The sequence below is a fragment of the Erythrolamprus reginae genome, chromosome 5, assembly GCF_031021105.1.
Source record: "Erythrolamprus reginae isolate rEryReg1 chromosome 5, rEryReg1.hap1, whole genome shotgun sequence".
In the NCBI taxonomy this organism is placed as follows: Eukaryota; Metazoa; Chordata; class Lepidosauria; order Squamata; family Dipsadidae; genus Erythrolamprus; species Erythrolamprus reginae.
This window is the reverse complement of record NC_091954.1, coordinates 8,314,479-8,379,478: the sequence shown is the minus strand read 5'-3', so window position 1 is coordinate 8,379,478 and position 65,000 is coordinate 8,314,479. Positions and strand designations below refer to the sequence as shown.

At 42.4% G+C, this 65,000-nt stretch overlaps 1 protein-coding gene across 2 annotated transcripts; it reads left to right on the top strand.

Moving 5' to 3' along the window:
* Positions 1-24,348: 24,348 nt before the first annotated feature.
* Positions 24,349-55,405, top strand: PLAU (plasminogen activator, urokinase). Of its 2 annotated transcripts, none has more exons than XM_070752026.1 (11): positions 24,349-24,426; positions 33,106-33,214; positions 36,294-36,348; positions 38,363-38,467; positions 40,588-40,762; positions 43,293-43,384; positions 45,000-45,180; positions 46,868-47,013; positions 48,454-48,594; positions 49,356-49,501; positions 51,916-55,405. In XM_070752026.1, the coding sequence occupies exons 2-11, from the start codon at positions 33,152-33,154 to the stop codon at positions 52,102-52,104; spliced, it is 1,293 nt and encodes a 430-aa protein (XP_070608127.1). In that variant the 5' UTR covers positions 24,349-24,426; positions 33,106-33,151; the 3' UTR covers positions 52,105-55,405. The 2 variants fall into 2 exon arrangements, with proteins under 2 accessions (XP_070608127.1, XP_070608126.1); XM_070752025.1 differs by having other exon boundaries at positions 38,360-38,467.
* Positions 55,406-65,000: the final 9,595 nt, after the last annotated feature.

Genomic DNA, 65,000 nt, shown 5'->3' with positions numbered 1-65,000 from the left:
GAAGAAGGTGGGAGTGACTCGGCAGAGGAGGGCTTGACACACAGCCAAGGCAGTCAATCTCCCTTATCTTCTATAGCTTCAGATGATGACATTTTGGATCCACACAAGCGCAGAATTTTGCGTAGAAGAGACCAAGTAAGAACATATTACAGGAAATAAGGGAGGCCACCTGTGTTTGGGTGGGGTTCCAGTAATTAGGGCTGCTGCTATAAATAGCAGCATGTGGGTTTGGCCATTGTGGAAGAGTATCTGTTGCAGTTTCATGAGGAATCTTGTGTTGCTGTACTTTGTTGCTTTTTCACGCCCTTGAAACCAAAGCAGAGCAGCGTGTGTGTGTGTGTGTGTGTGTCTCCCTTCGTTGGAAGAAGAAGGGGTGTGAAGTTTCTCCACAGCTGCTGGCTAAGTACTTAATGACAGCTTAAGGGAAATTGTACGGACTACCCGGTTGTTTTGGGACGAGTGCTCTTTGCATTACAAAAAGAGTGCTTAGTTTATTTTGACTTTTGTGATAAAGAACATTGTTTTGAATTTTCAAACGTGTGTGTGTCTGAAATTTGTATCCTTGAATTTTTGGGAGGCTCCTATCAGAGAGCCCAGCAGAACAGGCTCTAAACTTTAATCAGGTGTTTTCCTTGACTTTTTAATCTGCGAGGGGACATTCCTGCCTTCGTAATCTGAAAGTGCTGATTCTTTGCATTTGGACATCTCGTAAATAGATAGTTGATGAGTTTGCACCAGTCTGTCTCTTAGCCTCACTCACTTCACAGGATTGTTGTTGCGAAGAAAATAGGAGGAGGGAGGAGCAGTGTCTGTGTATTTTTGTGTGTGTGTGTGCGCTGATAAAGTTAGGGTACAAATCAAATCAAATCAAATTCAAGTCAAATGAATAAATGCAGTGGTGCCTCTACTTACGAACTTAATTCATTCCGTGGCCAGGTTCTTATGTAGAAAAGTTTGTAAGAAGAAGTAATTTTTCCCATAAAAATCAATGTAAAAGCAAATAAGGTGTGAGATTAGGGAAACCACAGGGAGGTGGTGGCTCTGTTTCCTCCCAGGAGATTCCTAGAGAGGCCCCACGGAGGCTTCTCCATGCCTTTTCCGGCCCTGTTTCCTCCCAGGAGATTCCTAGAGAGGCCCCACGGAGGCTTCTCCCTGCCTTTTTTGGCCCTGTTTCCTCCCAGGAGATTCCTAGAGAGGCCCCACGGAGGCTTCTCCCTGCCTTTTCCGGTCCTGTTTCCTCCCAGGAAATTCCTAGAGAGGCCCCACAGTGGCTTCTCCACACCTTTTCCGGCCCTGTTTCCTCCCAGCAGATTCCTAGAGAGGCCCCACGGAGGCTCCTCCCTGCCTTTTCCAGCCCTGTAGCCTCCCAGGAGATTCCTAGAGAGGCCCCACAGAGGCTTCTCCCCGCCTTTTCCGGTTACAGTTTCCTCCCAGGAAATTTCCTCCCAGGAGATTCCTAGAGAGGCCCCACGGAGGCTTCTCCCTGTCTTTTCTGACCCTGTTTCCTCCCCGAGATTCCTAGAGAGGCCCCACAGAGGCTTCTCCATGCCTTTTCCGGCCTAGAGAGGCCCCACGGAGGCTCCTACCTGCCTTTTCCAGCCCTGTAGCCTCCCAGGAGATTCCTAGAGAGGCCCCACAGAGGCTTCTCCCTGTCTTTTCTGACCCTGTTTCCTCCCCGAGATTCCTAGAGAGGCCCCACAGAGGCTTCTCCACGCCTTTTCCGGCCTAGAGAGGCCCCACGGAGGCTCCTACCTGCCTTTTCCAGCCCTGTAGCCTCCCAGGAGATTCCTAGAGAGGCCCCACGGAGGCTTCTCCCCGCCTTTTCTGGTTATAGTTTCAGAGGCTCGGGTTTGTAAGTAGGAAATGGTTCTTGAGAAGAGGCCAAAAAAAATCTTGAACATCCGGTTCCTATCTAGAAAAGTTCGTAAGTAGAGGCATTCTTAGGTAGAGGTACCACTGTATTCCAAAGTGCCAGGGGAAGCCAGATTATACAATTTCAGTGGCTGTTTTGATTTCTCTCTCTCTCTCTCTCACGCACACACACGTATACGCACACTGTCCTTGCCTAAAGAACATTTTCACACTGCGTTATACAGGTTTCCGGCTACAAGCCAATGCAAACAGAGCTGCACCTGAATAGAAACCAGCAGGTGATCAAGAGGAAACGGGGGCAGCATGATGTCATCTATACCTTGGTGCTGAAAGCATTTGAAAGTCCATAAATCATCAGGTAGTTTCCAGGGGCGGGTGGGTTGGGGAGGGGAAAGGTCCTCGGTTTTTTACTCAACATTTTTATTCTGCTTCCAAAGTGAATCACCGGGCAATTTGTCAATGCTTTTATTCTTTTACTCAGCCATTGTTCAGATTGTCAGGCCAACGGGCTGTTTGCCAGATCTTGACACCAGCCATTTGGTATTGTAGTAGTTCCAGATACCTTTCTCTCCAAAGCATCAAACCAACTAATTGAAGAATCTTTTTTTTTTAAACAAGGAAGGGAAATATTCCAAATGCTCCCTGTTTTCCTCTGCAGATTATTATTATTATTATTATTATTATTATTATTATTGTTGTTGTTGTTGTTGTTGTTGTTATTATTGTTGTTGTTGTTACTATTGTTATTATTGTTATTATTGTTATTGTTGTTATTGTTGTTGTTGTTGTTGTTATTATTATTATTATTATTATTATTATTATTATTATTATTATTATTATTATGTCAGTACAACACAGCAAACGAGATCACTATGCTGGATTTCGTATTTCATCACCAGTCGGGCGCTTCCCAAGCACCTAGGACTGCGTGATGTAACGGCGAATTATGTTTGCCGATCCCAGTAAAGCGGCCTTTTGCAATTGCCAGATGGAGATTTTGTCCATTCCCATGGTTTTCAAATGTCCGCTGAGATCCTTTGGCACTGCGCCCAGCGTGCCAAGTACCACTGGGACCACTTTCACAGGCTTATGCCAGAGTCGTTGCAGCTCGATTTTTAGGTCTTCGTATTTCACTAATTTCTCGAGCTGCTTCTCCTCAATTCTGCTGTCTCCTGGGATTGTGATGTCGATGGTCCATACTTTCTTTTTCTCCACAATCAGGATGTCTGGTGTGTTATGCTTCAGAATTCGGTCAGTCTGGAGTCGGAAGTCCCACAGTAGTTTTGCTTGCTCATTTTCGACCACTTTTTTGGGCTTATGATCCCACCACTTCTTTGCCATTGGTAAATGGTAGTTCCGGCACAAGTTCCAGTGGATCATCTGTGCCACAGCATCATGTCTATGCTTGTAGTCAGTCTGTGCGATCTTTTTGCAGCAGCTGAGTATGTGATCGATTGTTTCATCTGTTTCTTTACAGAGTCTGCACTTTGGATCGTCTGTTGATTTTTCAATTCTGGCTTTGACAGCATTTGTTCTAATGGCCTGTTCTTGTGCCGCCAGTATTAGTCCTTCTGTCTCCTTTTTGAGTGTTCCACTTGTAAGCCATGACCAGGTCTTTTCTTTATCCATTCTGCCTATTTATTATTATTATTATTATTATTATTATTATTATTAATAATAATAATTAGATTTGTATGCTGCCCCTCTCCGAAGACTCGGGGTGGCTCACAACAACATAAAACAGTGTACAAATCCAATTTTTAAAAATACAATTTAAAACCCTTATAATAAAATAATCACACAATCCAATCAAACCATACACAAAACCTTGATAATTGGGGTGTGTGTGTTAATTTCCCCATGCTTGGCAGCAAAGATGAGTTTTTAATAACTTACGAAAAGCGAGGAGGGTGGGGGCAGTCCTGATCTCCGGGGGGGAGTTGATTCCAGAGGGTTGGGGCCGCCACAAAGAAGGCTCTTCCCCTGGGTCCCGCCAGACGACATTGTTTTGTCGACGGGACCCGGAGAAGGCCAACTCTGTGGGACCTAATCGGCCGCTGGGATTCGTGCAGCAGAAGGTGGTCTCGGAGGTATTCTAGTCCGATGCCATGTAGGGCTTTATAGGTCATAACCTATAAATTATAAAATGTTGTTAGCAGAATTTCAAAGGAATTTCAAAGGAGACTTTCAGAATAAAAGTATAAAAGCTTTATTCTCTGTCTGGACAAGTGGTTTGCAACGCGCTGGTGACTCCTCACAAAAGAGCCACACCTTATACAGAAGCTAATTTCATATTTATATTCTTAGGTCCTTTGGTACTGCGCCCAGCGTGCCAAGTACCACTGGGGCCACTTTCACTGGCTTATGCCAGAGTCATTGCAGCTCGATTTTTAGATCTTCGTATTTCACTAATTTCTCTAGCTGCTTCTCCTCAATTCTTCTGTCTCCTGGGATTGCGATGTTGATGATCCATACTTTCTTTTTCTCCACAATCACAATGTCTTGTGTGTTATGCTTCAGAATTCGGTCAGTCAGAAGTCGGAAGTCCCACAGTAGTTTTGCTTGCTCATTTTCGACCACTTTTTCGGGCTTATGATCCCACCAGTTCTTTGCCATTGGTAAATGGTAGTTCCGGCACAAGTTCCAGTGGATCATCTGTGCCACAGCATCATGACTATGCTTGTAGTCAGTCTGTGCGATCTTTTTGCAGCAGCTGAGTAAGTGATCGATTGTTTCATCTGTTTCTTTACAGAGTCTGCACTTTGGATCGTCTGTTGATTTTTCAATTCTGGCTTTGACAGCATTTGTTCTAATGGCCTGTTCTTCTTATTGTTGTTGTTGTTGTTGTTGTTGTTATTGATATTATTATTATTATTATATACCTCTTTTGAAAGAAGCAACAGCTTCCAAACATTTCTCGTAGCCAGATAAGAGTCCTTCTATTCTTATTTTGGCATTTTGCCCTATTTTTCTTGCGTAGAAAAATATATCAGTTCAGATAAACCCATGGTCTCCTCACATGCACTGCATTTTTTAAATCTCATTTCCCCACATATTTCCAACAATATTCAAGTTCTCGGGAGTGTAATAGCCATTCTTGTTTTGGAAACGGGAATATTTGCAAGAGGCTTAAGTAGATTCCCGAAATATCTGCTTGGTGGCTTTCGGACCACTATATATCAACTGAGTTGGTCCCAGAGGAGAGATAGCAAAAGCCAAGAATGTATTATTTCCAATAAACGTCAAATTTGGCGTCTAACTGGAGCCCAGTGAGGGAGAGTTAAGACCCCAGATTAGTGTTTCTGACATCTATTGAATTCTGGCCTCTTTCTGGATTTCTTCTAAGTTCCCAAAGTTGATCTGCAGTTGTTTCATCCAACTTCAGGCAATGCTTTTGCATAAAGGAAAGCTAATAGCTTTCCAGAAAAGGATCTGGGATTTAGACTTTAGACATTAATGTTATAGGAGAAATAGGTTGGGTGTCCCATGTACAGGGGGTGGACATAAAAGTGGAAACACTTTGCAGCTCTTCCATGGAATCCAGATTTGTGAAGCTCCCTTCAAACAGTTTTTGTGGAAACTGGGTTCTGTACGTGTCTATTAAGCTCTGCAGTGATTTTAGGAGCTGTGGTCTTGCGATTCGCTCTAACAATTCGTTTTAGAGTCCGACGGTCTCTCTCAGACAACTTCGACTTTCGACTAGACCTTTGCTTGGCTGAGGACGTTTTCCCTTCTCTTTCAAAAGCAGTGATTACTTTTGAGACATGACCTCTTGAAACGCCAAACTTTCGGGCACTTTCTGTTACACCAGTGCCTGCTGTTTGAGCATCAACAATTTGGCCTCTTTGAAAATCTGAGAGCTCTGCCATTTCTAGAAGGTTATAACCAATTTCCTTAAATTTTTGTTTTCAAAAAAGATAGTTTTAAAAAATACATCAAATAACAGAATAAAAAAAATATTAAAATATGTCGTTTGGCGGGTCCCAGGGGAAGAGCCTTCTCTGCGGCGGCCCCGACCCTCTGGAACCAGCTCCCCCCTGAGTTTAGAACTGCCCCCACCCTCCTTGCCTTTCGTAAACTCCTTAAAACCCACCTCTGCCGTCAGGCATGGGGGAACTGAGATAACTTCCCCAGGCCTATATTGTTTATGTATGGTATGCTGTGCGCATGTTTTTTAAATTATGGGTTTTTAGTTTTAATTATTAGATTTGTATTGTACATTGTTTTTCTATTACTGTTGTGAGCCGCCCGAGTCTACGGAGAGGGGCGGCATACAAATTTAATAAATAAGTAAATAAATAAATGAATAAATGAATAAATAAATAAATGTCAAGTTTTGATTGATTTGAACATGTGCAAACATTATGATGCCAAAAAGTCAAGTGTTTCCATTTTTTTGTCCATCCCGTATAGTTTTTCACAAGTTTGGGAAAACTTTGGGAAAAGCTGGAAACAAAGAAGGACAGCCTTTCTTTTATGGTATGTTGTGTGCATGTATTTTAAATTATGGGTTTTTAGTTTTAATTATTAGATTTATATTGTACATTGTTTTTCTATTACTGTTGTGAGCCGCCCCGAGTCTACGGAGAGGGGCGGCATACAAATTTAATAAATAAGTAAATAAGTAAATAAATAAATGAATGAATGAATGAATAAATAAATAAATGTAAAGTTTTGATTGATTTGAACATGTGCAAACATTATGATGCCAAAAAGTCAAGTGTTTCTTTTTTTTCCTTTTAATCAGATTTGTATGCCGCCCCTCTCCGCAGACTCGGGGCGGCTCACAGCAATAACAATACAATGTAAAACAAATCTAATATTTAAGTTAATTTAAAAAACACCACAAATTAAAACCAATCATACATACTAGCGTACCATGCATAAATTTTATAAGCCTAGGGGGAGAGAACATGTCAATTCCCCCATGCCTGAGGACAGAGGTGGGTTTTAAGGAGCTTACGAAAGGCTAGGAGGGTGGGGGCAACTCTGATATCTGGGGGGAGTTGGTTCCAAAGGGTCGGGGCCGCCACAGAGAAGGCTCTTCCCCTGGGTCCCGCCAAACGACATTGTTTAGTTGACGGGACCCGGAGAAGGTCGCTGGGATTCGTGCGGCAGAAGGCGGTCCCGGAGATATTCTGGTCCAATGCCATGAAGGGCTTTATAGGTCATAACCAACACTTTGAATTGCAACCAATGTAGACTGCGGAGTGTTGGTGTGACATGGGCATATTTCCATTATCTTGTCCACCCCGTATAGTTTTTCACAAGTTTGGGAAAACTTTGGGAAAAGCTAGAAACAAAGAAGGACAGTCTTTCTTTTATGGTATGTTGTGTGCATGTTTTTTAAATTATGGGTTTTTAGTTTTAATTATTAGATTTATATTGTACATTGTTTTTCTATTACTGTTGTGAGCCGCCCCGAGTCTACGGAGAGGGGCGGCATACAAAATAAATAAATGAATAAATGAATGAATAAATAAATAAATGAATAAATAAATAAATGTCAAGTTTTGATTGATTTGAACATGGTCAAACATTATGATGCCAAAAAGTCAAGTGTTTCCATTTTTTTGTCCATCCCGTATAGTTTTTCACAAGTTTGGGAAAACTTTGGGAAAAGCTAGAAACAAAGAAGGACAGTCTTTCTTTTATGGTATGTTGTATGCATGTTTTTTAAATTATGGGTTTTTAGTTTTAATTATTAGATTTATATTGTACATTGTTTTTCTATTACTGTTGTGAGCCGCCCCGAGTCTACGGAGAGGGGCGACATACAAAATTAATAAATAAGTAAATAAATGAATAAATGAATAAATAAATAAATGTCAAGTTTTGATTGATTTGAACATGGTCAAACATTATGATGCCAAAAAGTCAAGTGTTTCCATTTCTGTGTCCACCCCCTATAGTTTTTCACAAGTTTGAGAAAACTTTGGGGGAAAAGCTGGAAGCAAAGAAGGACAACCTTTCCCTTAAGCGCGAGAAATTTTTCATTTCCTCTGTCGGCTTATCTCACCTTGAACTCTCCTCTTCTCAAATTTCACCGGTAGGAAACAGGAAAAAACCCCAGCTCAGCAGAGAAGTCCGGCTACTGAAGGAAGTGAACCTTGATGAGTCAGTGTGTGAGTTTTGTGTGCGTGTTGAATTGTCTCTTCCCCACCTCACATTCCTCCGTTGACCGAACAATAAATTTACTGATTAATCAAAATCGCGTCAACGTGGTGCTTCTCTCATTCAAGAGTAACAATCCAAAGAATGGCATCCACTGCGGAGCAGGACGTGGATCTGAGTCAGGATACCATAGCCACATGGTCCATTTTGTTTTATTTATTTATTTATTCATTCATCTATTCATTTGTCCAATACACAAATACATAGGAAGAAAGATAGACATGTGATAAAAGAGGGTGAAAGTGAACTTAGAGGAGAGGATATATGAAAGGAAGAGAATATATATGATATATGAGATAAGGAAAGACAATTGGACAGGGGACGAAAGGCACACCAGTGCACTTATGTACGCCCCTTACTGGCCTCTTAGGAACCTGGAGAGGTCAATCGTGGAGAGTCTAAGGGAGAAGTGTTGGGGGTTAGGAGTTGACACAATTGAGTCCGGTAATGAGTTCCACGCTTCGATAACTCTATTGCTGAAATCATATTTTTTACAGTCAAGTTTGGAGCGGTTCGTATGAAGTTTGAATCTGTTGCGTGCTCTTGTGTTGTTGCGGTTGAAGCTGAAGTAGTCATTGACCGGTTGGACGTTGCAACATATGATCTTGTGGGCAATACTCAAATCGTGTTTTAGGCGCCGTAGTTCTAGGCTTTCTAGGCCCAGGATTGTTAGTCTATTTTCGTAGCATATTCTGTTTCGAGTGGAGGAGTGAAGGGCTCTTCTGGTGAAGTATCTTTGGACATTTTCAAGGGTGTTGAATGTTTGAGATGTGGTATGGGTTCCAGGCATATGAGCAGTAGTCTAGGATGGGTCTGGCAAAAGTTTTGTAGGCTCTTGTGAGTAGTGTGGGATTGCGGGGGCAGAAGCTGTGTAGGATCAGGTTAACAACTCTAGAAGCTTTTTTGGCGATATTGTTGCAGTGGGCTTTAGCACTTAGGTCATTCGATATTAGTATTCCAAGGTCTTTTACTGAGTGTGGGTTAGCAGTAAGAGATTGTTTATTCAGTTCGTATGTGCGGTTTGGATACTGTTTGCCGATGTGGAGGGTAGAGCATTTGTTGGTTGATATTTGAAGTTGCCAGGTGTTAGACCAGTCTGAGACAAAGCCCAGGTATTTTTGGAGAGTGAGTGTGTTATCAGTGGTGTTGAAAAGTTTCACATCGTCGGCAAAAAGAACACAGTTGCAAGCTTTTTGCTGGTTAGCTAAAGCCATTGATGATGCGATGAGAAAGACATAACAAAATAAAACATAAACAAAATAAAAATAACATTAAAAAGTATTCGTAACAGAACACCCTACGGATCTAGACTTACAATCCTGGGTCTAGAAAGCTTAGAACTAAGACGCCTCAAACATGATCTAAGTATTGCCCATAAGATCATTCTGCCGCACGAATCCTAGCAACCAGTTAGGTCCCACAAAGTTGGCCTTCTCCGGGTCCCGTCAACTAAACAATGTCGTTTGGCGGGACCCAGGGAAAGAGCCTTCTCTGTGGCGGCCCCGACCCTCTGGAATCAACACCACCCAGAGATCAGAATTGCCCCCACCCTCCTCGCCTTTCATAAGCTCCTTAAAACCCACCTTTGTCATCAGGCATGGGGGAATTGAGATATTCCCTTCCCCCTAGGCCTATACAATTTATGCATGGTATGCTTGTTTGTATGTTTGGTTTTTTAAATAAGGGTTTTTAAAATTATTTTAAATATTAGATTTGTTACGTGTTGTTTCATTATTGTTGTTAGCTGCCCCGAGTCTACGGAGAGGGGCGGCATACAAATCTTATAAATAAAATAAATAAATAAATAAACGTCCTGCCTGTCGAAGACTACTTCAGCTTCAACCACAACAACACAAGAGCCCACAACAGATACAAGCTTAATATTAACCGCTCCAAACTTGACTGTAAAAAATACGACTTTAGTAATCGAGTTGTAGAAGCGTGGAATTCACTACCAGACTCTGTAGTATCATCCCCTAACCCCCAACACTTTACCCTTAGACTATCCACGGTTGACCTCACCAAGTTCCTAAGAGGTCAGTAAGGGGCGTACATAAGTGCACCAGAGTGCCTACCGTCCCCTGTCCTATTGTCTCTCCTATATCTCCTATATCTTCTCTTCTATACCTATATCTTTTTCTGCTATTCTCTCATAGTTATCTTTCACGCCTTTATTTTCTCCTCTATTCCCCCTTTAATACATTCTGCCTGATTATATCCTCTATAACAGGGGTCCCCAACCACCGGGCCGCGGACCAGTACCGGGCCGCGGGGCATGTTGCACCGGTCCGTGGAGTCAGCAGCTACCGGCCCTCATGCCGCCACCCCCTCCCTCCAGCGCTTCGCCTCCCGCCAGGCAAGAGGCCTCGGGAGGCAGGTTCTGCCGGCCACAGGACGATGGATGGGACAGAGGGGCGGGAAGGACCGAGAGGCTCAAGCCTCTTTTGGCTTCTGCCGTGGGGCGCTTTTGCGTTTTTGGCTGGGGGGAGGCAGGAGGGCCAGCCTGACCCCCTCTCTCCAGCGCTTAGCTCCCGCTGGGCAAGAGGGCTTGGGAGGCAGGTTCTGCCGGCCACAGGACGATGGCGGGAAAGAGGGGCGGGGAGGACCAGCACCCCCATGCTTAATCCCGCCCCCAACCACGCCCCTTTCCGCCCCCACTGGGCCATAGAAAAATTGTCTTGCTGAAACTGGTCCCTGGTGGAAAAAACGTTGGGGACCACTGCTCTATAACCCTCATTGTGTATTATTGTGTATCGGACAAAACAAACAAACAAATAAATAAATTCTGTTTTGCGTTTTGTGACTTGGAATGCTGTCTTTGGGGGACATCTTTTCCAGCCCTCTTCATTTTTCTCCATCCATATTAAGATTCATGTTCGCTTATATAAAAACCATTTCTTTTGCTTTAAAAACTCTTGTGCGGGATGTTTTATTTCTGCCATTTGTCCCCGTTAAGAATATCGAAGATGTTCCCAAACACATTATCTAGGTGTTGGAAGTGCAAAAAAAGAAAACGGAACATTTTACCGCTTATAGTGGACTTGCCCAGAAGCAAAAATATACAGGAACATGGTAGCTATATTATTTGTATCTGTGTTAGCAAATACTTCAGAAGAAAAGGATTTAGGGGTAGTGATTTCTGACAGTCTCAAAATGGGTGAACAGTGCAGTCAGGCGGTAGGGAAAGCAAGTAGGATGCTTGGCTGCATAGCTAGAGGTATAACAAGCAGGAAGAGGGAGATTATGATCCCGCTATATAGAATGCTGGTGAGACCACATTTGGAGTACTGTGTTCAGTTCTGGAGACCTCACCTACAAAAAGATATGGATAAAATTGAACGGGTCCAAAGACGGGCTACAAGAATGGTGGAAGGTCTTAAGCATAAAACGTATCAGGAAAGACTTAATGAACTCAATCTGTATAGTCTGGAGGACATGATCGAAAAGGGGGGACATGATTGAAACATTTAAATATATTAAAGGGTTAAATAAGGTCCAGGAGGGAAGTGTTTTTAATAGGAAAGTGAACACAAGAACAAGGGGACACAATCTGAAGCGAGTTGGGGGAAAGATCAAAAGCAACATGATAAAATATTATTTTACTGAAAGAGTAGTAGATCCTTGGAACAAACTTCCAGCAGACGTGGTAGATAAATCCACAGTAACTGAATTTAAACATGCCTGGGATAAACATATATCCATCCTAAGATAAAACACAGAAAATAGTATAAGGGCAGACTAGATGGACCATGAGGTCTTTTTCTGCCGTCAGACTTCTATGTTTCTATGTTTCTATTTATTGTATTTTATTTATTTATTTTGTCCAATACTCAATAATACACAGTGAAGCTTATAGAGATATAGTAGAGAAAATATATGAGATATAGGAGAGACTATGGGACAGGGGACGGAAGGCACACTAGTGCGCCCCTTACTGACCTCTTAGGTATCTGGAGAGGTCAACCGTGGATAGTCTAAGGGTAAAGTGTTGGAGGTTAGGGGATGACACTACTGAGTCCGGTAATGAGTTCCACGCTTCAACAACTCGATTACTAAAGTCATATTTTTAACAGTCAAGTTTGGAGCGGTTAATATTAAGCTTGAATCTGTTGTGTGGCTAAAAGAAATTATAAAAGGGGAAATTGAGGGGGGGATGACCAGAGTTATTAGGTATTATTAACAAGGAAATTCAGTACTTGATTATTCATATCTTGATAGCAGGGAGGATGGTTTATGCACAGAAATGGAAAAATGAAAAGACACCAAAAGAGGGAACAATAATTTTATAAATTATCCATTGCGCATAAATGGAGATGCTCATAAGGAAACTGAAAAGGAAAGAGGATTCTGACTATTACAAAATATGGGGCAAATTCTATAATTGGTTAAAAGAAAGAAACGATAAACGAAGTAAAAACTATACAGGGATATTCTTTAAGAACTTAATAGTAGAAGTAACTTTATTTATAGTATAAACAAAGAGTGAGCAATCATAATGTTAACAAAGCAATGTATAAATGTATATATCTCTGATAAGAACTTCTGATAGAAATTGGGCTGTTACTAACCCAAATGTTTGTTGTATGTCTGTTAATGTTGCGTGTGTACTAATTAAAAAATAATAAAACTTTTTTTTTTTTTAAACCCCTCTTTTAATGGAGACAGCCTAAAACAGCAGCTGCCTTTTAGGGGATATAATTGCACTGCTGGCTTGGATGCAGTTTGCAACAAACTATATTCTTCTACTCAGAATATTTTCAAAGAGGATACCCCCAATGGCCCTACCCATCAGCCACTTATGCATTTAGGTTTTGTTCCCAAAGTGAGGTACTTAGTACATAATTTGTCGGTGCAATGTCATTATCTCCTTTTCAGCCTTTCCTTTAATGTTCAATTCTCATTTTATTTCCTTTTTTAGGACATTAGCTATTTCATCATCAGCAAATTTAATCAACATTCCACCATTTCACCCTATTATTAATTATTTATTTATTTATTTATTACTTGGATTTGTATGCCGCCCCTCTCCGAAGACTCGGGGCGGCTCACAACATGTAAAAGACAAATCATAAGTAATCAACAATTTAAAATTTTAAAGATTTAAAAAACCCCACAAACTAACAGACTCACACACAAGCATACCATATATAAATTCAACGTGCCCAGGGGGGGGGATGTTTCAATTCCCCCATGCCTGACGGCAAAGGTGGGTTTTAAGAAGTTTGCGGAAGGCAGGAAGAGTAGGGGCAGTTCTAATCTCCGGGGGGAGTTGGTTCCAGAGGGCCGGTGCCGCCACAGAGAAGGCTCTTCCCCTGGGGCCCGCCAACCGACATTGCTTAGTTGACGGGACCCGGAGAAGGCCCACTCTGTGGGACCTAATTGGTCGCTGGGATTCGTGCGGCAGGAGGCGGTCTCGGAGATATTCTGGTCCAGTGCCATGAAGGGCGTTAAAGGTCATAACCAACACTTTGAATTGTGACCGGAAACTGATCGGCAGCCAGTGCAGACTGCGGAGTGATGGTGAAACATGGGCATACCTGGGTAAGCCCATGACTGCTCTCGCAGCTGCATTCTGCACGATCTGTATTTTTAATTATTAATAGTATGATTAATAAAATTGTTGATTCTCTAACGTGAGAACTATTGAGGGGCATTGCTTACTCAACTTTCTAAAAAGTGTCTGGCTCTCTACCAGTGAGGAGCTACAAAAAGTTTTTACTACCACACTGTGAGCGCGACTTATTTTGTGGGTGTGGCTTGCCAGCCATGTGACCAAGTGGGAGTGGCTTGACAGTCATGTGACTGGAGTGGCTTAAAGGGGTGGCTTAAAGGTGGCCAACTTGACGTCACATCAAGGGTTTGGGTTAGGGTTAGGGTGCCTGGCCTCTGCTCACCTCAAAGAGATACAATTTCCCCATCTATTTACTATTAATGACCATCCAAAATATACTCTTTAATTCTATGTATCTAATATATGCCCTATGTGTACATACATATTACACACAGGCACACCAAAATATACAATACAAAAAATCATTTTTTTTCTACTGGCTCTGCATACCTGATCATACCCGTAGGAGTCCATCATTGCTCTCTATTATTATTATTATTATTATTATTATTATTATTATTATTATTATTTATTAGATTTGTATGCCTTCCCTATCTATAGACTCGGGGCGGCTCACAACAGTGATAAAGAACAATATGTATTGACAAATCTAATACTGTAATTTAAAATCTAAAATAGCAATTGTACATTTAAGAAATCTAAAAACAAGGAACCCCAATATAAAATATATATACATACAGTCATATCATGCACTAACACTACATAGGCAGGGGGAGATGTCTCAGTTCCCCCACGCTTGACAACAGAGGTGGGTTTTGAGGAGTTTACGAAAGGCAAGGAGGGTAGGGGCAGTTCTAATCTCTGGAGGGAGCTGATTCCAGAGGGTCGGAGCCTCCACAGAGAAGACTCTTCCCCTGGGTCCCGCCAGACGACATCGACGGGACCGGGAGAAGGCCGACTCTGTGGGACCTGACCGGTTGCTGGGATTCGTGCGGCAGAAGGTGGTCTCGCAGGTATCCTGGTCCGGTGCCATGAAGGGCTTTATAGGTAATAACCAACACTTTGAATTGTGACCGGAAACTGATCGGCAACCAGTGCAGACTGCGGAGTGTTGGAGTAAATTTGGAAAAGCCCATGACTGCTCTCGCAGCTGCTTTCTGCACGATCTGAAGTTTCCGAACACTTTTCAAAGGTAGCCCCATGTAGAGAGCGTTACAGTAGTCAAGCCTCGAGGTGATGAGGGCATGAGTGACTGTGAGTAGTGAGTCCCGGTCCAAATAGGGCCGCAACTGGTGCACCAGGCGAACCTGGGCAAACGCCCCCCTCGCCACAGCTGAAAGATGTGGATCGAGGAGGATGCCCAAGTTGCAGACCCTCTCTGAGGGGGTCAATAATTCCCCCCCCCAGGTTGAGGGACGGACAGATGGAATTATCCTTGGGAGGCAAAACCCATAGCGACTCCCCTTCTCTACCCCTCTCCTTGCCTGCTTTTCTTTCGATTTGAGTTCCATACAAAAGCAAAAAACAGCCTTAAATCCAATAAAGAATAATCTGCAAAAGTATCAGCTAATCTAAATACACTCCAGATAGTAACTGGAGTGTTGATGAGCTCTTCCAACAGAATAGATAGAATATTGTACATCATTTAGAAATATAATATCTAGAGAAAAATGTAATAAAGACATTTTTAAAAAAATACATCATTTCCTTAAATTAAGAGAAATGTTGAATCTTGCCCACGTTGGGTGACAACTGTCTCTTAGGCAGTAATTATACTTTGCTCATCAAAGCGAGAGTTGCTAATTTTAGAGATGAAAAAATAAATCAGATTTCTCCAAATAAGCAGTCATCCCGCTCCAGCTGCAGGGCAGGAAAACCTTTTTTTTTCTAAGGAACCCTGGAATATCTCCAGATTATTTACTCATAGTAGACTGAGATCCCAGAGCCCTTTGAATTTTGCCAGGAAAAATTTAATTCAACTGTCCAATGGTTCCGTTTAAAAGAAAGCCAATTGAAAATAGCCTCTCGGTCCATCTGAATCCATCAGCTCTTACTACAAAGTGAATCACTTACATTGCTAATTACAGTGGTGGGTTCTTATCAGTAATGATGTAATTTTTGCCAATTTTTTCCAGGTTTAAATGGCTTTTCCGCATCCTGTGCTTTTGTAAAAAGCCCGGCCGGCCGGCCTCGTGTTAATGCCGACTTTTATTCTTTGTCCGAAGAATAAATGTGTTTCGGCTTGTAATGTCATCCTGACCATGAGCAAAAGTGAAATCGTAGGGTGAGATGTGCACACAAGGATGTGCACCAGCAGCAAAATGTAACTGGGATCCATCCTTGGTTAATTAGATAAGCACGTCAATATATGTGCTATAGTGGGGAAGCGAGCTTTGTACCAAGATTTTAAAAATCCTAAAGTAAGATAATGGTAAGGTGACCAAATTTTTTACAATAAAAAGGGGAATGAAAAAATTTAAGAAAGAAGTACACCGCCAATAAATGAAACATTTATGTCATTATGAATAAATAAAATTTATAATTAAAGATAAAACTTTAATAACAAAAGCGATAAAATTTTCCTAAATCCATATTTTAATTATTTTATACTTGTGTTGACAACAGGGTTGTATAAAATTGAATTATTTCTTTGAGGCGAGGAGAGCCAGCCACCCTAACTGTTAAGTCTGTATATAACCAATGTAAACTCTGTAAAAGAAAAGATCTTGTAAATACTGTTTAAACTATGAATAAACCTTGGCCGCGTCTGATTGGCTAAGACGCACGGCCGTTTCTTTTAGGCGCGAGCCTTAAAGGTATAAAAAGGGCTGTTTTGACACTGACAGCTCAGATGCGTTCCTTGCTGAAGTCACTTCGAGAGAGCTGAATAAACGGAACCATCTTGTACTCCTTGTCTGAGTCTCATTCATTTCACTGGCGACGAGAGAACGAAGAATCCACGAGTCAAGCATGAATCACCTCCAGATCGGCCGGGCTCCCGACTACTTCGACCCCGAGAAGTCGTCTTGGGACGCCTACATGGCGAAATTTGAAATCTTCCTAGAAGCGGCAGGAATGGGAGAAGCTGAAGACGACAGGAAGCGGGCGATCTTCTTGAACTATTGCGGGACTGAGATTTTTGACCTCGTCCAAACGCTCACCGACCCGCTTCCAGCTAAATCCGTTCCGTGGGACGACCTCCAAGCAAGACTTGCAAACCACTTCAAACCAACGAAGTCTGCCGTAGTCTACAGACATCAATTTTCCAGGATGACCCAGCGTGAGTCTGAGACAATCAATCAATTCGCCACGAGACTTCGCACGGTACTGTCAAAGTGCAAATTTGACAGCCCAGAAGCTCGCCTCACAGACGCTCTAATCTTTGGGATGAAGAATGCGACGGTCCGAAACAAAATCCTGACAGAGGACGACCCAACGCTTCAGTCAGTTATCAAGCTGGCTCAAACAGCCGAAGTAGCTGACGCGGCCGCCAAAGAACTCAAGGAACACGAAAAGAAGGAGACCGTCTCCAAAATCTCCGTTGCTGTTTCCCGCGCCGAAACCACAGATGACCTCAGCCCAGCTGCCACGGACGACGACACCTGTCTCCTGCTGCCATCCGAGCAAGCCAGACAACCCAGATACCAACGTCCCTCCAACCCATGCCCCGGTTGCCGAGGAAATCACCCACGACAGCGTTGCCCCTTCAGGGACGCCATTTGCCGCCGCTGCAATCAACGCCCAAACCCTTGACGTGTGTGATGTCAAGTTGGCCACCTTTAAGCCAGTCACATGATCGTCAAGCCACTCCCACCTGGTCACATGGTCACCAAGCCACACCCATAAAATAAGCCATGCCCACAGTGTGGTAGTAAAAAAATTTGGAGCCTTTCACTTTTTCTGAATCAACTTAATTGGCAGACTTCATCCAGAAGAAGGGGAATGCAATACGATACTTCTAGCTCGATAAAATGACATTGAGATGCTGTCACAGTTAGAATTGTTATACAGATTTGCTACAGTGCCGTCCAATGTTTTTATTATTTATTTATTTATTTATTATTTGGATTTGTATGCCGCCCCTCTCCGCAGACTCGGAGCGGCTAACAACAGCAGTAAACAGTAAATAACAAAATCCAATATTAAAAAACAGTTAAAAACCCATTATATAAAAAAACCAATCATACGTACAAACATACCATGCATAAAATTGTAAAGGCCTAGGGGGAGAGTGTATCTCAGTTCCCCCATGCCTGGCGGCAGAGGTGGGTTTTAAGCAGTTTACGAAAGGCAGGGAGGGTGGGGGCAATTCTAATCTCTGGGGGGAGTTGGTTCCAGAGGGTCGGGGCCGCCACAGAGAAGGCTCTTCCTCTGGGTCCCGCCAAGCGACATTGTTTGGTTGACGGGACCCGGAGAAGACCCACTCTGTGGGACCTAACTGGTCACTGGGATTCGTGCAGAAGAAACGTTTTTGTTTTGTTCTGTATGTTGTGTGTATATATGCATTTAAATACAATTTATTTTATTTTTAAAAAAAAGAGATGCTGGTCCTTGATCAAAATGGAAAACTGATCCTCTTCCATAGCGGGGGAAACCAATTTTTATCTCACATCTGAATTTTGATTGAATATCTATCTTCCGGTCATGTATATGCTTGAACTGCTAGTAGTGATTCACAGGACCGGATAAAACCCTACTTTTTCTCATTTCAACTCAAGGAAGAAGTACCTTCTTTGTTCTCCTGGGCAGTGACTAAGCAGGATTGTTCTCAGATGTTTAAAGCTGGAATATTGCTTCTTTTTAATTACTTTTGGGAGAGAGAAGACTTAAGGACTCGGCTTTCCTGGTTGGCAACTCAGAATCCATGGGAAAGTAGCCGGTTGGTGTCATTATATCCCCTGCAGTTCAGATTAAGACCTTCTCTTTTTAATTTTGGTGGAAAATAACCCATAAAGGAAAAGATTGGATGCTGGTTTGGGGCGTGTTTGATTATGTTCAGGGACAGGAGAACATTTGATAGCGATGGCAGCAAACATTCAAACATGAGGGTTTTTTCCCCCTCTTATCATGATTATAAGGTATTTAAGTTTTGATACTAGCTGCATTTGTTTTCCTGATACAATTTTTTTAATTTTTCTCTTGCCATTTCTCCTGGATCCAGTAGCTCTTATTATCCTTCATTTTATACGCACTCTTCAATCTGTTTCTACTCAAATAGTGGCTGTGTGCAATCGACTTTTCTTCTAAAAAAGAAGCAAGCATTGGATTCCACCGCTATTGTTTAGTCTATCAAGGAGGCACAAGATAGGACTTTGCCCAGAAAAAAAATTAAACAAAATTAATCAGGTCAAGAACATACAGACCCAACATAAAGGCTATTTAGCAACAAATTGGCTTGCCTTTTACTTTTGCTGTTACATTTGTACAGGTTTCCACCAAGGGCAGATTCCCATTTTTGCTGCTATTGGTGCGATGCGTGCACAACCTCTGTAGTCTTGTGTGCATGTGTGCGCATACCAGCATGTTTTTGTTTCTGCGCATGCACAGGCAGCAAAATCTTGTGAGGTGCAAAAGGCGCGCAAAAGATTTCGGTGATTGTCAAAATTGCATGCACGCCTGAAGCAAAACGCACTGGGATGCGTGTGCATGAACAAACAACAGAAGCTGCATGTGCAGTGCAACTTTCACTACCGGTGCGCCGTCCTCATCCGTACCGTAGCTACCCGCTACTGTTTTCCACACTGATACTCTTCCTGTCTGGAAGCAACACCAGAAGAGGCGGGTTCCTACCAGTTCTAACGGGTTCTTTAGAACCCGTTAGTAAATCAGTGATGACGTAAACAGAGCCAGTTCTGTCGGTGTCTCCGTGAGCGCTGCCATCTTGGATTTTGCTTCTGTGCATGCGCAGAAGCTAATTTTAAAGAAGGTATGTTTTGACTGCTGCAGGCACAACCAGCAGCTGGAATGGTCAGGTGCTCCGTCCCGATAGGAAAAAATCTGGATGCGCATGCAATTGCGCAACCATGAGGTGTGCATGTGCACGCCCATGTGAGATACAGCATCTGTGCATGCTTCCAAAACCAAATCTTGTGTGAGAATGCTCTCACGAGTGAGATTTCGATGATTTTTTGCTTCCGTGTATGCACCTGCGCCCACCACCAGGGGCGCACCAGCAGTGGGCAGCCTTCCACTGCCAATAGCGGAAATTTATAGTTTGAAGAACCAGTAAATACCACCTCTGATTAGCCCCACTCCCATCTATTGTCTGCCTCCTGAGTCCCAGCTGATTGGGAGGAAATGGGGATTTTGCAGTATCCTTCCCCTGCCACGCCCACCAATAGTAAAAAAAAATTGAATTCCACCAAGTCACATGACCACCAAGCCATGCCCATCAAGCCACACCCACAGAACCAGTAGTAAAAAAATTAAATCCCACCTAGTCATGGCCACCAAACAAGCCACACCCACAGAACCAGTAGTAAAAAAATTGAATCCCATCAAGTCACATGACCAGCAAGCCATGCCCACCAAACAAGCCACATCCACAGAACCGCTATTAAAAAAATTGAATTTAAAAAAATCAAGAAGAATCAGAATTTTATGATGTTTGGCAAAAGGTATTGGTGGGATACAAAGAAACAGAGATAACCTTATTTTTACACTATTTTAATCATATTTGTACCTGGTAGTTATATTGTATTAGATAGTGATTATTTACAACATAAATGTTAATTCCTTCTTTCTTCTTCTACCATTTTTTTTCTTTAGTTCATTTTAAGTTATAATCTTAAAATCTCCATATGTATTTTTAAATGTTTTAGATGTGTTTTTACTTATTATCTTACAATTGATATCTCTAAGTATTTTTTTATTCTTTTTTACTTATTACAAATATAAAGATGACTTCTACTTTGAGAGGAGCGATTGTTGCTCCACTAAATGTTATATGTAATGTATGTTTTGTTTGGCTTTGCAATTTAATAAAAAATATTTAAATTAAAAAAAAACCCCAACACTGATCTATGGGTTATTTCTGATGCTTTGGAGCATAAAGTCCACGATGATGTGTGGACCTGACTTTTTGCAGGGTTCACTGCGCCACTATCTTGCTGTGCAGTCCGAAAAAAGATAACCTCAGCAAAGATGATGCCAAAAAGTCATAGCGTGCCTTGTTTCTCCCTTGTTTTTCAGAATGAATTTGTGGAAGTAGACAAAAACAGGCCTGGGAAGGAGGCATCTTTCTTTAGGACTATGTACAGGGAGAAAATGTTTATTGCTTTCCCCCAGGCAATGCTGTGATGCGTTAGAGAGATCAATATCTATGGGCCTATGTGGAGATGACCATGGCATCTAGAATATGGTGACTTGGAGGGAGGAGTAGGTGGTAAAGTGCATAAATTAACGAATAAAAAGGAAGAGAAGTAGTTATGTCATGTGTCTATGAAACCAAAAGTTCAGGAGAGGTGCCAATGAACCTGAAGTGGTCAGATCTAATTAATATTATATTCATGAACATCTTCAGGTTCCATTACGAATGAAAGGACTGAAATGTATATTGCAACATATGAATTGGTGTCATCAAGGTTGCTGTGGGTGTGTATGAACCCACAGGTTGCTGATAGTTTCATGTTTTATGCTCCAATGAACATGATAATGAAAGAATCAGTGATACGTTCTGATAAAAATTGTGCAACCCAAAGCGGGGGGGATATTTCTATGTGACAAAAATGCAATAAATTTAAATTTAAATTTATTAGATTTGTATGCCGCCCCTCTCCAAAGACTCGGGGCGGCTCACAACAACGATAAAAACAATATTACTATGGTACAAATCTAATATTAAAAATAACTAAAAACCCTATCATAATTAAAAACCAAACAGCACATACATACCAAACATAAATTATAATGAGCCTGGGGGAAGATGTCTCAAATCCCCCATGCCTGGTGGTAGAGGTGGGTCTTAAGTAGTTTACGAAAGGCAAAGAGGGTGGGGGCAGTTCTAATCTCCGGGGGGAGTTGGTTCCAGAGGGCCGGGGCCGCCACAGAGAAGGCTCTTCCCCTGGGGACCGCCAGACGACATTGTTTAGTCCAGTGTTTCCCAACCGGTGTGCTGCGGCACACTGGTATGCCGCAAGACATGGTCAGGTGTGCCGCGAAGAAATAAGCTCAGCTTCTGGTCTCGCAACTTTTTGCGAAGAGAAAAAAGTTGTGAGACCGGAAGCTGAGCTTGCTTCTTTGCGCCTTCCAAGTTTTCCAGCAGCTGTGGCGCCCCGCCCGGCTGGAGGTTCCCTGTCAGCAGGTGAGCTTTGAGGCTTGGTGGGAGGGCAGCGGCAGCGGGGAGGGCGGCGCGCAGCGGGAGGGTGATGGTGGCGGCAGCGGCAGCGGGCAGGAGCCATGCCGTGGGGCGGTGGCAGGGTGGTCCCTCTCTCTCTCCCCCTCTCTTGCTTTCTCTTTCTCTCCCCCCCTCTCCCTCTCTCTTTCTCCCAGTAGCCGTGGGGCGACGTCAGGGTGATCAGCTGTGAGGCGGAGCTACGGAACAGAGGAACAGAGGCACCGACGGCGGCGGCTGGAAATGCTGGAATTGCGTGGCTGGCACTTGCCTGCTGGCTGGACCAGGACGGAGGTTCAAGCCCCACGTCCATGCCCAGCGCAACGCCAGAAATGTACGGCGTCTAGCCACCGCCGTCTGTGCCTCCGTTCTGGAGCTCCGCCTCACAGCTGATCACCCTGCCGTCGCCCCACGGCTACTGGGAGAGAGAGGGAGAGACGGGGGAGAGAAAGAGAAAGCAAGAGAGGGAGAGAGAGAAAGAGAGAGGAAGAGAGGGGGGAGAGAAAGAGAGAGAAAGATATAGCAAGAGAGGGAGAGAAAGAGAGGGAGAGAGGGGGGAGAGAAAGAGATAGCAAGAGAGGTAGAGAGAGGAAGAGAGGGGGGATAGAAAGAGAGAGAAAGAGATAGCAAGAGAGGGAGAGGGAGAAGGAGAGAGGGAGAGAGGGGGGAGAGAGATAGCAAGAGAGGGAGAGAGAGAGGGAGAGAGGGGGTAGAGAGAGAAAGAGATAGCAAGAGAGGGAGAGAGAGAAAGAGAGGGAGAGAGGGGGGAGAGAAAGAAGGAGAGGGGGTAGAGAAAGAGAGAAAGAGATAGCAAGAGAGAGGGAGAGAGAGGGGGAGAAAAAGAGAGAAAGCAAAAGAGAGAGAGAGAAAGAGAGATAGCAAGAGAGAGAAAGAGAGAGGGAAGAGAGAAAGACAGCAAGAGAGAGAAAGCAAGAAAGAGAAAGAGGGGGGAAGGAGGGTGAGGGAAAGACAGAGAGGGAAGGAGGGCAAAAAAGAGAGGAAGGAAGGGAGAAACAAAGAAAGATGGAGAGAGAGGGGAAAGAAAGAGGAGGGAAGGGAGAGAGAGAGAGAAAGACGGAGAGAAAAATAGAGAGAAAGGGAGGAAGAGAGATATTTTTTGTCGAAACTTTTTTTTACACACACACACCCGCACCCCCGCCCAATGTTCCCCAGGATTTTGTAAATGTGAATAATGTGCCGCGGCTCAAAAAAGGTTGGGAAACACTGGTTTAGTCGACGGGACCCGGAGAAGGCCAACTCTGTGGGACCTTATCGGCCGCTGGGATTCGTGCGGTAGGAGGCGGTTCCAGAAACATGATAAATGTAAAGAGAAAAAAAATATTGGACTGTTTTGGAGAATTAATGAGAATGCTGACTGCTTAGAGGGGAAAAAAACCCTCTGCTTGCTTTGAATTAATGGGGTAAGCATAAATCCATTTGAAAGTACCTGTGGAAAAGGAATAAATGAAGGTGTGAAATATGGAGATTGTTAGTGATGTATATTTTTAATTATTCTGTTTATGAATTTATATTGATGTTAAGTAATATGCAAAAGCAACATAACCAAATGAAAGTACTCGTCATTTTATCAATTGCAACATTATTCATGCTACGTTATGAGAGAAGCTCGTCTTTTGCAGCTGTCACATGAATTATGCAGATATATGAAATCCTTATTTACTTCTTAAAAATTTCTTCACCCTTATCATATACTAATTGCCCTTCAGAAAGAAAAGTTATTTCATCTTAAACATTAATTATCCATACTTTTATCATCCAAATCTTGGAGGCTTTAAGACGCGTGGACTTCAACTCCCAGAATTCTCCCGTCAGCTATGCTACGCTACGCCAGCTGGAGAATTCTGGGCTATGCTAGGGCTAATGCTGACTAGGGAATTCTGGGAGTTGAAGTCCACACGCCTTAAAGCGGCCATGTTTTGGAGGGGACACCCCCGCCTCACATTCTCCACAGTTTCCATAGTTTCCGGTCGCCTCTTCTAAAGGACGAGTTTTCTTTACAATGGCGGGGGTGTGTGGAAACTTTGGCGGTCGAATATCCCCCTTACCCCCCCACAACTCCATCGTCCATTTGTGTGTGTGCGTATCCCCCCCCCAGCATCTCCCTTTAGCGCCTCTGGCCAAAAAAAGCGGGAAGAAACGCCGCCCGGCCGGCAAAATTCCCCACTGAGTCACCCCCCTCAACGGAGAAAGCAGCAACCCCTTCACACACACACACACCGCCCCGCCCCGCTACCGCCACCACGGGTGGGGTAGGCGGAGCCTCGCTCTCGTCACCCAGTTGGAATGCGCGAGCGGCGGCAAGCGGGCCAATCAGAGCCCGAGTCGGGGCTGATATATGGGCTCTGCGGCGCAGGGCAGGCAGTGATCCGATTGGCGAAGCGGCGGCGGTGGCTGGACAGCGCCTTGAAACCCGCTTGCAAAGCTTTAGTTTTTGTGCGGAGCGCCAGGGAGGCTGGTAAGTGGCGGCGGCGGCGCGCATGCGTGTTTGTGTGTTTCAGATTGATAAAATTGGAAGGGACCCTGGAAGGTCATCTAGTCCAACCCGCTTTGCCCAAGCAGGAGACCCTTACATCTACCTAAGTGAATGTGTGAAGGAGCGACTCGCTCTGCCTTTCCCTCATCCCAGCGCTTTCCCGGGGGGTAGAAAAACGCCCGGGGCAGCCCCCCAAAAGCCCCTGCCTCGTTTAGTTCGCCTTCCCGGCGCGATCTCCGCCTGGGAAAACCAGGCTGCACAAAAGGACGGAGGGGAAAAAAGATGCGCCCTGTTTTTAGCTTTGCAGGAGTTGCTCCACCGTTTGCAATCGAGTTTCTTTTCTTTGTTGGTTTTTAAAGCACGTTCTATTAGGATTTTTTTTCCCCCAAATCTTAAAAAAAAGTTTTTTTAAGATCTCGATGAATGTACTGATGAGAAATTTAATGCACGATGTAGAATTGCTTTATTGGGCGGTTGGGTTTCTCCGCCGCCGAAGGGACAGGGGATGCATATTGCATTTTGCACCGCGTATTTATTGCATTTGCAGGGCGGTTTTAGCAATCGCAATAAGCATTTAGACCGACATACCGCTTCGTGGTGCTTTTACAGCCCCCAACAATCTGGGTCCTGATTTTACCCGCCTCGGAAGGATGGAAGGGCTGAGTCAATCTTGAGAGCCGGTGGTGAGATTTGAACTGCTGAACTACAGCTGGCGGTTAGCTGAAGTAGCCTCCAGTGCTGCACTCTTAACCACTGCGGCACCCCCACCCCCGGCTCTTTGGCATCCGAGAACCCCCTCCAACCGCCACCATCACCGTTAGAACTCGCGACTGGGGGGGGGGGCAGGAGGAATAACACTATATATATATATATAGTCTAGATATATACTATACCATGACTTATAACTTACTATAATTATATGGTATCCTAGATCTGAATGTATGAAATATTCTCATTGAATGCTTTGTTCTGTACAAAGTTGAATGTGCACAACAGCAGGTGAAATGGATTGTCCATCAGTGTTGCTTCCTAAGTGGACAGTTTGACTTCACAGAAGTTTGATCCACTTGGAGTTATGTGGTGCGTTGAGCAGTGTATATATAAGTCTATAGTCAGACTTATTTTTTGAATTTTATTTATTTTTTATTCATTGGATTTGTATGCCGCCCCTCTCCGAAGACTCGGGGCGGCTAACAACAATAATAAGACAGCATATAACAATAATCCAATACTAAAAACAATTAAAAACCCCTTATAATAAAAACCAAGCAGACCTACAAACATACCATGCATAAAATTGTAAAGGCCTAGGGGGAAAGGCTGTCTCAATTCCCCCATGCCTGGCGGCAGAGGTGGGTTTTTAAGTAGCTTACGAAAGGCAAGGAGAGTGGGGGCAATTCTAATCTCTGGGGGGAGTTGGTTCCAGAGGGCCGGGGCCGCCACAGAGAAGGCTCTTCCCCTGGTTCCCACCAAGCGGCATTGTTTGATTGGCGGGACCCGGAGAAGACTCACTCTGTGGGACCTAACTGGTCGCTGGGATTCGTGCAGCAGAAGGCGGTCCCTGAGATAATCTGGTCCAGTGCCATGTAGGGCTTTATAGGTCATAACCGCAGTTATATACCGCTTCCCAGTGCTTCCCAGCCCTCTGTAAGTGGTTTGACACCATCGGCGCTTCAGAATCCCTTCCGAGTTTGGCGAAGCTGCTGCTTGGTTTTTCCTAAGGTCAGCGAAATTTCCTCCCCCGTCCGTGGGCTCTTGCATGCCGCTTTCTCGCCAGGCGGTGCCCTTGTCGTTATTTACACTTCTGCTTCCCCGCCAGCCGCCCACATCCCGATTATGCGCATCCTTCTCTGCACCTCTGCCGACACTTGAATATTCACAACTGCAGGAAAGTTTGCTTCCTTGCACCCTTCGTTGGCCGATGCCGTCCGTTCTGGCACTAAGAAGCCCCCCATGCCCTCCCCCCCCCGAATCTCCGCTTGGATTTATTAGCTTTGCAGCCCTGTCCACTCTTGGGGCCTGGAGAAATCCCTTAAGTGTGCTTTTGTCACCCATCCAACCTGCAGCTGTTTGGGCCAGATGCTGAGAAACCAATTTTTTAAAAAACCCACCTCTGGAGGAGAGAGACTCCCTTGCTGCAGACAACCCGAGCCTGGCTGGGAAGTCAGGAGACACGGGCTTCCCCAAAGTGCCCCCGGGGAAGGGAGGGAAGGAAGGAAGGAGGAAGAGGAAGAGAAGGAAGGTAAAAGAAAGGAAAGAAGGAAGGAAGGTAAAAGAAAAGGAGGGAAGGAAAGAGAAAGGGAAAGAAGGAAAAAAGGAAAGAAAGAAGGTAGGTAAAAGAAAAGGAGGGAAGGGAAGGAAGGAAGGAAGGTAAAAGAAATAAAAGGAGGGAAGGAAGGAGAAAGGGAAAGAAGGAAAAAGAAAGGAAAGAAGGAAGGAAGGTAAAAGGAAAGGAAGGAAAGGGAAGAAAAAGAAGGAAAGACAAAGGGAAGGAAGGAATAGAAAGAAAAGGAGGGAAGGAAGGAGAAAGGGAAAGAAGGAAAAAGAAAGGAAGGAAGGAAGGTAAAAGAAAAGGAGGGAAGGAAAGGAAGGGAAGAAAAAGAAGGAAAGACAAAGGGAAGGAAGGAAAAAGAAAGAAAAGGAGGGAAGGAAAGAGAAAGGGAAAGAAGGAAAAAGAAAGGAAAGAAGGAAGGAAGGTAAAAGGAAGGAAGGAAAGAAAGAAAAAGAAAGAAAGGCAACCAGGAGTTAGGGGCTTGCTAATACAAGTCTTCTCTGAGCTGGTTGAGATGCCTGCCTGCCTGAAGCACTCTTTTAATTTATTAATCTATAATTTAATCTACTTGCATGCACAAAAGCATGGAGATAAAATTATTGGCCAACTGGTCCTTTTGGCCAAGGGCAAAATCCTGCGGGGAGTTGGACATAGCTGCACCATACAAGATCTTGCAGGAGCTGAGAAGGAACTCTTTAGGAATCGCACTGATTTAATAACAACATAGGGACCTAGTGGCTCAGTGGCTAAGACGCTGAGCTCATCGATTGGAAAGGTTGGTGGTTCGAATCCCTAGTGCTGCGTAATGGGGTGAGCTCCTGTTACTTATCCCAGCTTTTGCAAAAATAGAAATCACGTAAAAAATGCAAGTAGAAAAATAGGGACCACCTTTGGTAGGAAGGTAAAAGCATTACCTGTGTCTTCGGCGTTTAGTCATGCCGGCCACTTGGCCATGGAGAACATCTTTGGTCAGTACTGGCTCTTTGGCTTTGATGAGCGTCGCCCCCTAGAGTTGGGAACGACTACCACCTATGTGCAAGGGGAACCTTTAACAGCAATATGAGTTAAGGGTTTGACTGAAGAAGGTAAAAAGATGTGATCTGATTAGGATCTTGATGTCATAATAAGAGTATTTGAAGCTTTTGGGATGTAGAATAAGAATAGAGTAGGAATAGAATAATAATATAGACAAAATCTTTAGATGTGCAGAAATAGACAGGATGGCCATGATAATCAACGGAATTAGTAACTCAGAATATTGTGAGATTTGGAATATTGGGTATAATTGGATAAGCAATAGAGACAAAAGATCGGGATAAAATGTGAAAGGACATTAAAAAATGAGAGATACATAAAAATGCAATGTAATAAATGTTCTTATAAAGAGGTGATTATAAGAAATGTAACAAATATGGAAAAAAATGGGCATAGATCTGTATTAAACTATAGAAGTGTTGTTTTTAAAACTTGAAAAGTAATAAACAAAACTTTAAAAAAAGAATAGGAATCGAATAGGAATAGGAATAAGAAATAGAAATAGACTAAGGAATAGAAATAGACTAAGGAATAGAATAGAATAAGGAATAGAATAGAATAGAATTCTTTATTGGCCACGTGTGATTGGTCACACAAGGAATATGTCTTTGGTGCCTATGCTCCCAGTGTACATAAAAGATATATTTGCAAGAATCATGAGGTATAATCAATGATTGTCATAGGATACAAATAAGCAATCAATCAGAAAACAATGTTAATATAAATCATAAGAATACAAGCAACAAGTTACAGTCATAATCTTAAGTGGGAGGAGATGGGTGATAGGAAAGATTAGATTAATAGTAATGCATCCTTATAGTTTGACAGTGGTGAGGGGATTATGCCGATAAAAAGATAAATATCATTTTAATGAAGGGGTGGGAGGTGAGTTGATTTCAGATTTGCAGAATCTATTAGATCCCCCAATAGAGCTGGGACAGGCAGGCCACAGATTTATTCATTCATTCATTCATTCATTCATTCATTCATTCATTTATTGGATTTGTATGTTTAATGCTTCCAAATGCAGTTTAATGTTTCCAAATGTAAAATAATGCACTTGGGGGAAAAGGAATCCTCAATCTGAGTATCGCATTGGCAGTTCTGTGTTAGCAAAAACTTCAGAAGAGAAGGATTTAGGGGTAGTGATTTCTGACAGTCTCAAAATGGGTGAGCAGTGCGGTCGGGCGGTAGGGAAAGCAAGTAGGATGCTTGGCTGCATAGCTAGAGGCATAACAAGCAGGAAGAGGGAGATTGTGATCCCCTTATATAGAGCGCTGGTGAGACCACATTTGGAGTACTGTGTTCAGTTCTGGAGACCTCACCTACAAAAAGATATTGACAAAATTGAACGGGTCCAAAGACGGGCTACAAGAATGGTGGAAGGTCTTAAGCATAAAACGTATCAGGAAAGACTGAATGAACTCCATCTGTAGAGTCTGGAGGACAGAAGGAAAAGGGGGGACATGATCGAAACATTTAAATATGTTAAAGGGCTAAATAAGGTTCAGGAGGGAAGTGTTTTTAATAGGAAATTGAACACAAGAACAAGGGGACACAATCTGAAGTTAGTTGGGGGAAAGATCAAAGGCAACATGAGAAAATATTATTTTACTGAAAGAGTAGTAGATCCTTGGAACAAACTTCCAGCAGACGTGGTTGGTAAATCCACAGTCACTGAATTTAAACATGCCTGGGATAAACATATATCCATTGCAAGATAAAATACAGGAAATAGTATAAGGGCAGACTAGATGGACCATGAGGTCTTTTTCTGCCGTCAGTCTTCTATGTTTCTATGTATACCGCCCCTCTCCGTAGACTCGGGGCGGCTAACAACAATGACAAAAATGGTATACTAAGACTCCCAGCAATCTCGCACTGCAGTTGAGCATCATATGTAGACCACTTCCTTGAAAGATGAAATTAATTTAGGCAGGTACACATCTTCCAAGGATGAAGAGCAAGGCACCTTAAGACCCGTGCCCGGCCAAATTCTCCTGGCTTCATCTTTCAGCAGCTTAAAAAAAGGCATTACTAATTATTACTACTACAGAGGTTGAAACCCTCTTATTAAGCTCTTGTAAATCATTCAGAGATCTTCCAACAATTATATACTTCCTGATAATCCTGACTCAGGATGGATAAAGCCAAAAAGACACATCTGTTCTTGCCAGAATAGCACAATTTGATCTGACGTGTCTTTGAATTCTTTCTTATAAAAAGCTCGCTGCTTGCACTATGGCTAAAGTAAGGCTTCTAGATAGCTATGATCTACACTTGCCTTACTCAGGAGTAGAGTTCTCACCTTTTTTCTCATCATCCCTATCACCCATTTCTTCCCACTTATGACTCTATGACTGTAACTTGTTGCTTGTATCCTTACGGTTTATACTATTATTATTATTATTATTATTATTATTATTATTATTATTATTATTATTATTAATTGGATTTGTATGCCGCCCTTCTCCGCAGACTCGGGGCGGCTAACAACAGCAGTAAAACAGTACAACAAAATCCAATACTAAAAAAGCAGTTAAAAACCCATTATATAAAGACCAATCATACATACAAACATACATAAAATTGTGAAGGCCTAGGGGGAAAGTATATAGGAGATATAGGAGAGCAATAGGACAGGGAACGGAAGGCACTCTAGTGCACTTGTACTCGCCCCTTACTGACCTCTTAGGAATCTGAATAGGTCAACTGTAGATAATCTAAGGGTAAAGTGTTGGGGGTTTGGGGATGACACTACGGAGTCCGGTAATGAGTTCCACGCTTCGACAACTCGGTTACTGAAGTCATATTTTTTTTACAGTCAGGTTTGGAGCGGTTAATATGAAGTTTAAATCTGTTGTGTGCTCTTGTGTCGTTGTGGTTGAAGCTGAAGTAGTCGCCGACAGGCAGGACGTTGCAGCATATGATCTTGTTGGCAATACTTAGATCTTGTTTAAAGCGTCTTAGTTCTAAACTTTCTAGGTCCAGGATTGAAAGTCTAGTCTCCTAGGCTATATTCTATTTTGAGTGGATGAATGAAGGGCTCTTCTGGTGAAGTATCTTTGGACATTTTCAAGGATGGGTCTGGCAAAAAGGAAATAAGTGATGTGTTTGCTGGTTTTCCTAACACCTAATGGAAATGGTACTTTGGTCTCTACAAGCTGAGAGATGAAATAACCACAGGAGTTGTAAAGATCAGATCGTCACTTGGGGGGGATTAAGGTCTTAGTATCAATGGAGCACGAATCTGTAATTCAGTTCATGCATTCTTACTTCAAAATGTTCGACTTGCAAAAGCTTTATCTAGTCCAATTTCTAAAGCCCCCAATCTTTAAAATACAGGGGGGGGAATGCATTTCAAGAATTATGGGAGAGAAAAAAATTGCCCCTCAAACCTGTTATTTTTATTACTTATAAATATATAAGTGCGTATATAAGTGCACTGATGTGCCTATCGTCCCCTGTCCAATTGTCTTTCCTTATCTCATATATCATACATATTCTCTCCTTATCTATATATACTGTATATCATATATATTCTCTCCCTCCCATCTACTTCTCTTCTTTTTACTTTTTATCGTTATATATACAGTATTACTTAATGTCTATTCTCTTCCATATGTATTGTATATTGGACAAAGAATAAATAAAATAAATAAATATCCAGTTAACACATTGTGGTATTTTGTGATTGCGGATAGTTTTAACTTTGATAATATGCCCATCTTTCCCTCCATTGTCATCTCACTATAAACAGGATTTGCAGGTTTTTAAAAACCTTCAGAAATTTGCAAAAAATTGTGGAACAGGAGCACCTAGTGGATTGATTACAGGGTTGTTTTACTATCACCGCACAATGATTTTGCTACATTTTGCATTGCTGAGAGATTAAAATCTGGAAAAAAAAAAAGTAAATCATGCAAAAATGTTGTTCAATATTCTTCCGGGATATTGATGAAGCAAGAGTAAGATTTATATGTTATGAATATCCCTACAGGGAGAGAAACATGTGAGATTGTGTAATTGTTTTTAGTTCCTCCTGAACAAACACGTTTCTTATATAGATCTTAGAATTTCTTCCTTACAGTATAATAATGCTGAGGATAAAATATACTGCTCAAAAAAAATAAAGGGAACACTCCCAATAACAACCTAGATCTGAATGAATGAAATATTCTCATTGAATATTTTGTTCTGTACAAAGTTGAATGTGCACAACGGCAGGTGAAATTGATTGTCAATCAGTGTTGCTTCCTAACAACCCTGTTTGATTACACAGAAGTTTGATTTCACAGAAGTTTGATTTACTTGGAGTTATATTGTGTTGTTTAAATGTAATTTTTTTAAAAAAAATTGAGCAGTGTATAGCTAGCCCAAACTTTCCCAAAGTTTAGGAATGTAAGCAAGGATAGGCTGGCACCTTCCCAAATCTATTGCTGCTTTTTTTTATTTCTAAGATTTGGTTGGTATCAGTGACGAAATTTATAAAGAATATGTTGGCTTGCTTTTCTTAATTGACACTGTTTCTGATCCAATTCGTGTTGAAGTTCAAAATGGGTAAAGAGAAAAGCCGTATTGACTCTCATGCCCTCAACACCTCGAGGTTCGACTACTGTAACGCTCTCTACATGGGGCTACCTTTGAAAAGTGTTCGGAAACTTCAGATCGTGCAGAATGCAGCTGCGAGAGCAGTCATGGGCTTCCCCAGGTATGCCCATGTTACACCAACACTCCGCAGTCTGCATTGGTTGCCGATCAGTTTCCGGTCACAATTCAAAGTGTTGGTTATGACCTATAAAGCCCTTCATGGCATCGGACCAGAATATCTCCGAGACCGCCTTCTGCTGCACGAATCCCAGTGACGGATTAGGTCCCACAGAGTGGGCCTTCTCCGGGTCCCATCAACTAAACAATGTCGGTTGGCGGGCCCCAGGGGAAGAGCCTTCTCTGTGGCGGCCCCGACTCTCTGGAACCAGCTCCCCCCAGAGATTAGAACTGCCCCTACCCTCCTTGCCTTTCGCAAACTCCTTAAAACCCACCTTTGTCGTCAGGCATGGGGGAACTGAGATATCTCCCCCGGGCCTATATAATTTATGTATGGTATGTTTGTAGGTATGTCTGCTTAAAAATGGTTTTTTTAAACTATTTTCAATTTTCAATTGTAAATTATTAGATTTGCCAGGAACTGTTTTTATTGTGTTGTGAGCCGCCCCGAGTCTACGGAGAGGGGTGGCATACAAATCTAATAAATAAATAAATACATAAATAAATTGAGTCCACCACTCCAAGCCTTTAGCCAAGGTTGTCCCAAATGACAAAAGTTTATTCTTTTCTTTCCTTTTTTTTCTCAGCAAAAAAGAAGAAGTCACTGAAAATAGGAACCTGTTGCCTAACGGAATGAATCCACTAGCCATCCTCTTTGTCATGCTGAGCCCATTCATCCCAGAGATGGTAGCTTCGGTAAGTTGCGCAACCCTCCAGTGGTACAACACACGATGGCTGTCGCTCACTTCCATTTTTGAGCATATATACGAAGCTTCCGCGTCTGCCCATGATCCAAACTTATTTTTAGCCCTTTTTTTTTCTTCCCTTCCTTGTGGCTGTTCACTTGTTAAACGTAGACCACGTTTTGTTTGGTGATGCGTGAGTGAGCTGGCACATGTTGTAACTGGGCTAAACCACGTTATAGGTTTATTCTAAAGCAGCAAGTGACTCACCAGGGCTGGGGAAAGGCATGCATGGACATACATAAATTGAAAAAAAATAATAACAGTTGCCTTCAATATAAAAGAAATTTTCTTTTCTTTTTTTAAAAGAAATTAGTTTAGTTTAGTGTATTTAGATTTGTATGCCGCCCCTCTCCGAAGACTCGGGGCGGCTAACAACAATAAAGAAAAAAATGTAACAAATCTAATATTAAAAAGTAATCTAAAAAACCCCAATTTAAGAGACCAATCATACAAACAAGCATACCATGTATAAATTCTATAAGCCTAGGGGGAAGGGAGAAAAAAATTTCAATTCCCCCATGCCTGACGACAGAGGTGGGTTTTAAGGAGCTTGCGAAAGGCAAGGAGAGTGGGGGCAACCCTGATATCTGGGGGAGCTGGTTCCAGAGGGCAGGGCCACCACAGAGAAGGCTCTTCTCCTGGGTCCTGCCAAATGACATTGTTTAGTCGACGGGACCCGGAGAAGGCCAACTCTGTGGGACCTAACTGGTCGATGGGATTCGTGCGGCAGAAGGCTGTCCCGGAGATATTCTGGTCCGATGCCATGAAGGGCTTTGATTTTTATTGATTAAAAGCAAAGTAAACAAGCCTTATATTTACAGATGTGCATATAAATCAAAGAGAACAACATGACAACAGCAGGTGAAGGAAAAAAGAAAGCCAAAAAAAATACAAAAACATATAAAAATTAACATGTTTTTAAAAAGGAGAGAAAGCTGCCTTTCTCTCTTGGCTAGCAAGTTCTTATTTAAATCTTTTTTTCGTGCAATTATTCATATCGTTTAGCGTAGTTACCTTCTCATTTTTGGTGTATTAGAGTTCTTATCAGCTTAATATTGTTTTAAGTATGAGCGTTGAATGATTGGTTTGATAGGTTTTACTTTCTTTTAATTGAATTTAATGGTTGTTTTTAGGGTAGTATTAATTGGATTTATATTATTGTTCTGTTTTTGTATATGCTGTGAGCCGCCCCGAGTCCTCGGAGAGGGGCGGCATACAAATCCAATTAAATAAATAAATACAATAAATAAATACAGTGTTCCCTCGATTTTCGTGGGTTCGAACTTCGCGAAAAGTCTATACCACGGTTTTTCAAAAATATTAATTAAAAAACACTTTGCGGGTTTTTCCCCTATACCACGGTTTTCCCCACCCGATGACGTCATATGTCATCGCCAAACTTTCGTCTGCCTTTAATAAATATTTTTTTTAATAAACTTTAATAAATAAACATGGTGAGTAATAATCTGAATGGTTGCTAAGGGAATCGGAAATTGTAATTTAGGGGTTTAATAATAATAATTAATTAATTAATAATAATTTATTGGATTTGTATGCCGCCCCTCTCCGCAGACTCGGGGCGGCTAACAACAATAATAAACACAACATGTACAATCCAATAATAAAAACAACTAAAAACCCCTATTATAAAACCAAACATACACACAAACGTACCATGTTAAGGGAAGGCTTGGGATAGTGTTCATAGCCAAAAATAGTGTATTTACTTCCGCATCTCTACTTCGCGGAAATTCAACTTTCGCGGGTGGTCTCGAAACGCATCCCCTGCGAAAAGCGAGGGAACACTGTAATATTAAATTGTTTCTATTGAGTAAGATATATTTTAATTAATTAGCACATTTACTATCTTCCACCTTTGTATACTAAGTGTTTTTATCCCTACCAATTTTCCTGTTCCTATGTATTCTCATTAGAGTCACTTCCATGTTGGTTCGTTTTTCTTCTTTTTGTCTATCCAAATATACCAAATTTCATGGGCTGAACAAAGAGAGACAGATGTGGCCTGGGGACTGTAAAATTCTCAGTTCTGCTCTACATGTCTTCACAAAATTATTTTAGTAATCGGACATCATCGTAGATGCATTTGTGAATGCTGCCTATAGATTTCTGCTCTGTCTTTCTAAAAATATAATAATAATCTAGATAATAATAATTAATAATAATTTATTAGATTTGTATGCCGCCCCTCTCCGAAGACTCGGGGCGGCTCACAACACGATAAAAACAGTATTATACAGGCACAAATCTAATATTAAAAAAACTAAAAACCCTATCATAATTAAAAACCAAACAGCACATACATACCAAACATAAATTATAAGCCTGGGGGAAAGGTGTCTCAAATCCCCCATGCCTGGCGGTATAGGTGGGTCTTAAGTAGTTTACGGAAGACAAGGAGGGTGGGAGCAATTCTAATCTCCGGGGGAAGTTGATTCCAAAGGGCCGGGGCCGCCACAGAGAAGGCTCTTCCCCTGGGGCCCGCCAGACGACATTGTTTTGTCGACGGGACCCGGAGAAGGCCAACTCTGTGGGACCTTATCGGCCGCTGGTATTCGTGCGGTAGCAGGCGGTTCCGGAGGTATTCTGGTCCAATGCCATGTAGGGCTTTAAAGGTTATAACCAACACTTTGAATTGTGACCGGATGTTTGAGAACCCATAGCTTTCTTTCCGAGCCGAGAACTGTACCAACCTTTTGTAAGGAGCTACATTTAATCAAATAAATTTTAATACATTACATGTTTTAAATAGAGTTTAATTTGATTTCTCCATCAGTAGGCAGTCATTTTTAAATTATTAATAATGCAGTTGGGGAAATCAACATATGGAGAGGTATCTATGCTAACATCTACCAGTAACTCTTCCTGAATTATTCTCATTGTAGAAAATAAATGGGATTCAGAGTTTTCATGAGAAAAAACAAAGTCCTGTTTTGTAGCTGGATCAAATAAGAAAACAGTTGCTAATAGGTTAATCCATGTATGTGCTTATAGATGTTCTTCTGTTTTAGGCTTACTGGCACAGACAACAGAAGCTGCCAAGGACTATTAAATATGACTACAAAGGTAATAATAAACTTTTTACTGCTTTTTTTTTGTTGTTGTTAACTTTTAAAGACTGCTACGGTTTGGTCAAGTAGCAAATTACAAATTGCTGCCACGGGTTTTGGTCCTTAACCTCTAAAGAGCAGCAATTTTAATGGCAGGGTGGGGCGGGGCATTTTGTGTCCAGGGGTGTCAAACTTGATTTTATTAAAGGCCACATCAGAGTTGTGTTTGATTTTGGATGGGGAGGGTCTTGGCTGGGGTGGACGTGGCCAACTGGACATCCTGAAGCCCGTGCACGGCCCTCCCGAGTTCCGTTTTCGCTGCCGAAAACGCAGGCTGTTTCCGGCATGGCCCCATGGGGGCAGATCTAAGCAAAATAAAAATAAATCTAATAATAAATAAATCCCGCAGACTGGATCCAGCCTATAAACCAGTGATAGCGAACCTTTTTTTGGTTCGCGTGCCAAACACGGGGGAGCGTGCGGGGGTCACATGCACTTGCTCACACCCATAGTTGGCGTGACCTCGGGGAAGAGCCTTCTCTGTGGTGGCTCTGACCCTATGGAATCAACTGCTCCCAGAGATTCACACTTATCTCCCTTTTCCGGCAGGCCTGGAATTAGATTGACTGCTGTGTGTGTGTGTATGGTTCTTTTTAAGATATTATTAATTGTTATTATATCACTGACTTATTTACGTATTTTTGATTGTATTTTAATACTATTGTATTTATCCCATTTGTTAGCCGCTCTGAGTCCGTTGTCAAATGAGCGGAATATAAATACAATAAATGAATAAATCCATGTGCCCTCTGCACATAAGTGCACCCACCCACTCCGTTCCCAAGACACAATGTCTTGCCTGTTTTTTGCACTTCCTAGACTCCAGAGCAGTGGTTCTCAATCTGGGGGTCGGGACGCCTTTGGGGATCGCATGGCCATTTCACGGGTCGACCGAGGCCATAGGAAAATACAAATTTCCCACAGCGTTAGGAACTAAAGCTTCTATTCTGGCGCCTTGGAACATATTTTTACAACCTGACCAATTAGGCATTTATAGGGGGGCGGGTTTATCTCTCTGACCTTCCTGCCAATCAGCTCAAAGCTCTGTTGGGAGAATTGGCGCTAGACTTATGGTTGGGGGTCACCACCAATGAGGAACTGTATTAAGGGGTCGCGGCATTAGAAAGGTTGAGATCCACTGCTCCAGAGTCTTTCTAGGCGCCGTTTTTGCCCTCCACAGGCACCTGGAAAAGCTTTGGAGCCTAGGAAAAGCCAAAAAAAACCAGTCCACTTATGACTGTCTGACTGTAACTTGTTGCTTGTATCTTAAGATTTTTATTAAAATGGATTGTTTCTTCATGTACCACATGATTCTTGACAAATCTATATTTTCTTTTATGTACACTGAGATCATATTATTATTATTATTATTATTATTATTATTATTATTATTAATATGATCAAAACATTTAAATATGTTAAAGGGTTAAATAAGGTCCAGGAGGGAAGTGTTTTTAATAGGAAAGTGAACACAAGAACAAGGGGACACAATCTGAAGTTAGTTGGGGGAAAGATCAAAAGCAACGTGAGGAAATATTATTTCATTGAAAGAGTAGTAGATCCTTGGAACAAACTTCCAGCAGACATGGTTGGTAAATCCACAGTAACTGAATTTAAACATGCCTGGGATAAACATAGATCCATTGTAAGATAAAATACAGGAAATAGTATAAGGGCAAACTAGATGGACCATGAGGTCTTTTTCTGCCGTCAGTCTTCTATGTTTCTATGTTTCTATTATTATTTATTATTATTATTTATTAGATTTGTATGCCGCCCCTCTCCGTAAGCTCGGGGCGGCTTACAGCAATGATAAAAACAATATATAATGACAAATCTAATAGTTAGAATCTAAAATAACAAGACAAATTCTTTGTGTGTCCAATCACACTTGGCCAATAAAGAATTCTATTCTATTCTACATAACGCATACTACACATTAATTTTTTTTCAAATCTCTCGATTAGCAGGTTGTGGATGTTTGAATGGAGGAACTTGCTTGACCTACGGTCTGTTTTCTCAAATTAAGTCCTGCTTTTGCCCTGAAGGTTACGAAGGAGACCACTGTGAGATAGGTACTTTTTCACCATTTATTTATTCATTATCATTTCTTCAGTTGGGAGAACTGTTTGGATAAGATAATCTGGCTTTCCAGAGACACAATCTTTGTACTTTCCCACAGCCCTGTGCATAGTTCCCTCTAAGCTGAGCAGTGACAAATCGCTCACTTAAAAATCATCATCAACTCAGAGTTTTCCAAACCTGCCCAGAAGCCGAGAGGGAAAGAGTGAGAGGGAAGGAGAGAGAGAGGAAGAGAGGAAGAGAGAGAAACAGATAGAAAAAAGAGAGGAAGGAAAAGAGAAAGAAAAAGAATGGGAGTAAGGAAGAGAGAAAGAAAATCAAAATCTAGTTTGAAACTAGCTCAACTATTTAAGTGGCATTTTGATATTGATAGAGTTGCCCTATTATGACCTCACTGTTATAGACACACAGTACAGTATTTTATTTTGAAATTCTCTGAGGCAAAACAGGGTGGGTTTTTTATTTGTTTGTTTGTTTGTTTATTTATTTATTTATTTATTTATTATTTCTGTGCCGCCCAGTCCCAAAGGGACTGCCGCTCAGACACTATACTTTTCCACCCACTCCCCCCAAAAATTAGAGGGAACACTGGCCCTGTGGCACCCTCCTTTGTGGTTGTGAAAACCTATTGTGGTTGGAGGAGGTTGTTACGATGACCTAAAGCAGGGATCACTTATATCCTAAAACAGTGTTTTTCAACCAGTGTGCCGCGAAACATGGTCAGGTGTGCCGTGAAGAAGGAGGTTCAGGTTACGGTCTCGCAACTTTTTGCTGAGAGAGTAAGAGAGAGAGAGAAAGAAAGCAAGAGAGAGAGAAAGAGAGAGAAAGAAAGCAAGAGAGAGAGAGAGAAAGAGTGTGTGAGAGAAAGCAAGAGAGATAAAGAAAAGAGAGAAACAGAGAAAGCAAGAGTGAGAGAGAGATAAAGCAAGAGGAGAGAGAGAGAAAAGGAGAGAAAGGGAGAGAGAGAGAGAAATGAGCAAAAAGGGGAGGAAAAAAGAGAAATGAGAAAATGATTGAGACAGAGAATGAGAGGAAAGAGAGAGAAACAAAAGAGAGAGAAGTGATTCTTGATTTAAAGCATATGATAAAAAGCACCCAAAGAATAAGAGAGAAAAAACCCCTAGCCCTCACCTGTTTTGGGAAATGGTTCAAGAGTGTGTATACACACACAAGGGTGGGGAGGAGAAGGATAGAAAAAGATAGTGTGTCTTAGGGTGTCATTTTGGTTGGTGGTGTGCCCTAGGATTTTAAAATGTACAAAATGTGCCGCGGCTCAAAAAAGGTTGAAAATCACTGTCCTAAAAAACCCTTCATGGCATCCTACCAGAATATCTCCAGGACCGCCTTCTGCCAAACGAATCCCAGCGACCGGTTAGGTCCCACAAAGTTGGCCTTCTCCGGGTCCCATCGACGAAACAATGTCGTCTGGCAGGACCCCGGGGAAGAGCCTTCTCTGTGGCGGCCCCGACCCTCTGGAATCAACTCCCCCCCGGAGATTAGGATTGCCCCCACCTCCTTGCCTTTCGCAATCTCCTTAAAACCCACCTCTGTCGTCAGGCTTGGGGAAATTGATTCCCATGGACCGTTCCGTTTTATGCATGGCCTGTATGAGCTGTATGATAGTTTTTTACATTAAGGGTTTTTAATTGTTTTAATCATTGGATTTGTACTGTTTTGTTGTTGTGAGCCGCTTTGAAAGTTTGAGAGAGGTTTGCCATTTCTAGAAGGTTATCACCAATTTCCTTAAATTTCTGTAAAAAACAAAAAAAGTAGTTTAAAAAAACATATCAAATAACAAAATTAAGAAAAAACATTAAAATATGTCAAGTTTTGATGGATTTGAACATGTTCAAACATTATGATGCCCAAAAGTCAAGTGTTTCCATTTCTTTGTCCACCCCCTGTAGGTGCATTAATATATAGAATGGAAACTGGAGAAAAAGATTAAAAATTATTTAAGAGAAATATTCTCCAGAACTGGGTCAGAACCTACTGAATACCAACTCTGCCCCTGACCTAAAGGGAGGGAATTGAAGCTTCCTTGTGCTGGTTCTGAAATCAGCACTCCTCTTTCAATTCATGACTCAGGGTTGACTCTTTTTGTTTCCTTCAGATGTTGAAAGCAGATGTTACACCGGGGATGGCACCGACTACAGAGGCACTGAGTCACAGACCGAGAATGGGGAAAGGTGTCTGCCTTGGGACTCCTACTTCCTCAAGCGGGGGCCCTACAGCGCCCACATGGAAGATGCCTTGGAGCTCGGCTTAGGCAGCCACAACTATTGCAGGTAATAATGTTAGTATATGTTAGCTAGGTAATAATGTTAGCTAGGTAACAATGTTAGCTAGGTAATAATGTTAGCTAAAGGTATAACAAGCAGGAAGAGGGAGATTGTGATCCCCTTATATAGAGTGCTGGTGAGACCCCATTTGGAATAATACTGTGTCCAGTTCTGGAGACCTCACCTACAAAAAGAGATTGACAAAATTGAACGGGTCCAAAGACGGGCGACAAGAATGGTGGAAGGTCTTAAGCATAAAACGTATCAGGAAAGACTTAATGAACTCAATCTGTAGAGTCTGGAGGACAGAAGGGAAAAGGGGGACATGATCGAAACATTCAACTAAACAATGTCGCTTGGCGGGACCTAGGGGAAGAGCCTTCTCTGTGGCGGCCCCGGCCCTCTGGAACCAACTCCCCCCAGAGATTAGAATTGCCCCCACCCTCCTTGCCTTTCATAAGCTACTTAAAACCCACCTCTGCCGCCAGGCATGGGGGAATTAAAATTCCTTTTCCCCCTAGGCCTTTACAATTTTATGCATGGTATGTTTGTATGTTTGGTTTGGGTTTTTTAATATATTAAGGGGTTTTTAATTCGTTTTTAGTATTCGATTATTATTGTACACTGTTTTATGATTGCTGTTAGCCGCCCCGAGTCTTCAGAGGGGGGCGGCATATAAATCCAATAAATAAATAAATAAATAAATAAATAAATAAATAAATAATAATAATAATAATAATAATAATAATAATAATAATAATAAAGGTTCAGGAGGGAAGTGTTTTTGATAGGAAAGTGAACACAAGAACAAGGGGACACAATCTGAAGTTAGTTGGGGGAAAGATCAAAAGCAACACGAGAAAATATTATTTCACTGAAAGAGTAGTAGATCCTTGGAACAAACTTCCAGCAGACGTGGTAGATAAATCCACAGTAACTTAATTTAAACATGCCTGGGATAAACATAGATCCATCCTAAGATAAAATACAGGAAATAGTATAAGGGCAGACTAGATGGACCATGAGGTCTTTTTCTGCCGTCAGACTTCTATGTTTCTATGTTTGTATACAATCTGTGACCCTTTCCAACTAGGGTTGTGTTTCTTGCCTTCCACAGTCCCATTTAGACATTCGGATGAGGCAGTGGTGGGTTGCTCCCAGTTTGGCCTAATTCTGTGAACTGGTAGTGCAGCGTTTCTCAATTTATTTTTATTTTTATTATTTATTATTATTTATTAGATTTGTATGCCGCCCCTCTCTGCAGACTCGGGGCGGCTCACAACAGCAAAGGGTTTTTAGGGCAGAAAAATGTGTGTCATGTACTCCCAAAAATATGGTATATGAAGTTCTTGCCGGGTTAATGTTGTAAGAAACCTTTAATATGAATCTTAGAGATCATTTCTGATCTTTCAGAGTGTTAATCTTTATGAACAGTCTCAAAATGGGTGAACAGTGCAGTCAGGCGGTAGGGAAAGCAAGTAGAATGCTTGGCTGCATAGCTAGAGGTATAACAAGCAGGAAGAGGGAGACAGTGATCCCGCTGTATAGAGCGCTGGTGAGACCACATTTGGAATAATACTGTGTCCCGTTCTGGAGACCTCACCTACAAAAAGATATTGACAAAATTGAACGGGTCCAAAGACGGGCTGCAAGAATGGTGGAAGGTCTTAAGCATAAAACATATCAGGAAAGACTTAATGAACTCCATCTGTATAGTCTGGAGGACAGAAGGAAAAGGGGGGACATGATCGAAACATTTAAATATGTTAAAGAGTTAAATAAGGTTCAGGAGAGAAGTATTTTCAATAGGAAAGTGAACACAAGAACAAGGGGGCACAATCTGAGGTTAGCTGGGGGAAAGATTAGAAGTAACGTGAGAAAATTATTATTATTATTATTATTATTATTATTATTATTATTATTATGATCAAAACATTTAAATATGTTAAAGGGTTAAATAAGGTCCAGGAGGGAAGTGTTTTTAATAGGAAAGTGAACACAAGAACAAGGGGACACAATCTGAAGTTAGTTGGGGGAAAGATCAAAAGCAACATGAGAAAATATTATTTTACTGAAAGAGTAGTAGATCCTTGGAACAAACTTCCAGCAGACATGGTTGGTAAATCCACAGTAACTGAATTTAAACATGCCTGGGATAAACATAGATCCATTGTAAGATAAAATACAGGAAATAGTATAAGGGCAAACTAGATGGACCATGAGGTCTTTTTCTGCCGTCAGTCTTCTATGTTTCTATGTTTCTATTATTATTTATTATTATTATTTATTAGATTTGTATGCCGCCCCTCTCTGAAGATTAATATACTGAAAGAGTAGTAGATGCTTGGAACAAACTTCCAAGCAGACCTGGTCGGTAAATCCACAGTAACTGAATTTAAACATGCCTGGGATAAAACATATATCCATCCTAAGATAAAATACAAGAAATAGTATAAGGGCAGACCAGATGGACCGTGAGGTCTTTTTCTGCCATCAATCTTCTATGTTTCTATGAAGATGTTTTATGGTCTTCTAGGAATCCAGATGGCCGTTCTAAGCCATGGTGTTATGTTCGGAAGGAGTTTCGCAATTCTGTGACATCTTGTGACATACCTCCATGTCAAATCGGTAAGTTGTTACATAGATAATGATGAGACCCAAAATTGGTGATTGAAGAGATGTTAATTAGGTCAGCTTGGCATATTCTATTTGAAATCTGCAGTTCTTGAAACTTGGCACAAGAGGGAGCTAAGAGGAGCAATTTAATAGGGGAAAGGATAGGGTGTTGCATGTAGGAAGGATCGCAGATAGAAGATAGAGGATTTGTCATTTGGAAACGTTGCATCGCAAAAGGATGTGATGAGGTCACAGACGCGAAGCGGAGGCCGAGAGCCTCAGCTGCTAGAAGGGCTAATGCAGTTCTAGGCTGCATTAGAAAAAGGCCTGCAACAAAGATGTGGGACATCTATTTCCCTCTACAGTGGTACCTCTACTTATGAACTTTTACATAGGAATCAATGTAAAAGCAAATAATGCGTGCGATTGGGGAAACCACAGGGAGGGTGGAGGCTCTGTTTCCTCCCAGGATATTCCTAGAGAGGCCCCACGGAGGCTTCTCCCTGCCTTTTCCCGCCCTGTTTCCTCCCTAGAGATTCCTAGAGAGGCCCCAGGGAGGTTTCTCCCCGCCTTTTCCGACCCTGTTTCCTCCCAGGAGATTCCTCGAGTGGCCCCATGGAGGCTTCTCCCTGCCTTTTCTGGCCCTGTTTCCTCCCAGGAGATTCCTAGAAAGGCCCCACAGAGGCTTCTCCCTGCCTTTTCTGCCCCTGTTTCCTCCCAGGAGATTCCTAGAGAGGCCCCACGGAGGCTTCTCCCTGCCTTTTCCGGCCCTGTTTCCTCCCAGGAGATTCCTCGAGTGGCCCCACGGAGGCTTCTCCCTGCCTTTTCTGGCCCTGTTTCCTCCCTAGAGATTCCTAGAGAGGCCCCAGGGAGGTTTCTCCCCGCCTTTTCCGACCCTGTTTCCTCCCAGGAGATTCCTCGAGTGGCCCCACGGAGGCTTCACCCTGCCTTTTCTGGCCCTGTTTCCTCCCAGGAAATTCCTAGAGAGGCCCCATGGAGGCTTCACCCCGCCTTTTCGGCCCTGTTTCCTCCCAGGAGATTCCTAGAGAGGCCCCACGGAGGCTTCTTCCTGCCTTTTCCAGTTACAGTTTCGAAGGCTGGGGTTTTTAAGTGGAAAATGGTTCTTGAGAAGAGGCAAAAAAATCTTGAACATACGGTTCTTATCTAGAAAAGTAGAGGCTCGTAAGTAGAGATGTTTGTAGGTAGAGGTACCACTGGTGAAACTATTGTGACACCTGAACTATTATGTAACAATTTTTGGATGCAAGATTTCCAAAAGAATATGCCAGATAAGAACAGATTGAGAATAGTGTGCTGTCAAGGTTTTGACAGATGCCCTAATTAAATCATGAGCCTCGAGCCAAGCTTCCAAAGAAATCCAGTTATTTATTAGGAGTTTCAGGCTCGGTTCTGTTTGCTGCAAGGAGGTAAATTGCTGGGAGGCAGAGGGCAAAGGGTGGTGCTACATTTGGTATATAAGACGCATCCAAGTTTTGATCCTTTTTTAGAGAGAATAAAGGTGTGTCTTATACTCTGAAAAATACAGTAATGAGGGCAGAAGCCTTGCCTGTTGTCATTGGAGCAAACATTTGAGGAATGGTTCCGTTGCTTTCTTTTCGTTTCATAGGCAGGACGTGTGGCCAGAGGAAAAGCAGGAACTACAAGATCGTGGGTGGACAGATGGCCCCTATTGAGTTCCAGCCTTGGATTGCCACCATTTTCCACGCCAGAGGAAATCAGTTTTTTTGTGGTGGCAGCCTCATTGACCCCTGCTGGGTCCTTACAGCAGCACATTGCTTCTCGAGCGTGTATGTACCCCACCCAAACATCCTTTGCCTCGTGTTCATTGCTAAGTCAGTTATTTGGATAGTGTCAGCTTCTACAGCATTGAAAGGAGAGGGCGTCATCTGGTTGGTATAAAATAATCTCCCAGGGTTTATGCAGAAATAATAACAGTGGTACCTCTACCTACAAACGCCTCTACTTACGAACTTTTCTAGATAGGAACCAGATGTTCAAGATTTTCTTGCCTCAGGAACCATTTTCCACTTACAAACCCTGAGCTTCCAAAACTGTAACGGGAAAAGGCAGGGAGAAGCCTCCGTGGGGCCTCTTTAGGAGTCTCCTGGGAGGAAACAGGGCTGGAAAAAGCGGGGAGAAGCCTCCGTGGGGCCTCTCTTGGAAACTCCTGGGAGGAACCAGAGCCAGAAAAGGTGGGGGGGAAGCCTCCGTGGAGCCTCTCTAAGAATCTCCTGGGAGGAAACAGGGCCAGAAAAGGCAGGGAGAAGCCTCCGTGGAGCCTCTCTAAGAATCTCCTGGGAGGAAACAGGGCCAGAAAAGGCAGGGAGAAGCCTCCGTGGAGCCTCTCTAAGAATCTCCTGGGAGGAAACAGGGCCAGAAAAGGCGGGAAGAAGCCTCCATGGGGCCTCTCTAGGAATCTCCTAGGAGGAAACAGGGCCCGAAAAGGCAGGGAGAAGCCTCCGTGAGTCCTCTCTAGGAGTCTCCTGGGAGGAAACAGGGCGGGAAAAGCCTCCATAGGGCCTCTCTAGGAAACTCCTGGGAAAAACCAGGGCCAGAAAAGGTGGGGGGGAAGCCTCCGTGGGGCCTCTCTAGGAATCTCCTGGGAGGAAACAGGGCCAGAAAAGGCGGGAAAAAGCCTCCATGGGGCCACTCTAGGAGTCTCCTGGGAGGAAACAGGGCTAGAAAAGTTGGGGAGAAGCCTCCGTGGGGCCTCTCTAGGAGTCTCCTGGGAGGAAACAGGGCCCGAAAAGGCGGGGAGAAGCCTCCATGGGGCTTCTCTAGGAGTCTCCTGGGAGGAAACAGGGCCGGAAAAAGCGGGGAGAAGCCTCCGTGGGGCCTCTCTAGGAGTCTCCTGGGAGGAAAAAGGGCTGGAAAAGGTGGGGAAAAGCCTCCGTGGGGCCTCTCTAGGAAACTCCTGGGCGGAAACAGGGCCGGAAAAGGCGGGGGAGAAGCCTCCGTGGGGCCTCTCTAGGAATCTCCTGAGAGGAAACAGGGCCTCCACCCTCCCTGTGGTTTCCCCAGTCGCACGCATTATTTGCTTTTACATTGCTTCTTCTTACAAACCTTTCTACTTAAGAACCTGGTCATGGAACGAATTAAGTTCGTACGTAGAGGTACCACTGCACTGTATTTTTGAAGTATAAGACGCACCGGAGTATAAGATACACCTTAGTTTTTTGGGAAGGAAAATAGGGAAAAGAATCTGCTTACCAGATATTTGTCTGGCTAGCGTCCTTAGTCTGGTTAGGTTCAGCACATTATTTTATCCCCTGGTTAGGTTGACTTGGGATGGAGATGAGAAACTGGGCAAAGACTAACCCAAGAATAGCTAGAAATAACTTAGCTCTTTGTCTTCGAGCTGAATTTTATGAAGCGCACACAATTTTGTGTGTTTTTGCAAATAGTATGTGTCCAACGTTGCTTGGTGGGAATCCCTCTGAAATTTGTATCTTATTTGCCTTTTTTTTTTAATAGTGGCTCCGATACATCCAGGCTCATAATTAGGCTGGGCAGATCTGCCACGAACGTCAGCAACGCAAACGATCAAGAATTTAGCGTCGAAAGGCTTATCATTCACGAGGGGTTTTCACATCACAACAGAGATTATAATAATGATATCGGTAAGGGGCCTTTTGCATTGTCTTTCTGTCCAGCGCAAAACTTTATGGTTTGATTCTCATGCTGAAATGCAGGGGGTGGACAAATAAATGGAAACATTTAAATTTCTTTTTTTTTTAAAGGTAGTTTAAAAAAACATATCAAATAAAAGGAAATTTTAAAAAACATTAAAATATGTCAAGTTTTGATTGATTTGAACATGGTCAAACATTATGATGCCAAAAAGTCAGGTGTTTCCATTTTTATGTCCACACCCTGGGGGTTGTGGGGAATAGTCACCACAAATAACAATTTAGAAAAAGTGTGACTACAAACTCTTCTCCCAACTAGTGAGAGGTTTATTCACTAGCAACATTTTTGAGAATATTAACATTAATCTCAGTACAGTAGTACCTCTAGATACAAGCTGCTCCACATGCGAGTATTCCAAGTTACGAGCCATGACGCGAGCGGAATTTCTGTTCGACACCCGAGCAAGAGAGAAAGAAAAGAGAGAAAGAGAGAAAGCAAGAGTGAGAGAGAAAGAAGGCAAGAGGAGAGAGAGAAAGAAAGCAAGAGAGAGAGAGAGAAAAGGAGAGGAAGGGAGAGAGAGAGAAATGAGCAAAAAGGGGAGGAAAAAAGAGAAACGAGAAAATGATTGAGACAGAGAATGAGAGGAAAGAGAGAGAAACAAAAGAGAGAGAGAAGTGACTCTTGATTTAAAGCATATGATAAAAAGCACCCAAAGAATAAGAGAGAGAAAAAAACCCAGCCCTCACCTGTTTTTGGAAATGGTTCAAGAGTGTGTATACACACACACACACACACACACACACACAATGGTGGGGAAGAGACAGGGATGGAAAAAGAGAGGAGAGTGTCTTAGGGTGTCATTTTGTGTCATTTTGGTTGGTGGTGTGCCCCAGGATTTTGTAAATGTAAAAAATGTGCCGCGGCTCAAAAAAGGTTGAAAATCACTGGTCTAAAGGCATTCGATCGAGATGCGAGTTGATCGACTTACGAGCTCGGGTCTGGAACGAATTAAACTCGTATGTCGAGGTACCACTGTACAGTCAAACGTTTTGAGAACCAAGAAATATTTAAGAAATCAATCAGGATGCATGAGAGTTGAAAACACATGTAATAAAATTTAATAGATGGGTGAAAGCAAATAGATGAGGTGTAATAGCAAATGGTGCTGTAAGTTTGAATAAGGATATTGAAAAAAGTTTATATTGAAGTGAAGGGAAGGCCAAAGATTTGGGTTTTATAATTTAACTTTGGAAATAAATTTATCAACAGATAAATTTGAGTTAATACATGTGCAGACTAAAATCTATGAAATTATTTGGGAAAGCGGTGGGATAGGTGATAATTTTTTTCCCGTCAGAATAAATAATTAAAGGAAACTTTTTTACAGTTTTGCAATATTCATTTTTTTCCCCCCTTCTCTCTTCTTTTAGCCTTAATAAAGATCAGGTCCTCTACTGGCCAATGTGCAAGAGAGTCGGACATTGTCAAAACCATCTGTTTGCCCCCGGAGAATTTAAGGCTGGGAGACCATTTCCACTGCGAAGTTTCTGGCTATGGAAAACAAAACAAAAGTAAGAGCGGGGTTTTTCCCTTCCTTCAGGCATCTCAGAGTAGACACGATGGGGGCCACCAGTTGAAACTCCACCTGTTTTTATATTTATTTATTTATTTATTTATTTATTTATTGGATTTGTATGCCGCCCCTCTCCAGAGACTCGGGGCGGCTAACAGCGACAATAAAACAGTGTACAATAGTAATTTGGTATTGATGATTAAAAATCAATTAATATAAAAACCAAACATACATACATACATACCATGCATAGAATTGTAAAGGCCTAGGGGGTTTTAAGTTGTTTACGAAAGGCAAGGAGGGTGGGGGCAGTTCTAATCTCTGGGGGGAGTTGGTTCCAGAGGGCTGGGGCCACCACAGAGAAGGCTCTTCCCCTGCGATGCATGAGAAATAAGTGGAGTGTTGATTGAGTGATTATGGCTCTCTACATGGGGCTACCTTTGAAGAGTGTTCGGAAACTTCAGATCGTGCAGAATGCGGCTGCGAGAGCTATCGTGGGCTTTCCCAAAAATGCCCATGTTACACCAACACTCCGCAGTCTGCATTGGTTGCCGATCAGTTTCCGGTCACAATTGAAAGTGTTGGTTATGACCTATAAAGAATCTATCATTACCAGAGTTGGCCGAGGACCACTCACAACAACAAGCAAGGTTTGGGCATGTGGGGATCCTCATTCCCTTCTGTTTTCTCTGACGTAAAAAAAAAGTTGGCATCCATTTTGTCTCACACCAATTTTTTTCCCCTGTTTTGTCTTTACAGCGGCCATTTACTACTCGCGAGTACTGAAATCAGCCTCCGTACAATTAATATCCCAGCCCATGTGTAAAATATACTACGAGGGTCACAAGGTGAATGAGAACATGCTCTGTGCTTCAGACTCGGCGTGGAAATCTGACTCGTGCAGCGTAAGTTTGCTTAGAGAACCTTTACGCATTTGCCCAGTCAACGAAGTAGTGGAAGTGATGTGCCGGTGCCTGGAGGCTGTTGGGGCCTGGACGGGTGTCAACAAACTCAAACTCAATCCAGACAAGACGGAGTGGCTGTGGGTCTTGCTTCCCAAGGACAATTCTATCTGTCCATCCATTACCCTGGGGGGGGGAATTATTGACCCCCTCAGAGAGGGTCCGCAACTTGGGCGTCCTCCTCGATCCACAGCTCACATTAGAGAAACATCTTTCAGCAGTGGCGAGGGGGGCGTTTGCCCAGGTTCGCCTGGTGCGCCAGTTGCGGCCCTATTTGGACCGGGAGTCATTGCTCACAGTCACTCATGTCCTCATCACCTCGAGGCTCGACTACTGTAACGCTCTCTACATGGGGCTACCTTTGAAAAGTGTTCGGAAACTTCAGATCATGCAGAATGCAGCTGCAAGAGCAATTATGGGCTTCTCTAAGTATGCCCATATCACTCCAACACTCCGCAGTCTGCATTGGTTGCCGATTAGTTTCCGGTCACAATTCAAAGTGTTGGTTATGACCTATAAAGCCCTTCATGGCACCGGACCAGAATATCTCCGGGACCGCCTTCTGCTGCACGAATCCCAGCGACCTGTTTGGTCCCACAGAGTTGGCCTTCTCCGGGTCCCGTCAACTAAACAATGTCGTCTGGCGGGACCCAGGGGAAGAGCCTTCTCTGTGGCGGCTCCGACCCTCTGGAACCAGTTCCCCCCTGAGATTAGGATTGCCCCCACCCTCCTTGCCTTTCGCAAATTCCTTAAAACCCGCCTCTGCCGTCAGGCATGGGGGAACTAAAACATCTCCCCCTTGCCCATGTTGTTTTGGTGTTAGATTGATTGTGTGCTTTTTTTTTTAATATTCTGGGCTTGTTTTTTATGAAATTTTTAGCTTAAAATTGTCATTGGATTGGTGGGTATTGGATTTGCTATTATGTATTGTTTTTACTTTGTTGTGAGCCGCCCAGAGTTTGTGGAGAGGGGCGGCATATAAATCCAATAAATCTAATCTAATCTAACTGCTGAATTACTCTGGCGCGAAGAAGGCTACGCAGAGTAGAACTTGTATTATGCTAAAATTGCCTAATCTGGGATGGGTGGAACATAATACAGCCGTGCAAGCCGTCATGGACCTTCCTAGGCTATGTATGTTTGTGGTCTGAGTGGGGATGCCTGACTTTAATAATTGGGGATTTTAGATTAATTGGATTTAGGACATTGTATTACATTGTTTCTTTTATATGCGGTAAGCCGCCCTGAGTCCTCGGAGAAGGGCGGGAGATGGATGGATGGATATATAGATAGGTAGGTGGGTGGGTAGGTGGGTGGGTGGGTAGGTAGGTGGGTGGGTGGGTGGGTAGGTAGTAGGTAGGTAGATGGATGGACGGACGGACGAACAGACAGACAGACAGACAGACAGAAAGATAGATAGATATAGATGACAGACAGACAGACAGACAAGACTGGATGGATGGATAGATAGATAGATAGATAGATAGATAGATAGATAGATAGATAGATAGATAGATAGATAGATCAAAGAGTAAGTGCACGCATTGCAAAACATAAGAATGCAGTTAAAAAAGAAGAAAAGACTTCCTCCCTTGTCCAGCACATTAAAAAAACAGGGCACGAAATTGACTTTGAAAAAACTAAATTACTTTCCAAAACAGAAAATTTATATAGAAGAATTACTTTAGAAGCTATAGAGATTGAGAAACACCCCCTCTGCATGAATAAAAGGGATGATACGTCCCGCCTACCAGAGATTTGGAAACCAGCCTTAAACAAAAAAACACTTCATAATAATCACCATGTCAATCCTTCAAGTAATTATGATTCCACCAACCAATCAGATCACTAAAACATAGCCACCCAATCTATTTGCTACATTCAAACCAAATCTCCACCCCTAACACTATATACAAGGAAGAAATGGCAGTTGCAAACATTCCATATTTACAACAGCACGAAGCTTGAAACTTCAGCCTGATGATGGTGAATGTGATTTCACCGAAACGTCGCATAGACACTCAAAATATTACACGGGGCAAAACCCGAACTCAGAACAATCTACATAGATAGATAGATAGATAGATAGATAGATAGATAGATAGATAGATAGATAGATAGATAGATAGATAGATAGATAGAATAGAATAGAATAGAATAGAATAGAATAGAATAGAATAGATAGATGATGGATGGATGGATTTTGTCACATATTATCATGCTGGAGTGGCCAACAGCCAACAAGCCACAACAAAATCACTGCTGCAAACACAAGAAACCACAATTGAAATTGTCCTTTCAAACAGTGCTACCTTCTTCTGCTGATAACCTTCCGTCTTGCTTGTTTTTTTCTCCAGGGAGATTCTGGTGGCCCCCTGACCTGCATGTCCAACGATCGGATGGTCCTCTACGGGATCGTCAGCTGGGGAGACGGCTGTGCGAAGGAAAGGAAGCCCGGCGTGTACACCAGAGTCAGCAGATACATCCCTTGGATTGACTCCCACATGAACAGAATCCATTTAAAGAGTTTCTACCCCCCGAAATGAAAAGGGGAGAGGGGACACGTTTTCCTTGGCTTGGTGTTAGCCATGATGTCAGACGTGTGGAATTTGAGCCACATTTTTGCAGGTGTTGAAATGCCCAGCCCTGCATGCCTGGGAGTTGATGGTTCTTTTCAAGGTCTTGTGGGATTCATTTGTTAAAGTTCAGGAAATTTCTCTTTGGCGAGGGGGAGATGCTCAACGCATTGCTGGGAACAATACAAAAACTATATCCCATGCCGAACCACGCTACTTAACTCTTAAATAAGGCATTGAAGTGGGATTGAAGTCACTTCCCTGAGAAGAGTTGGCGTTATACAATCTTAGTGGCTTGTTTTTTTAAAAAAAAAGATTTTAGTAAGTTTTTAAAATCAACAATTAACTTACAGCCTGCGCTGTTGTACAGAAAGGTGCAATTTGACATTATTTTAAAATATTGCAGTATTTTATTGGAATGAAATTTAAAAGACTTTTAACTGGGGTTGCACCATCAGTCTGATATCTGCTATATTTAATATATTTAGCTGCCTTTTTTAAAAAAATGAAAACGCAATCTGACACAATACTGAGTTAAAAATACAGTAGTACCTCTAGATATGAGCTGCTCCACTTGCGAGTATTCCAAGTTACGAGCCACGAGGGGAGAGAAATTTCTGTTCCAGACCCGAGCTCAAATTCGGGATACGAGCCGAGCGTCCACTAGGTGGCGCAAGAATCCTTGCTTCTGGTTATCTCGGAGGGGAAAAACAAAGTCTAAAGCCATTTGTTCCAGATATGAGTTGTTCTACGTTCTGGAATGAATTAAACTCGTATCTAGAGGTACTACTGTATACTGCTGAAAAAAATAAAGGGAACACTCAAAGAACACATCCTAGATCTAAATGAATGAAATATTCTCATTGAATATTTGGTTCTGTACAAAGTTGAATGTGCACAACAGCAGGTGAAATTGATTGTCAATCCGTGTTGCTTCCTAAGTGGACAGTTGGATTTCACAGAAGTTTGATTTACTTGGAGTTATATTGTGTTGTTTAAGTGTTCCCTTTTTTTTTTTTGAGCAGTGTACATCATTCCTCAGTCGTTATTGACATTCCAGTTTCTATGAAAATAGTAGTGTAGATACAACAATAACATTAAAAAAATTACCGATAGATTTTATTCTGTGTTTTACATGTGATCCAGTCTTGGCACCTGTTTGTTAGCATCTTCCTTTTTAAAAAAAAAAATTATTTTAATTTTCATTTAATTTTTGTTAGCATCTTCCCAACTATCTTGGAGATAAACTAAGGTTTTAAGCAAATGATCCATTTTAGGGCTCACCCAAGAATATTTTTTTCATCCTCATGTTTTTGTGCCATATACAAGTTGAAGTTATTGCAATGTGGTAAAAAAAATGTTGGGAATACCTATGTGTTCTGCCGGCGTGTCCTAACCGCCCGTAATTACAGGGTAATTACAGTAGTCCCTCACCTATCCCTGGTGTTAAGTTCCAGACCCGGCCGCGATAGGTGAAATCCGCGATGGGGAATTTCTCCTCCTTCCCAGCTCTTTCTACAACCCCAAGCACACCGCTGCCGCCGCCAACCACTAAGCGCGCCTCCAAAGGCTGCTTTCTTGGCACTGGCGAGGAGGGTTGAACAAGGGGACGGGCCTCCGCCGGAGCTCAGTCCCCGCCCCGCTCATCATTCGCCCAGCCGCGGGCTAGTTGGCTTGTCCTGCCTGTCATGTCCTTGGCTAACAGCAGGGGGAGACATTTGGCGGGTCTTCACTACACTGCCCTTCCAAACTTCTAAGTGCCGTATCTGTGCCAACGCTGACTTCAAAACCCGCAATGAAGTGAAGCCGTGGTGGGTGAAGCGCGATATAGCGAGGGACTACTGTAGTCCAAAAAGACACACACCACACGATAGAAGGAAAACCAAAAGTCTTTACCAACAGGAAAGCAGAAAAAACTCCCTTTTTAAATTTCAAAGGGATTTTCTGGTACACACAAGGCACAGGTTAAATGCAATCCAATTTCTCACCCAGTAACTGGGAAATTGAGTCCAAATAAGTCCAGAAAGTCCTCACACAGTCTTGAACAGGGAAACACATCCCCCAAACCCACCTCCACATTCCTTGGGGCAGGAGCTGGGCCAGAGCCAACCACAACACTATGCGCTACTGATGATATTAAAACTCCAAGATTATTTTTCATTATTTCTCTAAGCAAGCGGGCCCTTCTTTTCTAAAATAGCAGAAAGTTTTTAGGTTCATATAAAAAATTTGGCTAAGCCATTCATGCTCAATAAGACAGGAAGCGGAACACCTTAGTCCTCGGACAGGAGCGGCATACAAAACTAATAAATTATTATTATTAAGAATTTTTAAAAAATTGAGGCAAGAACGTAATCCATAAGAAAGTGCTTCAGTTGAAATTAATTCGAGCAATGGTTGATTTTGAACTTAAACTCAAATTATTTCTGGTATTACTTTTGTTTTAAAAGGTCAGAAATGCACTAGACATTTTGCTTTAAAGCCTGATTATATTATAATGTTCAGAGTTACATTTCCCTGCTATAAATTCACCATGCAAGAATGTTGTATTCAATGTCGGTTAAATCCACACTGTACTTCAGCCTCCTCCATCTGTGAATTCTTGGTCCCTCTCTTCATGAGAGATCTGGCTGTGTAATTGTTTAGCATCAAACGGGCTACGTTTTATTACGCGTCAAATTCCACCAATGTTCAGTAGAACAAGGCACATGAAATAAACATTTAACACCCGCTGAGCTAAAGAGAGAAACAGCCAGAGGTTGTATTCACTTATCTTCCCTACCGGTTCGCAAATGGGAGCACGCGCATGACCTTTTACGCATGTACTTTGCTCATGCACATGGCTTGCACATGGAAATTTAACGGGATGCTCAAAAGTCTTTGCAATGGCAAAAAACGATGTCGGTTGGTAATACAGTTATAAGGTCAAATGTATTCTCAGGAATAATTCCATAAATGTCCCCATTTCCAAATGTATTTACCATCTCTTCTGAGTCTTAAACATAACCGGAACATGGCTGGAATTTGACCCACATGAGTCGTCACATAAAATGTTTTTTTAATGTATAGTTTGGTGATTTACTTGTTTTCTGTGACTTATATATATACTGTATATAGTATTAGCTTTTTATAATATTCTTTTATTCAATGAACAGATCATTTGTATGGGGGCTGGTCCCCTTGTTATTTAATATTTTTACTTTATTTAACTTATTATTAATATATATATATATTACAGGTTGGAACAACCAATAAAATTCCCTGTTAATAAGACAGTTGTTTGTGTCTTCTTTGGGGTGCTCTTCTGGTAGGATAGAAACATAGAAAATTGACGGCAGAAAAAGACCTCATGGTCCATCTAGTCTGCCCTTATACTATCTATCTATCTATCTATCTATCTATCTATCTATCTATCTATCTATCCTGTATTTTATCTTACAATGGATATATGTTTATCCCAGGCATATTTAAATTCAGTTACTGTGGATTTACCAACCACGTTTGTTCCAAGGATCTACTACCCTTTCAGTAAAATAATATTTTCTCATGTTGCTTTTAATCTTTCCCCCAACTAACTTCAGATTGTGTCCCCTTGTTCTTGTGTTCACTTTCCTATTAAAAACACTTCCCTCCTGGACCTTATTTACCCTTTAACATATTTAAATGTGTTCGATCATGTCCCCCCTTTTCCTTCTGTCCTCCAGACTATACAGATTGAGTTCATTAAGTCTTTCCTGATACGTTTTATGCTTAAGACCTTCCACCATTCTTGTAGCCAAGAATTGCAGCTTAAGACCTTCCACCATTCTTGTAGGATCAAGCTATTCCACCACCAGAAGACAGTAATGAAGTGATCAATGAAAGTGGGGGATATACAATTTCTCCGTCTCAGGCAATTTATCTTGAGTCAGCGTTCATTGGGTCAGAAAAGTGGCCACCAACCTTCCATGGACCAAGAACCAATTCCGTGGGGAGAGATTTTTCTGTGGCCTGGAAAGGCTGTGGTTTTGCAAGCTGCCTGCATCCCATGGATGGGGATTCACTTGTTTGCGTGGCCTGGATTCTGACATGTTGTGGAACAGTGCTGGTCTGCGGATTTATTTATTTATTGATTGATTTGATTTGATTTGATTTGTATGCCGCCCCTCTCCGAAGACTCGGGGCGGCTAACAACAATATAAAAAAACAATATAAACAAATCTAATATTAAAAACAATCTAAAAAACCCCAATTTAAAGAACCACTCATACACATAGTTCCCTCTAAGCTGAGCAGTGAGCAATCGCTCACTTAAAAATCATCATCAACTCAGAGTTTTCCAAACCTGCCCAGAAGCCGAGAGGGAAAGAGTGAGAGGGAAGGAGAGAGAGAGGAAGAGAGGAAGAGAGAGAAACAGATAGAAAAAAGAGAGGAAGGAAAAGAGAAAGAAAAAGAATGGGAGTAAGGAAGAGAGAAAGAAAATCAAAATCTAGTTTGAAACTAGCTCAACTATTTAAGTGGCATTTTGATATTGATCGAGTTGCCCTATTATGAGCTCACTGTTATAGACACACAGTACTGTATTTTATTTTGAAATTCTCTGAGGCAAAACAGGGTGGGTTTTTTATTTATTTATTTGTTTGTTTGTTTGTTTGTTTATTATATTTGTGCCGCCCAGTCCCGAAGGGACTGCCGCTCAGACACTATACTTTTCCGCCCACCCCCAAAAAAAGTTAGAGGGAACACTGCTCATACATACAAGCATACCATGTATAAATTCTATGAGCCTAGGGGGAAGGGAATATCTCAATTCCCCCATGCCTGACGACAGAGGTGGGTTTTAAGGAGCTTGCAAAAGGCAAGGAGGGTGGGGGCAACTCTGATATCTGGGGGGAGCTGGTTCCAGAGGGTCGGGGCCGCCACAGAGAAGGTTCTTCTCCTGGGTCCCGCCAAACGACATTGCTTAGTCGACGGGACCCGGAGAAGGCCAACTCTGTGAGACCTAACCGGTCGCTGGGATTCATGCGGCAGAAGGTGGTCCCGGAGATAATCTGGTCCGGTGCCATGATTGGGGGATCTCTATGTTAGAAAGCAATTCCCATGCACTCCATTACAATATAGTCTGCCCTTTCTCCTTCTGGTTCACTGTCTAATTCCTCATCAAGCCAGACAGGTCTTCTGTGATCGGACGGTCCCAGCTCCTCGGAGTCAAAAGCAAGTAGAATGCTTGGCTGTATAGATAGAGGTATAACAAGCAGGAAGAGGGAGATTGTGATCCCACTATACAGAGCGCTGGTGAGACCACATTTGGAATACTGTGTTCAGTTCTGGAGACCTCCCCTACAAAAAGATATGGATAAAACTGAACGGGTCCAAAGACAAGAATGGTGGAAGGTCTTAAGCATAAAACGTATCAGGAAAGACTTCATGAACTCAATCTGTATAGTCTGGAGGACAGAAGGAAAAGGGAGGGACATGATCGAAACATTTAAATATGTTAAAGAGTTAAATAAGATTCAGGAGGGAAGTGTTTTTAATAGGAAAGTGAACACAAGAACAAGGGGGCACAATCTGAAGTTAGTTGGGGAAAAGATTAGAAGTAATGTGGGAAAATATTATTTGACTGAAAGAGTAGTAGATGCTTGGAACAAACTTCCAGCAGACGTGGTTGGTAAATCCACAGGAACTGAATTTAAACATGCCTGGGATAAACGTATATCCATCCTAAAATAAAATACAGGAAATATTATAAGGGCAGGCTGGATGGACCATGAGTTCTTTTTCTGACGTCAGTCTTCTATGTTTCTATGTTTCTAAACCAGGAGCTGGCCTGAAGCCAACAACAACAGAAGTCATCAGAGTCCGCAGAGGTAAATAGAACAGCGAGGGGTGGGGTGAACAGCCTCGCCACACGATTTAGATTAGTTAGAAAGCAGAATTCCCTGCTGTTGTGGTTGGCTGTGGCCCATCTCCTGCCCCAAGGAATGTGGAGGTGGATGCAGGGGAAACATCAACATGTCAGAGGCCTGTTTTATTGCCGACAGAGTCAGGTAGTGAAGTTTCCTCGGAAGAAGAAGAAGGTGGGGGTGACTTGGAAGAGGGGAGTTTGGCAGACAGCCCAGGAGTAGATCAATCATCCTTATCATCCCTGGCTTCTGAACAAGAATTTATGACACATCCACGCATGCGTAGAGTGATGCATAGGAGAGAACAACTGAAGGATTATTACAGGAGATAAGTGAGTCCACCTGTGGTTGGGTGGGGCTGCTGCAATTAGTGCTACAGATAAAAGAGCAGCATGCTCGTTTAGCCTCGTGGAAGTTTATCTGATTCATAGTTTTGTCAAGATTGTGATTTTGCTGTTCAAGACTGTGTGTGGACTCTCTGGACATTAGAATTGAATGAATGAATGAATGAATGAATGAATGAATGAATAAATGAATGAATGAATAAATGAATGAATGAATAAATAAATAAATAATAAGGAGTTTGCAATGAGAAATGAGCGACGTATCCTACTAATTCTCCACTAATACAAGATGTAGCACATTGAAAGCAAATAATGCCAAAGATACAACCCTTTCTATTATTCATATTAATCACAATTGGTGTTACTAGGTCATACAACTCTTCAATAGGATTTCCATATTTCTTAAACTTCAGGTTAGCCATCATTTTCTGGCAATGTTCTTTCCTCCATTAGAAGCAGCAGTTTGTCCATTGTCCACCTGGGGGAGACCAAGTATAATTTGAATAGAAGAGAATTCTTTATGGGCCAAGTGTGATTGGACACACAAGGAATTTGTCTTGGTGCAGATGCTCTCGGTGTACATAAAATAAAATATAGATTTGTCAAGATAGAATCATGTGGTAGAACACTTAATGATTGTCATAGGGGTCAAATAAGCAATGAAGAATCAGTCAATATTAGCAAAAATTTTAGGATACAAGCAACAAGTTACAGTCATACAGTTCTAAGTGGGAGGAAATGGGTGATAGGAATTGTTCTCCCGGTGTGTTTCAACCGCCTGTAATTACAGGGTAATTAATCCAGGAAGACACACACCACACGATAAAAGGAAAACCCAAAAGTTTTTATAAACAGAAAAACAGAAACAGCTCCCTTTTTAAATGTCAAAGGGATTTTCCGGTACACACAAGGCACACTTTAAATGCAATCCAATAACTGGGAAATTGAGTCCAATTCTCAAGTCCAGAGAGTCCACACACACTCTTGAACAGCACACAAACCACGATCTTGACGAAACAATGAATCAGATAAACTTCCACAAGGCTAAACCAGCACGCTGTTCTTTTTATCTGTAGCACTAATTACAGCAGCCCCACCCAACCACAGGTGGCCTCATTTTCTCTTGTAATAATCCTTCAGTTGTTGTCTCCTATGCATCACTCTACGCATTCGTGGATGTGTCATTAATTCTTGTTCAGAATACAAGGATGATACAGATGATTGTTCTCCTCCCGGGCTGTCTGCCAAACTCCTCTCTTCCCTGTCACTCATGCTTCCTTGGTCAGAGGAGGCTTCGTCGGCAGATTCCATCGGGAGCAAAAGGCCTGCGGCATGTGGATGTTTCCCCCACATCCACCTGCACATTCCTTGGGGCAGGAGCTGGACCAGAGCTAACCACAACAGGAACGATGAGAAAAAAAATAGTAGAAATAAAAGTGTAGACTTAGTAAAAAGTTTGCCAGTGTTGAGGGAATTGTTTTAGCAGAGCGATGGTGTTCGGGGGAAAACTGTTCTTGTGTCTAGTTGTCTTGGTGTGCAGTGCTCTGTAGCGACGTTTTGAAGGTAGGAGTTGAAACAGTTTGTAGTAATAATAATAATAATTTGTAGTAGTCACTTGGGTGTTTACGTTCATCCCGCTTTTCTATGCAGGATGGAGTCGATATAGAGTAATCTAGGCTCACATAGAACTCCCCACTGAACCTTCCACTGAAAAGAAAAAATAAAGTTTTTTCTTTTCCAGAAAAATCACAAACTCTCTTTTTAAAATTCACAAGGATTGCCCCATTCGCCTTGTCTTACAAAGACTTGGTGGGCAATTTCCCATTTTTCCACACAGAACATGACAACTTCTGTAACACAGACAACAATGAAGGAAGATAAAAGAATAGCCCGAACTGCTTTATGATTGCTATCAAAGGACATATTTTATATTATATTATTTTATATTATCCTTCGATGAGTGCATCGTTCATTCTCAAGTCAGGCGGAAACTGAAAATAGATGCTTCCTACTTCGTTTAGATGCTTCCTACTTCGTTTTAAACATGCTTCCCAGAAGTTTTTCCATTTGCAAAATACCCTGGTGAGTTTGAGAACTTCTCTCATTTGAAGCAGTGATGGGTACAGGTACATTAGAAAAATTTTGAATTTTTTTTCTTTTTTCCCCCCCTTCTGGCTCTGGGTATATTTTTCCTATCGCAGTAAATGAGGTTGAATGTGTATAATTTTAGAAGAGCTATATGTGTGTGTGTGTGTGTACATACACATACAGTTTATATAGTAGATCAGTGTTTCCCAACCTTGGCAACTTGAAGATATCTGGACTTCAAATCCCAGAATTCCCCAGCCAGCATTTGCTGGCTGGGGAATTCTGGGAGTTGAAGTCCAAATACCTTCAAGTTGCCAAGGTTGGGAAACACTGTAGAAGATAATGTTTATTTTTGTATGCCTGTGTGTAATATGGTATAAGTCTACGGAGAGGGGCGGCATACAAATATAATTAATAAATAAGTAAGTAAGTAAAGTAAATAAGTAAATAAGTAAATAAGTAAATACATAAATAAATATGTAAATAAATACAAAAATACATAAATACATAAATACATAAATACATACATACATACATACATACATACATACATACATACATACATACATAGAATTAAATAGTATATTTTGGATGTTCAGTAATAGTAAATAGATAGGGAAATTGTATCTCTTTGGGGCGAGGAGAGGCCAGGCATCCTAGCCCAAACCCTTGAAGTGAGTGGCATCAAGTTGGCCACCTTTAAGCCAGTCACATGACCTTTAATCCACCCCCTGGTCACATGATCGCCAAGTCACTTCCACCTGGTCACATGGCCGGCAAGCCACACCCACATAATAACCTCGCTCACAGTGTAGTAGTAAAAAAATTGCATCCCTTCACTGCTCTGAAGGATGAAAAGTCTTATCAGCGTTATCAGCCGAAGCAGGGGCACGAACTGAGCAACTTTCAAGACCTGCACATCAGCTGTGGACGAGGGATAGAACTAAGGCAGGAAAACCACTTCTTCCTCTTAAGTGACAGCGCAAAATAAACTTTGGGTGAGGAAAGAGACGGGAAGAGCAACAAAATTAAGCTTCTGAGCTGTTGAGCAAAGTGGTTGGAAAAAAATCTGCAAGCATTAGGAGCTGACAACCCATTTTTCCTGGGACCAAATGCTGTCTCTTCGATGGGGCAGGCCACTGGTGCATATCTAAGTACAGTGATCCCTCGAGTTTCGCGATCTCGATCTTTGCGAAACGCTATATCGTGATTTTTCCACCCGATGACGTCACTCTCTTCCTTCCTTTCTCATCTTTCTTTCTCTCTTTCTCTCTCTTGCTTCTTCCTCTCTCACACTCTCTTCCTCCCTCTCTCATCTCTTTCTTTCCTTCTCTCTCTTTCTCTATCTCTCCCCCTCTTGCTGGCGGGCGGCGGGCGGGCGAGCGAGCGGGGGCATCAGTGAGGAGCCGGGGTTTCCCCTTTGCGTGGGCGGCTGGGAAACCCAGATCTTCGTCTGCTCGCTGCTGCTGCGCCGAGCAGATCAGCTGCTGGGCGGCCGAAGGAACCTTCCCTGGGTCTTCCCCCTCTTGCTGGCGGGCGGGCGAGCGGCGGGCATCAGCGAGGAGCCGGGGTTTCCCCTTTGCGTGGGCGGCCGGGAAGACCCAGGGAAGGTTCCTTCGGCCGCCCAGCAGCTGATCTGCTCAGTAGCGCAGCAGCAGCGAGGAGCCGAATTGGGTTTCCCCTTTGCGTGGGCGGCGGGGAACGCAAACTCCACCATCTACGCATGCGCAGCCATAGAAAAAAAAAGGGCACGCATGCGCAGATGGTGTTTTTACTTCCGCAACCCTACATCCCGAAAAATCGATTATCGCGAGGGGTCTTGGAACGGAACCCTCGCGATAATAGAGGGATCACTGTATTGCCCACAAGATCATATGCTGCAACCTCCTGCCAGTCAACGACTACTTCAGCTTCAACCGCAATAACACAAGAGCACGCAACAGGTCCAAACTTAATATCAACCGCTCCAAACTTGACTGTGAAAAATATGACTTTAGCAATCGAGTTTCCCTTAGACCAGGGGTCCCCAAACTTTTTACACAGGGCGCCAGTTCACTGTCCCTCAGACTGTTGGAGGGCCGGACTATAAAAAACCCCTATGAACAAATCCCTATGCACGCTGCACATACCTTATTTAAAGTAAAAAACAAAATGGGAACAAATACAATATTTAAAATAAAAAAGAAGTAATAAGTAATTAAGTAATTAATAATTCAGTAATAAAGAAATTTATACTTCTTTATTAACAAGTAAATTTAAACTTAAATCAACAAACCCCATTTCTCCTTCCTTCCTTCCCTCCCTCCTTCCTCTCCACTTCTCTCTTCCCTCTTCTTTTTCTCTCATTTGTTTCATTTTCCTCTCCCTCATTCTTTCCCTCCATCATTTTCTCATTTTCTCTTTCTCTCTCTCTCTTTCCATCTCTCCCTCTTCCTTTCTCTCTCTCTCCCTATCTCTCCCTCTTTCTCTTTCTTTCTCTCTCCCTTCTCTCTTTCTCTCACTCACTCTCTTTCTAACTCTCCCTCTTTGTATCTCTCACACTTTCTCTGTCTCCCCCTCCCTCTATTTCTCCCTTTCTCTCTCTCCCTTTCTATCTCTCCTCTTCATTTCTTTCTCCTTCTCTATTTCTCCCTCTTATTATATCGATCGGTAAAATCTCGTGTGCTGCCGCGGGCCGGTTAAAAGACTACGGCTGCATCCGGCCCGCGGGCCGTAGTTTGGGAACCGCTGCCTTAGACTATCCATGATTGACCTCACCAGGTTCCTTAGCGGTCAGTAAGGGGCAAGCATAAGTGCTCTAGTGTGCCTTCCATCCCATTGTCCAATACAAATCGAAAGTTAAAGAGAATAAAAACATGTGGTAATAAATATTAGGGAAAGGATCGAAGAAAAGATATGAGAATCGAATACGTCAATGAAGAATAAGGTCCCACAGAGTTGGCCTTCTCCGGGTCCCGTCGACAAAACAATGTCGTCTGGAGGGCCCCAGAGGAAGAGCCTTCTCTGTGGCAGCCCCGGCCCTCTGGAATCAACTCCCCCCGGAGATTAGAATTGCTCCCACCCTCTTTGTCTTCCGTAAACTACTTAAGACCCACCTATACCGCCAGGCATGGGGGATTTGAGACACCTTTCCCCCAGGCTTATTATAATTTATGTTTCGTATGTATGTGCTGTTTGGTTTTTAATTATGATAGGGTTTTTAGGTTTTTTTTTTTTAATATTAGATTTGTGCCTGTATAATACTGTTTTTATCGTGTTGTGAGCCGCCCCGAGTCTTCGGAGAGGGGTGGCATACAAATCTAATAAATTATTAAATTAATTATTATTATTAATAGAGGAAAAGATATATGAATGGAAGAAAAGATATAAAAGAAAAGATATAGGAGGGGCAATTGGACAGCATAGTGATCTCGTTCGTTGTGTTGTATTGATAATAATAACAACATTTAATCATGAAAAACTACAAGCCATCTCGGTGCTTCAGAATGTGCTTCATGTGGGACACATGTGCGTGCACGCACTCAAGAGACCTGAAGTTGCACATGGAACACAGCAATCACTGCTGGTGCACCGTCCTTTACCGTACTGGTACTAAACAACACAGTATCAACAGTAGATACCTTCAAATTTCTAGGTTCTATCGTATCTCAAGACCTAAAATGGTCACCCAACATCAAAAAAGCACAACAAAGAATGTTCTTTCTGCGCCAGCTCAGGGAGCTCAAACTGCCCAAGGAGCTGCTGATCCAGTTCTACAGAGGAATCATTGAGTCTGTCATCTGCACCTCTACAACTGTCTGGTTTGGTGCTGCAACCCAACAGGACCGACACAGACTTCAGAGGAGAATCAGAACTGCAGAAAAAACAATGGCTGCCAACCTGCCTTCCATCGAGGACCTGTATACTGCACAGGTCAAAAAGAGGGCGGTGAAAATATTTACTGACACTTTGCATCCTGGATGCAAACTGTTTCAACTCCAACCCTCAAAATGTGGCTACAGAACACTGCACACCAAGACAACTAGACACAAGGACAGGTTTTTCCCGAACACCATCACTCTGCTAAACAAATAATTCCCTCAACACTGTCAGACTTTTTACTAAGTCTGCACTTCTATTTCTTCTAGTTTTTTTCTCACCATTCCTATCACCCTTTTCCTCTCACTTAGGACTGTAGGTCTATAACTTATTGCTTATATCCTAAGATCTTTATTAATATTAATTACTTCTTCATTGCTAATGTGACAATCATTAAGTGTTGTACTCATGATTCTTGACAAATCTATATTTCCTTTTAAGTACACTGAGAGCATCTGCACCAAGACAAATTCCTTGTGTGTCCAATCACACTTGGCCAATAAAGAATTCTATTCTATTCTTATTCTTATTCTTATTCTATTCTTATTCTATTCTTATTCTATTCTATTCTTATTCTATTCTTATTCTATTCTTATTCTATTCTTATTCTATTCTTATTCTATTCTATTCGTATTCTATTCTTATTCTATTCTTATTCTATTCTTATTCTATTCTATTCTACTGAATTCAT

Coding starts and splice junctions, on each gene's coding strand:
- PLAU (XM_070752025.1), top strand. CDS start 33,152: ATGAATCCACTAGCCATCCTCTTTGTCATGCTGAGCCCATTCATCCCA. Junction 36,349..38,359: donor TATTAAATATGACTACAAAG/GTAATAATAAAC, acceptor TCTCTCGATTAG/CAGGTTGTGGATGTTTGAAT. Junction 40,763..43,292: donor GGCAGCCACAACTATTGCAG/GTAATAATGTTA, acceptor ATGGTCTTCTAG/GAATCCAGATGGCCGTTCTA.